This window comes from Lycium barbarum, chromosome 11 (genome assembly GCF_019175385.1).
Source record: "Lycium barbarum isolate Lr01 chromosome 11, ASM1917538v2, whole genome shotgun sequence".
Classification (NCBI taxonomy): Eukaryota; Viridiplantae; Streptophyta; class Magnoliopsida; order Solanales; family Solanaceae; genus Lycium; species Lycium barbarum.
This window is the reverse complement of record NC_083347.1, coordinates 40,046,162-40,118,250: the sequence shown is the minus strand read 5'-3', so window position 1 is coordinate 40,118,250 and position 72,089 is coordinate 40,046,162. Positions and strand designations below refer to the sequence as shown.

General features: G+C 36.8%; 3 protein-coding genes and 1 pseudogene across 5 annotated transcripts; 3 read left to right on the top strand and 1 right to left on the bottom strand.

Moving 5' to 3' along the window:
- Positions 1-39,035: 39,035 nt before the first annotated feature.
- Positions 39,036-42,332, top strand: LOC132620302 (inorganic pyrophosphatase 2). Its single transcript, XM_060334971.1, has 4 exons — positions 39,036-39,309; positions 40,535-40,656; positions 40,748-40,946; positions 41,730-42,332. Exons 1-4 carry the CDS (start codon positions 39,166-39,168, stop codon positions 41,991-41,993), a joined length of 729 nt encoding a protein of 242 aa, XP_060190954.1. The 5' UTR covers positions 39,036-39,165; the 3' UTR covers positions 41,994-42,332.
- Positions 42,333-45,619: 3,287 nt separating this feature from the next.
- On the top strand, positions 45,620-49,315 carry LOC132620304 (mitochondrial carrier protein CoAc2-like; annotated as a pseudogene).
- A 327-nt stretch (positions 49,316-49,642) lies between these two features.
- Positions 49,643-51,668, bottom strand: LOC132620301 (pentatricopeptide repeat-containing protein At2g15690, mitochondrial-like). The gene is made up of 2 exons (XM_060334970.1): positions 51,308-51,668; positions 49,643-50,907 (listed from the first exon to the last, which is right to left on the bottom strand). Exons 1-2 carry the CDS (start codon positions 51,600-51,602, stop codon positions 49,805-49,807), a joined length of 1,398 nt encoding a protein of 465 aa, XP_060190953.1. The 5' UTR covers positions 51,603-51,668; the 3' UTR covers positions 49,643-49,804.
- Positions 51,669-55,922: 4,254 nt separating this feature from the next.
- Positions 55,923-57,130, top strand: LOC132620303 (histone H1-like). Of its 3 annotated transcripts, none has more exons than XR_009574762.1 (3): positions 55,923-56,375; positions 56,441-56,604; positions 56,679-57,130. XR_009574762.1 is itself a non-coding variant. In XM_060334972.1 (3 exons), the coding sequence occupies exons 1-3, from the start codon at positions 55,923-55,925 to the stop codon at positions 56,690-56,692; spliced, it is 561 nt and encodes a 186-aa protein (XP_060190955.1). In that variant the 3' UTR covers positions 56,693-57,130. The 3 variants fall into 3 exon arrangements, 2 of the variants coding, with proteins under 2 accessions (XP_060190955.1, XP_060190956.1); XM_060334972.1 differs by having other exon boundaries at positions 56,441-56,534; XM_060334973.1 differs by having other exon boundaries at positions 56,441-56,566.
- Positions 57,131-72,089: the final 14,959 nt, after the last annotated feature.

The window sequence follows — 72,089 nt, the reverse complement described above, 5'->3', positions numbered from 1 at the left end:
GAGGTTACCGACCTTACGTCACTCCGATAGAGTACAACTTTCTTTGAGCTCTTATGCCTGCTTCATGATAAGTATATACATGTATGATTACACCACGCCTATTTGGCTGGACATGGCACCACTTTGGTGGGCGGCTTATGGATAATGATAACGCCACACCTATTTGGACGGACATGACACCACTTCGGTGGGCGGCTTAGGGATAATGATAACACCGTGCCTACTCGGCCGGACATGACACCACTAGTGGGTGGCGTGAAATGATTACCCTGGACGAGGGAGGCCCGGATGTGAGCTAATGATGTTATTGATTTAGACAGTTTATATATGTATGTGTGATATGCTTTAAAGGTAAAAGTAAGCATGTATGAGTCCGCCTCAAGGGGCAAGTAGCTACAATTATCCTTTCTCCTTATGCTTTCTATGCGTATTATGTTATTATGTATGCCTCACATACTCAGTACATTATTCGTACTGACGTCTTTTCTTTTATGGACGTTGTGTTCATGCCCACAGGTAGACAGGAAGACGGCCCGGACACCTAGGAGCCTTACCAGCAGCTGTACAGGAGCACTCCACTACTCCGGAGTTGCCACTTATTGGTATATTCTTTTGTGTGAACATTTGGGGCATGGCGGGATCCTGTCCCGTCCTTATGATCTCAATAGTCTAGTAGAGGCTCGTAGATACATATGTGTGGGTAGTAGGTGTTATGTGATCTTATTTGTGTATATATTATGTATATCATTTTTGTAACCTTGTAGGCCTATGCGTATTTATATGTGTAATTTGGGAGATGTTGGTGATCATTTCATAGTAAGCTTACGTTGAGAGATTAGTTTGTTTGAGATAAGTATGAAAGCTTGAATGATATGCGGTGCTGGATAGTCAGCTCCGGGTACCCGTCATAGCCCCCTGGTCAGGTCGTGACATGTGGGTACTTAATCTTCATTGCTTCTTTCGCTTCCCAAGTCACTTCTTCAACATTCTTATTCCTTCACAAAACTTTAACGGAAGCTACATTCTTGGACGCAACCGACGGACCTGTATGTCCAATATAGCCACTGGAAGCTCTTCGTATGATAACTGCTCGGTCACCTGGATATTATCTACTGGTACCACTCTTGAAGGATCTCCAATGCATTTATGAAGCATAGACACATGAAATACCGGATGTATAGACTCCAACTCAGATGGCAATTCTAGCTCATATGCCACCTTACCCACAGTACAAATGATCTTATACCGCCCAATATATCGAGGGCTCAACTTACTCTTCTTAACAAACCTCATCACTCCTTTAATAAGTGAAACTTTTAGGAAAACCCAATCACCTACCTCAAACTCTAACTTGCGTCGCCGATTATCCGCGTAGGATTTCTGTCGACTATGAGCTGTTAGCAACATTTCCTGAATGACTTTCACCTTGTCAACTGCATGCTGAATTAAGTCTGGGCCTACTAATTGATTTTTCCCGACATCAAACCATCCTATGGGCGATCTACATCTCGCCCATATAAGGCCTCATACGGAGTCATCTGAATACTGGAATGCTAACTGTTATTATATGCAAACTCGATAAGAGGCAGATGATCATCCCAACTGCCTTAAAAATCAAGTACACAAGCTCTCAACATATCTTCAAGTGTCTGTGTAGTACGCTCCGCTTGCCCATCTGTCTGCGGATGAAACGCGGTACTAAGACTCACTTGAGTCCCTAATCCATTCTGAAAAGACTTCCAGAAATTAGCTTTGAACTATGTTACCCTATCTGAGATAATGGCTGTAGGAACACCGTGAAGTCGAACAATTTCTTTAAGATAAAGCTTTGCATAATCTCCGACTGTATAAGTAGTTCTGACAGGCAGGAAATGGGCTGACTTCGTAAGCCTATCAACTATGACCCATATCAAATCATACTTCCGCTAAGTACGGGGCAAACCTACAATAAATCCATGTCAATTACCTCTTAATTCCATGTTGGAATCTCCATAGCCAGTAATCGACCTCCGGGCTTCTGGTGTTCTATTTTGACCTGCTGACAATTTGGACACTGAGCAATAAATTCTGCTATATCCTTTTTCATACCATCCCACCGATAAACTTCCTTGAGATCACGACACATCTTTGTTGAGCCTGGATTAATAGAATAGCGAGAGTAATGTGCCTTCCCCATAACCTGCTGACGGAGTCCTGCAACACTAGGAACACATAGTCTACGTCGATACATGAGCACTCCATCACCTATAATCACAAAGGGTGTCTTTTCTTTCTGAGGTGTTGTATCTCAATAATGAACCAGGGCAGGGTCTTCGTACTGACATTCTTTTATTTCTGCTACCAAATATAAAACTGTTGTGTCTTGAACAGTAACTTCTGCATCACCTGAATCTATCAATCAAACTCCGAGGCTAGCTAATCGATGAACTTCACGAACCATTTCTCTTCTCTCTGGTGGCACATGTGACAAGCTACCCATAGATTTACGACTGAGGGCATCGGCTACTACGTTAGCTTTCCCGGGATGGTACAGAATACTCACATCATAGTCTTTCAGCAACTCTAGCCACCGTCTCTGATGCGAATTCAAGTCCTTCTATTTAAAGATGTACGGGACACTCTTATGATTAGTATAGATATCAACGTGGACACCGTATAAGTAGTGCCTCTATATTTTCAAAGCATGAATCACTGCCGCTAGCTCAAGATCATGGGTTGGGTAACTCTTCTCGTGCTTCTTCAGCTGTCTAGAAGCAAAAGCGACAACCTTGCCGTGCTGCATTAACACACAACCCAATCCAATGCCTGAAGCATCACAATATACCACATAGCCATTTTCTCCTTCTGGAAGAATCAAAACAGGTGCTAAAGTCAGCTTATCCTTCAATGTCTGGAAACTCTGCTCACAAGCGTCTGTCTATTGGAACTTAGCTGATTTCTGAGTCAACTTAGTCAATGGGGTTGAAAGAGAGGAAAATCCTTCTACAAACCTTCTATAATAACCTGCCAAGTCCAAGAAATTGTGTATCTCCATTGGTGTCGTGGGACTTGGCCAATCCTTAACAGCCTCAATCTTTTAGGCATCCACTCTAATGCCTTCCTCTAAAATAATGTGACCCAGAAATGCCACAGAGTTCAACCAGAACTCCACTTGGAAAACTTGGCATATAACTCTCTTTTTCGAAGAACTCCAAGCACTGCTCGTAAATGTTCTGCATGATTAGCCTCTGATAGTGAATAAACCAGAATATCATCTATAAACACAATCACGAACAAATTTAGGAAGAATACACAATTCATCAAATCCATGAATACGGCTGGGGCATTAGATAGCCCGAACGACATAACACGGAACTCATAGTGGCCCTATCTATTCCTGAATGCCGTCTTCGGAATGTCCTCTTCCTTCACCCTAACCTGGTGGTATCCTGATCTCAAGTCTATCTTCGAGAAATATTTAGCGCCTTGCAACTGGTCAAATAAATCATCGATCCTCGGCAGCGGATACTTGTTCTTTACAGTCACTTTATTTAATTGCCTATAATCAATACACATTCACAAAGAGCCATCCTTCTTTCTTACAAATAATGACAGTGCTCGCCAAGGTGACGTGCTGGGCCTAATAAAGCCCTTCTCAAGCAAATCTTTCAACTGCTCCTTCAATTCTTTCAACTCCGCAGGTGCCATCCTATAAGGAGGAATAGATATTGGCTGAGTATCTGGCAATAGATGAATAGTAAAATCAATCTCTCTTTCTTGGGGAATGCCTGGAAGCTCATCTGGAAACACTTCTGGAAACTCATTCACCACAGGAACAGACTGAAGAGTCGGCGACTCTGCTTGCATATCCTGAACCTGAACCAGGTGATAGATGTACCCTTTTCTGATCATCTTCCTTGCTTTAAGGTAGAAAATAAACCTATCTCGGCGAAGCAACATTAGCCTTCCACTCTAGGACTAGCTCGCCTGGGAACTGAAATCGAACTATCTTTGCTCTGTAATTAACATTGGCATAACAGAAAGCCAACCAATCCATACCCATAATAACATCGAAATCAATCACATATGCTACGGTATGGCGGTAACAAACTATAACAACACAACCCCGGTATACTCGCCTAGCTATAACTGGATCACTAACTGGCGTAGATACCTCAAACGGTTTAATCAATTCGGGCTCTATCCCAAACTTGCCGGTAACAAAGGGCGTAACATATGATAAAGTGGAACTTGGGTCAATCAGTGCATACACATCATAGGATGAGACTGATAGTATACCTGCAACAACATCAGGAGACGTCTCACGATCCTGCCTATCGGCCAATGCATATACGCGGTGCAGAGGACCGCTCGAGCTGGATGCTCCACTCCTCCCTCTACCCGTCCTCCTAGTGTCTGGAAATCTTGCCCTAAAGGCCGTACTATAGAAGAAGAACCAGCCATAGACCCCGTAGGCTGAACCATACCTGTACCAACCCTCATCGGGCACTCCCTCATCCTGTGGCCTGACCACAAGTGTAGCAACCATCCAATCCCAATCGACACTGCCCAGTGTGTAGCCTACCAAATTGAGCGCACCATGGCAAGGGTGGCCTCACCTGGCCTGAATCTGGTCGATACTGAGAGCCTGATACCCTAGAACTCTGGCACACTCCAGAATAAGAAGACCGATCAAACCTCGGACCTGAAAACCGTAGAGGTGCGCTCCCTACCGAATGGAATGGATATCAAGGATACTGCTATCTCTGTCCTCCCTTAGACTCGCCCCCGGTATGTAAAGATCTGACCCTCTTGCCTTGGCCCCGGTCACTGTCACGTTCTGTCCTCCGTTGACACTTGCGGGCCTCTAAATTCTGTGTATACGCCTGTATACAAGAGATATCCATGTACATCTGTAATGCGGCAGTCCTACAAGCATCTATCAAATGTGGCCCTAGACCAGCCACAAAGCGATGAACTCTGTCCTCCATTTCAGCCACCATGGCTGGGGCATATCTAGCCATAGAATCAAAATATACACAGTACTCCTAAACACTCATACTGCCCTGCTTGATACGTAAAAACCTATCTGCTCGGGCTCTTCGGACCTCTGGTGGTAAATAATGGCAAATAAAAGCATCTGAAAACTCTCGCCAAACCGCTGGAGGGGCATTCTCTCCCCTAGTTATCTCCCAAGTCTGATACCACTGTACTACAATATCACAAAGCCTATACGAAGCCAACTCTACAGACTCGACCTCATCCGCGTGCATAACCCTCAAGGTCCTCTGCATACCATCAATGAAATCCTGCTGGTCCATATTTAGCTTTATGACCGAAAACTTTAGAGGAGCTAACCTAAGAAAGGTCTTAACCCTCGAACTACCAGCCCTACCTGTCTGGTCAACACCAACTCCCTGCCGCTGAGCCTGGGCGGCTACTAATCTGGTCAATAACTGTACAACATTCCGTACATCCTGGCCCGGTGCATCCGACTGAGGAACTGGGGTAGGTGCTGGAGGCGGGGTGTGCGATGTCTCAGACGACCCCTCATTCTGAATCTCATCCTGAGCTCTCATAGCTTGCCGAGTACGGCTAGTGGCCTCATCTGCCGCTCTCTTGCCCTTCTGGGTAGCTGTAGCTTTCTTGTGGGGCATCGCTGAAATCAGAAAATATCATCAGAAAGCGAAAGCTTAACACATGGCTCTACCGCACGATCGAAGAGGGAAAGAATGACATCATCCTAAATGTCCTGTAGCCTCCTGTATATAAGTGTGATGCACAACATGCCCATAAACAAGACTCTACCAGACACAGTCTGTAGAAAACCCTAGGACGGAACTGATCTGATATCACTTTTGTCACGACCCAAGCCGATGAGTCGTGACGAGTGTCTGACCTCTAGCGACCAAACACCCCTATACTCACATCTGAATCTTATTGAACATCAAGGGCCCACGACTCAAACTAATCTCATACTGCCTCATAAATAGATAACATTATGAACTCTATACAACCTGTATATACATAAACATACTGAAAGAACAGTGCAAGCCAGCTAGGCCGCTACATATACTGCACATATATCTAATATTCGTGTATATAACGCCTTCTGGTCACGGGTCAATGTACATAGATGTATAATGAATGTAATGCATGAATAAACCGTATACATAGAACTGGATATATAAAACTGGACTCATGAACAGAAGGAAGAATCATAAACGGGGTACATGAACATCAAGGACTGAAGTACTCCTAATGCTTCTAAGAGTAGAGTAATATGGAAGCTCGCTTACTCGCTTGTTGGCTCATATCATAGGATCATGCCAAAGGAAAGAAAGGATAGCCTTAACATACCTTGAAGTATATCCAATAGTCCAACTTCTACCTCTCGAACTTGTAAATCTACAATTAAGATAACATAGGCTTTAATTAGACTATTTACCTCGCTTACTAACCATCTTTAGATACATATAGAGCTTAACGACTTGTAGACAACATTTCCCTTGTAAGCTTACAACTCTTTAACTTCTCATTCGATCCAACATCAACCACAATACCCACAACAACAATGACAACATATATATATCAAAATATACTTAAATCTATTTCCAATCATCTCTTAAAATAACTCCAAATCACTATCTTACCCTTCATCAACTTACCACTTCCATAAGTATCCTCTCTCCACTTAAAAATCACTAAAAATCTTGATAATCAACTCAAATATAAGGGTACAAATCATTTACATACCTTGAGAGGTCTAATATTCCAAGAATCACTTCAAATCCAACTTCCTAAGCTTCGCAACCTTGAAGAAACCTTCGAAACAACCTTCTTCTTCACAAGCTCGGGTTTACGGAGCTCAGATCTTACCAAAACTCCACTAATATGATATGAAATGTTGGGAGTGAATATACTAGGGTTTTTCTGACTTGGAAGAGAGAAAATGAGAAATAGAGTCGTGGATCACATATTTATACTTGGAAATAAAAAATCCCCAGCGCAACGGTTCGACAAGCGGGTCAACTTGCGCCGTCGACCTGCACCTGCAGATTCAAGGCCACGGAACCCTGTTGATGCCGCACAACGACGGTCCGTCGACCATGTCGACGACCCGTCGACGGTGACTGGTGTCCACAGGTTTTCTCCAATTCAGCTCAGATCGCATCGATTTGATTCGTTCAACTTCTAATCCTGCAAATTGCCAGGAATACCTGCTGGTACCCTTATACATGGGGTAAGACACTTTCTACCTCCAAAACTCAGGCTTGGATCTCTATTCCAAAGGCATACCCGACTAGGAAACCATAGGTTCTCCTATGACGAAAACGAGAGGTGTAACACTCATGGACTCCATTTCTTCTTCCATTGCTTTCATCAACTTATCCTTAGTAGGGCCTTAAAGGGCCTCTTCAATTGAATTAGGCTCTTCATCGTCTTGTGGAGTAACAATCAATGCTTCCCCATCGATCTCAAAATGACGTCGGGGAATAGTTCCTGGTGTACTCCTGCGTAATTTTGTTTCTCGGGGAATATCCTCAAAATGTATAATTCTCCCACTAGGATCAACAGGAGAAGATACAACTTCTTGTTCCTCACTTCTTTGGTCTTGAGGGTTCTCTTGCTGATCCACAACTTCATAAAGTAAAACAGTTCAATCAATATCACCCTTACAAGGAAATTCTGTCTCTATAAATGTGGTATCTCGTGACTCAAGTTTTGTTATGCTTCCATCTTCATTTTCTCCTATGAAGATATAACCCTTTGTTTGCTTCGAATAGCCAATGAAGATGCATTTCTTACCCTTTGGGCCTAACTTCCCATATTTGTGAGAAGAATCATGCAAATATGTTGCAGACCCCCAAGGTCGCGATACAGTTAAGTCAGGTTTTCTACTTGTCCATAATTCATAGGTTATGGAAGCAACAAATTTAGAGGGCACATGGTTAAGCACAAAAGCTGCAGACATCAATGCGTCTCGCCAAAAGGAAATTGGCAAGTTAGACTGCGCCATCATAGACCTAACCATTTAAAGCAAAGTTCTATTTCTTCGCTCGGCTACTCCATTTCGTTGAGGAGCGTACGGAATTGTTTACTGTCTTACAATTCCTTTTTGATCACATAGATCCTTAAATTGATCTGATAAATACTCACGTCCACAGTCAGTTCTTAATGCTTTTATTCTTAGGTTTAATTGATTCTCAACCAAATTCATAAATTTTCTAATGCATTTCAATGCTTCTGACTTATGGGAGATTAAATAAACATGACCGTAACGAGTATAATCATCTATGATATAGTCATCTATGAATGTAATGAACTATGAGGCACTCATAGGACCACATATATCAGAATGAATGAGTTGCAATGGAAACTCAGCTCTGGTTCCCTTTCCAAATGGTTTTCTAGTTGTTTTTCCTGCTAGACAATGTTCACAAATTGGCATTTCAATTTTAGCTAAGGACCCTAACAATCCTTCTTTTTCCAATCTATTCATTCTTTCAAGACCTATATGCCTAAGTCTAGCATGCCAAGTATTTACATCTAAAATATGGGCTGCTATTAAAGCAAAACAACCATGATTATTACATATATAATTAAAACCACAAATTGTGTCCAACACAATAAAATCATCTGATAAAGAATCAAAACCATAACAATTATTGCCATGAAAAATGTCAACAGAGTTATTGTGAAAATTTAAACTGAAATCTAATTTAAGAAGAGAAACAACTGAAACTAAGTTTCGCCGAATATCTGGAACATATAATACATCATGTAGAAGTAGGGTTCCACCGCCACACAACTCTAGTTTGCATGTATCAATCCCTTTTACTTCAACTGAAGCATTATTTCCTACATAAAGCCATTCGCTTCCCGAAGGCAGCCGGCGATACTCAACAAATGATCCTTTGTCTCTGGCTATGTGGTCTGTGGCACCTAAGTTTACAGTCCACAAAGAATTAGCATCAGCCACTAATGTTGTACTAGAGACATGAATAAATTGAGGGTTTTTAGTATATGGTGTTACCTTATGCAGCTCTGGGAAATACCATGCAAAATGACCCATCTTGTGGCAGGAATAACACTCCTCTTTGGTCGTATCAACCTTTTTATTACCACACTTTCCTCTTTTCTTAAATTTAGGTTTACCCTTCTGATATGGCTTGCCAGATCCCATCTTCTTCCATGTTTTCTTGTTCGTGTTGTTTTGCTTAGGATTAGAAGTCCCAACAGATTCAACTAGTAAAACTTGTTTAGTTGTTTTAGAGGCCTCACGACGCTCATCTTCAAGAACAAGATGGTGTTCAATGTCTTCAAAAGACTTGATACTTCCATTGTAGGTCATATGAACTTTCATATATTCCCAACTAGCAGGCAGAGATCTAATAACAGCTTGCACTTGTTGTTCATCCGAAAGATTATGACCAGCTGATTTTAGCTCTCTTATCATGTTTGAGATATCTCTTATGTGCTGCCTCATCGATGTGTTAGGGCGCAATCTATAGGTGTCAAACTTTATGGTCAACCTCCTAAGTTTTGTGGCAGAAGTGCCACTAAACTTATCTTTCAGTGCTATCCACATTGCTTGAGCCGTTGGATACGATTTAAACTCGTACATCAGATCATCAGCCATACTGCTCAGCAAAGTTATTCAAGCAATGCTATTCTATTTCTTCCAGGCTTGAAAAGCCTCATTGTCTTTCTTATGCCGCTCTGTGTTTCTTCTAGACGGCTCAACCATGACATTGTTGAGAGTCTCCAAAAAATCCTGCTCTTCAAGGAAATAATGAATTTTATGGTGCCAAATGTCTTAATTGTCACCATTGAGTTTCTCACCCTTATTCAATTCAGCAATGATTGTCTTTGAAGCCATTTCTAAAATTTCTAAGCACATAAAAAGACATAACACATGTGAGCACATACACAATATATATATATATATATATATATATATATATATATATATATATATATATATATTTGCTTCAAAAATTGCATTTTTATTAATATCGGTGTACTATGGGCCCATGTTCAAAAGTCTGTGTTTGTCTTACTTTTATCACATATATCCTTAAGCATGTCAATATTTTCTGCATCAATTATAAGCAAATCAAATAATAATAATAATAATAATAGTTCTAAATGAGCAAGTTGTCTACCAAGTCATTATTTTCATAAAAGTGACGTAAACTATAATCATGAACATTGCACTTTGTTATTTTAAAATTAAGCACGTTCATGAATCAATTACAAAAAAAAAAACCATTATCATGATTTTTTTTTTCTTCTTTCACAAAATAAAGAGTTTTTTTTTTCTTTTTGGAAATCTGAAATTTTTCAAAATTTCTACCTATTTGAGCAATCAACTTTCGAAGCTCATATCTCCTTCATCCGATAACAGAATTTTACGAATAATACATCGTTGGACAGCTATTGAAGATATTTTTCCATTAATGTAGAGTTAGTTCACTGTGAAATCTTATACAAGGAGATAACTTAGCAGAAAGTCAGTACATTTATCAAAGTTTTCAAAAAATATTTGAAATGCTATATTTTTTTTAAATAGGAAAAAACAATCCTTCATTCACTAAACTTTAATCATACAATGGTGAAAGATAAACACATCTAACCATGATGCTCTGATACCAATGAAGGAATTGAACTCAGAGATTTATGCCGAATAATACATACCTTTTTCTCTAAGATCGATGTGTGTTACCACCACCAATTGTCAAACGATTTCTTACAAGATCACTTGTGGACTCTTGTAACTTATCCACTACAACTACACTTTTAGTCTAAAGAATTTTTTTAGCTCAAATGTGATAGTTTAGAATGACCACAAGTCCTTTTTTATAGTAGAACCAAATGACAAGTAACTCTTATTTTCATAAAGAGTTCCATACTTAACTCCCACTTTATGGTAGATAACATAACTCTAATCTTAACTAGAGAGTTAGATGTTAGTTCATTCATGAACGTTTAACTTATGTATCATCCATTATGGGTGTAAATTTGTTCTAATAGATACATATCAAGTGTAATTGGCTACAACAGGCAACAACTAGTACTACAACAGAAACGAACAACATAAGTCTCAAGTAGCATTAATAGTTTTACATCAATGTATCCAAACAAATATATTTTACCATAGGCTACAGGAAACAACAGACATAATAGCAACAAGGAACAACGTTCTAGCATCACAGGTGTTGCGGTTCGCTTTTTACGCGGGGTTAGGGCATAAAAGGCGACTACGAACTTGTTGGTGCTTTTTCGGACTTTGTTTTAAAAGAGTCGCCACCTAATTTTTAGGAAATTAGGAAAATCGGTTTTGAAGGGTTTATTCAAATACCGTAAAAAAAAAAAACCTTGATAATCCAGAGTTCTAGGTAAGGGTTCTGATGATCCCCTGGGGAAGGTGTTAGGCACCCAAGTATTAAGGATCCGTACTATACGGTTGACCTTCGAATTTCGAAGTATGATTATTTGCCTAAACTGTCTATTTTGTGTTTATTCTCGCAAAGAAACTGTCGTTTTTGTAAATTGTATATCATTTTTTTCGAAAGAAATTTGAATATATCCCCTTTATATACAGGGTATCGTAGTCTTGGATTTATAATATCCGAATATAAATAATCTTCATTTATAGAAGGAATATATATTTTGGGGGGTGGGGGTTTTATAAATGAAAAGGAAGAAGTGATTCATGCTTATACTCATACTCCACCTCTTGTTAATCCGTCTTAATACGTCCAGCCTTTATCCAGATCTCTTTATATTATGATGGTTTTATATTTAAAATCATTTTTATTTAAGAAGGGGTAGTATACCCAGGCTAATATATTCCTTTTTGGCCATTTCTGGCCCAAAATTTTATTAAGGGAGAGGCGTTTATCAAAAGAAACTGATGAGCCTTTTGTTGAAAATAAACCTTTATGGTTTTCAGAAGTTTATATATAAAAAAAAACTGATCGTATTGAAACTGTTTTTATCCAATAGAATTCTTTTCTGGATTTTTTCATATACAAAACGTAATTTTAGTTGGTTATTCTAACAAACTCATGGGCGTTGGACCCAGTTTTTTGTACTTTGGAAAAAGATGGTGATCAATACCTTTTATTTCTAATTTGGAAAAGATGAAAGGTTTCTGGTAGAACTTTATTTTCTCACAACCATTTAGAAGCCTTTTTGACTTAAGCATCAGTTGCCTATTTTTTTGCCTATAATGCCAAGTTTTGATGTAAACTCATTTTTTGTGAAGGGGATGGTTTGCCGGTTTTAGCACGATGAAAAAACATTTAAGAGTTGCCCAAGTTTTTTGAAAATCGTTATCCTAGGACGTCTAAGCCATTAGATCCACTATAATATGAGTTGCATGCACTTTACAAATACATACAAATATAATACACACATATATGAAAATAGATTTAAACTAGGGGCGTACCAAGCCCCTAATGGCCATTTTCACCCATGGTTGGGCCTTCTACGCGCCTCGCTATCATTTTTTCTCCATAGACTCGATCTTAATGTGAATGAAAAATCCTATTGGGCCCTTGGCCCAACAGGGGCTGGTTTGGACCCAAGCGGTCATGCAAGTAGAGGAGGAAAAGAAAAAAAGGAATTGGTTAGTTTATATTTAACTGCCCTTATCACTAAAGTAATCAAACACACATGCATACATAAATAAACAGACCATATATATATATATATATATAAGAAATAAATCATATACTTGACCCTGCGTATCAAACTGCTTGTAGGGATTTATTTCACGACTTAAAATTGGCATGGGGACTGTGTTCTAGCCCCCGTATTTCCGATGTTGCACAAGTTCCAAGGGGTTTCTAAGAACCCAAGCATGGCTAACACCTGGGAGACTAGAACTACTCCGAACTACCAAACCAGGTCTTAATATACATCCCAACAGTTCAGTATTCATAGAGAGTATACGAGTTACAACACATACATATATGTGTATACTAGGCAGTGACCAAGGAAAAAAGAAAGGAAAAAATGCTTCAAATTAATTACAATTACATAAGAGGAAAGGAATTACATAAATCAAATAGGGGGACAGTCCCTTCCAAATATACAACTATTTTTACACTTGGGCCAAGTCAAAAATGCAAATGCTAAACCCATGTAGATGAGCCCAAACTAAGCAATTTGTCTATCCCAGTATCAAAAGAACATCCAGCTATGGTATTTCATAATAAGGAAGCCAACTATAGACTGGTTCACCAGAATTTAAAAAGAGAAAACTGGAAATTCACTAACAGGTTCAATCACTTCTCATTTATGGTAACAAAGATGTATTTTGCCTTTGGAGAATACACAACCCATCATCCCCAAAACATACCATAGGTCTACCCAGTTTTCAAACAAAGAGATACACAACCTTTTGTAAAAGAGTAACAGACTGAGGGAAGACAACTGAATCAACTAGTTTAAGATGGTAAAGGGCAAGTGAGCAAGGTAATTCAGCTAAGCTAGCAACATTAAACAGAATGCAAAGAATGGTTCTCAAAGAGCAACATCACACTTAGGTGTAACTCCAATCAGATCATATTCTAGCTTAAAAAAAATGTTCAATTAATCTAGGTGAGGGTCTCTAATGTATCACACAGATAAGATGCAGACTAGGCAAAATGAGTAAAATAAATAGCATCCAACTCAATAGGATTTTTTAAAGGAGGAGGAGGTCAAGTTCATAAAAAGTAAAAGGTGAGCTATGCCTATACAGTTTGGTCCGATCATGACCTAGAATAGGGAAAATAGTATAATAGTTCAATACATAATGGGAAAGCAACATTACTCGCACTACTGGAGACTACATAATCAAAAGCAAGAAGACACATATATATTTTTTACCAAGTTCTGCATATTTAGTGAAAGACAAGCATGGTCTCTTTTATAATGAGGAAAAACTCTTGACGGTTCCAATTTTGAAAGCATTTAATAGATAGGAAGGCACAATCAAAATGCAGACATATATAAATAAACCAGGGATATCATAGTTAGTCACTTGTAAGTTCAGTTAAAGAGAAAAGAGGAGGAGGAAGAGGCAGACCCCCACAGGAGGTTTGAAAAGAAAACACAACTTTCACATATATAAGCTTGAAAAGAAGGAGTATACACCGACCAGACTAAGTTTTAGAAGGAATAAACAAGCACACACTGGTTTTTTGAGAAAAGGAAAATAGTCATTGACAAATTTAGTTTTGGAAGGGCCAAACAATTCTGCACACCTAATCTTTGAAAAGGATCGAACAATCCACACAAATGATTTTTAAAGGAAAGTAAACACTTCACAACTTAGCTTTGAAAAAAAAGAACAGATCAATCATTCGAACAGGATCAGCTTTGAAAAGAACAAATATCTCATATACTTGGTTTTGAAATAAAAAAATATTTCCACACAGATGGTCTTACAGGGAAAAAACACTTCACAATCATGGATTTGAAAAGGAAAATAAACGTTCACACACTGGTTTTGAGAAATAACAAGTACTCACACAATTAGATTTGACAAGAGCAGACACTCCATACACATGATTTTAAAAGAAAAGTAGACACCTCACCACTTAGCTTTGAAAAAAAGATTAATCAGTCCTACTTTTAGTTTTAGAAGGAAGCAAACATTCACACATGTTTAGGCTAAACACACATCACTGTTTGAAAATTACACTACCATTTTAGGAAAGAGATCTCTCAATATAAGTCTAAAACTTTAACAAATGTAAGTGCAGGCATATGCTGCAATCATCATATAGAGACAAGAAACTGGATTTATACTCTTGTAAGGAGAAGCAAAGCACAAAAGCACTACAGTAACCAACCATACAAAATAGTAACAGAGAAGAGGGGTCCAGCATCTGATCAAATACTTTTAGAAGATCTTTTGCTTCTTATTTCATTTTATCAATAAGGAAAAAGCAAGAACTGGCTTTATATTATTAGACTTAAGACAAAATGAGTTTGAAATGGCAAGTCTCTTTTAAAAGAAACAATCAATGCAACTTGCTAGCAGACTTATCAGCTTTTGTTTCAAAGAAAGAGTAAGGGTATGCTAGATCTAACAATATCCTATGTTTGACAAAAGAAAGAGTTTTGAAGTCCAATTTAAGAGATACCAGCTACATGCTAATATGCCTATAGCCTTAAGTTTAAAACAAATGTCCAAACAAGTTCTTTTTACAGACTTGACGTGCCCATCATAAAAAGATTTATTTTCCCAAAAATAGTCATAGGTTTTATCAAAAACAATTTCAACTAGACTCATCACACACAGAAAAGAGAAGTTTTTACATAGACATGTTAAGTATATAACACACAACAAGGATAAATCACGCTAATCTATGAACTAAATCTCCATTTGAATCAATCCATAAAGGCTAAACAGGCACAGATGAGAAAGATTACTATTCTTTGAGAAAAGTGTTGACCATTTCATGCCAAATTACTTTGATCAAAATGAAAATTGAACAATTAGTAAATCACAGAATCACTCAACTTGACCTTTTTAAATAAGGTAACAGACAATTAACCAAGCTCAGTCATCCAGACAATCAACTAAGTCAACTAAAAGCACTTACATCAAAAGGAAAATCCAGAATCTAATCTTACTTCTCATAGCCCTTCAGACCAAACTTAATCTCTTACTACCTCATTATTTCACCCTATTTAAGCTTAGTGGGACATGATGACATAAAGGGAATTGATCCTTGTTCTTTTTAGACTGAAATAACTTCACAAAAACTCTTTTCAATCAATGGTACTACATTGTCAACATCAAACTTGCCCAGATAAGACCTTTATCTAAATTTAGAAGAAATAGAAGTTGCAAATGGTTTTTATGACAAAACTACCACACTTAAAGACAACCAGACTTTCAAATGATAATAAAAGAGACAATGAGACTAAACAGATCAAATTAGAACAAGGAAGGCCAAATAACAAGACCCCTTGAACTTAAACCCCCCCCCCCCCCCCCAACAATCTCATTTTTTAGCTTTTAAAACTTATGTTTTTCAAGAGCAATCATGTGTAAGGCAGACAAGTCAAGTTGAGATAATTCAATCCAAAAGGTTTCCAAAATTTGTAGGAAAACAACTATATTGACCCCTTTTTTAAACAAAGTTCAATCTCCAGTTATCCCTTAAATCATTTTCACTCACCAGATCATCACAAACAAGCTAAATGCTAGCCCTACATTGTCCCAGGTTACACTGTCAAGAAACAAACATCCTAGACACAACTAATGAATCCAAATGACAAGTATCAATCCATATAACCACTTTGTTATTAATAAACCCCAGACAACTAATATTAACATTTTTTATCAAGTAAGTCTATCAAACAGGTTACAAAAACAACTGATTCCCGCAATAGACTCCTAATGGTAACAAATAATCACATAGCTTAACAAATAGTTTGCAAGTAAAGTACTTTTACTTCAAAACAACTCATTTATGCTGTTAAGTCAACAAATCAGATGACTAAGCCCTATTTTATTCCAAAACAAGCAAGTTGAAATGAATAATTGACTCAGACTTGAACTATCAATATCTAAGTAACAACAACTAAAAGAGCATAAATTATTTCAAAGCAGTCAACAACAAGGAGCACTTATATCCACAACACAACTCACAAAATAGCAAAAACTACTCAAAATAATAAGAACAGATATTTAAATGATTAAATCTAAAAAAAAGAATAACAAGAAAGAGATTTACCTTTTGTTGACACAACCTAGACCAAAATCGAACTTGGAAGTTACCCCCTCCAAACTCAGGCCCAGAAATGCCAAAAATAACAAAAAAAAACACAAATTTTTTTCAAACTAGGTTTTCGAGTAATAATCGAAGAACCTTAAAACTTTTGAGAAAATCTAACTTTTAAGGACTAATATTTCAAATCCCTAATTATTTTTAGTATTTTCCGACCTTTTTATATTGAGATTGGGGGTTTCTATAATAGAAACCCCAAGCCATAACAACTAAGTAAACAAACGATGTTGGACAAGAGTTAGACGGCCAAGATCTCCTCCATGGAGGAGGAGATCGATGGTCAAACAAAATACACGACTGTCAAAGAAATAAAAAATGAAAAAAAAGATATAAAAAGGAAAAACTTACAGAGGGGTCGTCACACCGGTGACGACATGGAGGAGATCAGACAGGCGAGTGGAGGCGGTGCGTGGTGGATAAGTGGCCATGCCGCCACCTACACCCCTATTTTCCCTAAACCCTACTCTGTTACGCGTAACTGAGACGGATATTATTTTATAACTTGGGCCGGGTCGGTCCAATTGGATGGGCTTGGCCCAATTTGTTTTTAATAAATGTCCCTCCGATGCCAAACGATCCCTGGGACTCAATTTTTTAAAAAATGTCCTAGATATACATTTCATATGAAATGTATATCAGGTGTACATGCCTATGTAACAGTAAAATTGGCAATCCCAAAAATAACACAAATATAAAGAGAAGAGATTGAAGACTAATTAATTTAAAGAAATCTAATTTATGCAAAGTAAATTATTTAAACAAGGCTAGTAAATCATATGTTTTTGCAAATATGACCTGAATTGGTCAATAATTAAAAAGAAGGTTTGCAATTATAACCTTCGCAACAAAATTCAGAAATTCCATTTATTAAATTATTTAGTTATTGCTAAATAATTTAATTATTGCTAATATAGTCTCAATTTGGTATTAATTTTACCAATTAAAACTAATTTACATTAATAGCCTTAATTAATTTGCCAATTGATTGAGCATCTCAATTAAGGTTATTTGGGAGGCTAAAATTGTAAAATGACCTCGGCTTATCTTGAACCATGAGTTGGTTTATTATGAGGAGGTCATTTATGTTGGAATTCAGAAATTAAATCAAATTGTATTTTGTCAGTACAATTTTTTGTCAAAAAATAAAAATAAACAGATAAACAAGCAAAATTCGAAGTTTGAGTGGAAAAAATAATAATTTCCTTAATTTCTTGAAATCCTTGGATAAATAAAATAAATTGCTTCTCTTATCTGGTTTCGGAATTGATTAAATGAATAATTGTTTAAAATTGTCCTGCGATTAAGAAATTAAAAGTATTTCATAGAAAATGTTGTAAATGGCAAATAAAATCCTTGAGTAAAATAGAGCCTCGAGGGTTCCCCTATTAATTTATAACAGTAAATAATGGCTCGGATAATTATGCAAAATTATCCAGGTTCTCTGTGAATGTGCAAAATTATTTTATTTGTTATCCAAGGACTTTGAGTAATAAAAATAAATTACGGGAGGCCAAAAATCAGGTGTCAACAACAGACAACTAGTCTCATAAGAGCACAATAGACAAACTAAAAAAAAAAGAGCTTTAACAGATTAAAAAAAACCTTATCTTCAGTATATAACGCGACTAGCTCGGATTGGTACCCATTTAACCAAAGCTATGGAAGGATTAAATTGCATAATAGACAACCAAAGCTAAATATGGAGACATACCAACTGCTTCATCAAGTCCACTTGGCTGGGGGCCCCCACTAGTGTGTAGCGATCTACCCTTCTCTGTGGCTCTAGCAGCCTTCCCATTAGTACCTTGTTTCAAAAACGTCGGATCAGTCGCCTAGTAGTGCAGTAGCTCATGCCGACAATCATCATGGATCCACGAAGGCTACAGGCAATTAAAACAGGCTCTACGTAACGCATCCTTAAGTATTTTCCCCGCCTTTTTCTAAAAATTCTGCGCTACTAATTTCTCATGTTCCGGCTTCCAAGAACACTTTGTCTGCAAAGAAATTAAAATGATTTCATTAATATATAAGAAATTTTCTATAAAAAATCAAGATATTGTTATATTATTTTACTAGAAATGATAAATACCATAAACTCTATAAACATCTACCTCTTCAGTTTCACTAGCACCTTCCCTAAGACGGAATGACACCTCTATAAAGTCCTTTGATTGTCTTTGAAATCCTTTTAGTTGATTTGCCTAAGAAGATGCATCCAAACAATTAGATGCTAAATAATTAGATATTTTAAAATAAAGTAAATAACTTATGCAAATAGAATATACTCACGTGAATCGTACTGGCTCGATTATGAGACGACCATACTTATCAAAAGTCTCAAGCTGTGGAGGGTCTCCTTTTTTGGGACGTTCTTTGTCAGAATTAGAGCTACTTTCTTCATGTCCCGACGTCCCAACATGTGGAGTAGATGATGTCGATGATTGTGACATAGTCGAACTGGGAGTAGCTATCTGAGTACCGCTCGTAGTCGCTCGCTGTGATATATGATAAAACTCAGGGAGGCCATGTGGGATCGTGTAAGGTGTGCCAGGGGACTGAGATAGTGCATGTCGCTCTGTTTGGCCCTGAGGCAAAAAACAATGAGCACACTGTGGCATTGCCAGTCGGCTGAATCCATGCCAACCTATAATGTGACAATGGAGGGCCATGTGGTGGGAAGTAAGGCGCAGGATCTCTAGCTCCAATCCGAAGGGTACCTAGCACTATGCCCTCTGGTGGTATAAACAGACTCTTCTTTTTTTGACTTTTTTGGAGTTGTCGCAATAGCCTTACCCCTATTATCACCCGCCATCTACACAATAAATATATGTAAGTATTGTAATATAGATTAAAACAAAAGCAAAAACAAAGCTTAAATAAAAGACAACCTTAGTGACAAAAAGAAATTCCAAGCAGTATATATAAAAAAGTCCATGCAGGAAAATGGAAACAATTCGGTTCTGATTCACATTCCATACAAGCTTAAGTCGAAACAATATGCAAATATCATCTTTATAAATGTTGTTGGGTTTCAGTCCAATAAGAGTAAGTAAAAAACATTAATTCCCACATAATTAATTACTTTAATCAACTTCCAATATTACCAACACTTATATAGATGATATGCATTAAGCTAAATTATTAATGGGAGGGACCTTACATACTTAAACAAAATAAGTCTTATAATCAATTAAGATTCAGATAGTCTTACAATCAATTAAGTAAAACTACACATATTTAATAGTTCTAAAATGAAATACATGCTAATTTTCATCATTCTCTTCCTCATCTGACCACTCTTCCTCATCGCTTGTTCCATTTTCATCATTTTTTTCGGCTTCTTCAATTCGACTTCTTCTAATGTATGTTCTGGATGCTCCAGTTCAGTTTCTAATTCAGGGTCGACTATTTGGTTAACATGTGATATGTCTTCATTCTGAACGGAAGCAAGCAGATCATTCTCAATTTTCACAGGACCAACATGCTTGGTTTTAATTACCACCCACCAATCATACTTATCTAGTCTCAATGAATAAGTGACATAGTACGTCTGCTTAACGTTGTGTGCAATGACGAAAGGATCATAAGATGCATACCTCTGCGTGTGCTTTACTTCAATGTATTGTACTCCTTCAGTACACTCGTACCTCTTTTTGGGGTTGGGTCAAACCAGTTGCGTAGGAAAAGAACAACTTTTTTGAGAGACCAACCAAAATAATCTAATTCTAAAATTTCTTCGATTACACCAAAATAATCAACACCATTAGCACCTTTAACCCATACACCACTGTTGTTAGTATTCACATGGTTAGCACATTATTAAATTTGAAATCATTAACCACATATTTGTCATACAGTGGACACTAGTGAGTCCCCAATATAAGTCCCTCAGTAATTATTCATGAAAACCACACGATTATTATGAACCTATTAAAAGTTAAGCAATAGAAAGTTAGAAATATTAGAATTCAAAACTTTGTAATGTTGGTAGCTTTGGGTTAGAAAATTATATATAAAACTTACGTAAGTGTTAAATCAAGGTGCAAATTGGTCGGAGACTTTTTCTTGGCCATGTATCTCTATAAAGAGACTGTCCAAAAAAATGGAATTCAGGTCAGCCCCTTTTCTCATTTTAAATGAATAATTTCTGCAATTTTAGTTAAACTTACTCATAATAAGGTTGAACTTTTGGGCAATTTAACAAGATAAGTGTCGCAGCCGATTTATATTCCATTTGATTCAATGGTCTCTCATGTTCTTTTGACCCATTCAATTGAAGGTCGATATCGGCTTCGCCAAAGAGTTATTCACACCTCCATCATAGTGTCGATTAGGCATGTTTCTCAAACAAGGCACATCGTTCCAAAAGTAGTAAGGACAGAAATGTGATGTTTTCTAGCAAAGTAAACTTCGCACATTGAGCCTTCCACTTTCGGTTTCTGCTTGATAGCCCTTTTTAACTTACCAATACACCTGCATTTATATTGTGTTAAGTATGATTTTTTTTTTTAAAAAAAGTGATTTATAGGAACAAATAAAAAAATTGACTCATTATCTCTCGAAGGGATACATCCACCTATATTGAACTGGGCCTCCGAGTCAGACTTCGTATGCAAGGTGAATTGCAAGATGTTCCATCACATCAAAAAGCCCTGGTGGAAGAATCTTCTCCAACTTGTTTGTGATAACAGGAATATTCTGATCCATCAGAGAAAGGTTGTCTTCCCTCAATGTACTGGAACACAAGTCTTTGAAGAACAAACTAATTTCTGTCATAGGTTTCCAGATTCGTTCAGGAAAGCCACTAAATGCAATGGGAAGTAAAGTTTCCATGAAAACGTGACAGTCATGACTTTTCATCCTATGTATCCTGCCTTGCTCCATATCAACACATGATTCAAAATTTGATGCATGCCAATCTGGCATCTTCAAGTTCTGCAGCCACTCACAAATCTTTTGCTTCTGCTCCATTGTAAAAGAATAGCTAGCCTTAAGCTTGAATAACCTATTCTGTTTTGGCTGCAACCAGAACTCTTTTCATCCGCAATACTCAATCAAGTCCATTCTAGCCTTAATATTATCTTTGGTCTTAGTATTTTTTTTCAATGTGCATGACATCAAGATTATCCTTCCAATATGGCAACTCCCAAAATATGCTCTGGTTTGTCCAGTTATGGTAAACCCCATACCCATCGAATCTGTACGGTTCCTTAGATAACCTTTGGGAGGTGCTGAATCCTCTCCCAAATATCCTCACCAGACAGTATTGGAGGTGGACAGTCTTGTTCAGTTGTATTATTCTTGAATTCGTTTTTCATTCTCCTAAAGGAATGATCCATCGACAAGAATCGACAGTGACAATCAAACCATGAATTTTTATTATTTTTTGCCATTTTTTAAAGTGAAGGACTTAGTATTTTCCATGCAGTGAGGACATGCTAACTTTCCGGCTGTCATCCACCCAAACAACATCCCGTACTCAGGAAAATCATTAATAGTCCGCATTAAAATGGTCCTCAAATTAAAATTCTGCTTACGAAAAATGTCATATGTCTCAACCCCTTTAACCCACAACTATGTCAACTCATCAACCAAAGGTTGCTAGTACACATCAATCAAAACTTTTAGATTACGCGGGCCAGGAATAATGCAATTAAGGAATATATGTGGACTAGTCATACACATCTCAGCGGGAAGATTATACAGGGTTATGAACACAGGCCAACAAGAATATGGAGCAACAGAGACATAATGCAGAGTGGATCTGTCCGAACATAAACCCAACCTAACGTTATGTGATTCAGCTACAAAATCTGGATAGGTTCTATCAAAATGCTTCCAGGCCTCACCATCCGATGGATGACACATAACCCCCGGTGGCCTTATATTTTCACTGTACCATCTCATATGAGGAGCGGAGCTATTAGATGCATACAACCTCTTTAAACTTGGTATTAGATGTAACTAATGCATCGCCTTAGCAGTCACTCTCTTCCCACTGGGAGTATCCCTAAACCAATCATTACCACAAAACTTACAAAATTCTAGACCGACGTCATCATTATAGTATAACATGCATCCATTTTCACAGCAATCAATTCTCGCTGATGAGAGTCCCAACTTAAACACCAATCTCTTTGCCTTATAGTAATTATGGGGTATCTCTAGAGTCAGGTCAACCAATTCATGGATGAGGTCAATCACAGAATCCATTGCCCTTTGGGGAACATTGTAATCTACTTCGATACTCAATAATCTAACAGCGATAGATAATTGAGAGTGGGTACAACCATCATATAAGGGCCGACTAGCTTGATTTAACTTTTCATAAAAACGGCTAGCCTCTTCATTGGGAGGTTCTTCAACATGGTCATTGGATTCAAAGCCCGAATGCATGCCATAAGCATCCTGAACCATGTCGTGCATTCTAAAATTCTTGACATTCGGTTCTACCGCCCTACAACTTTCACCAACAACAAAGTTTTGAAATCTACCCAAATTGTTACGCGTTTCTCCGTAACTAGTCCAAACTGTTTAATTACTTTTAAAACCTTTATCAAATAGATTTAGCCTAATAATTGTCGGGGTCTCGAAATTCATACATTCACTTTTAGAACAAGGACATCCTAATCACACCATGAATTGTAAAATCTTCAAGTGTTTTAGCATAGTCAACAAAATCATAAACGCCGGCTACAAATTCATCCCTCAACCCAAACCAAGATTAGTTCTATCGTACATCCAACTACGAGATTCCATCTACACAAATAGCACAAAGTTTGAACTTGTTAAACCATACTTAGTTTATATGATTAGTAAAAGAATTTTATTTCACAAGCATGAAGGCTAAGTCTCCCTAGCTTTAACAATTCTCATAGTGGTAAAAACAACAACAAATAGCTACAAATGCTACAACAACATCCTTCAATAGAAGTAGGATATAGAGGCTTACAATTAAGGCTAACCTATACCCCAATTCTCAACTTTCCATCCACCCAATTCTAAATACATGGTTCAACAGTTTCAATTTCAATACTTTCATTCAATATTTCAATTCAATTTCAATACAACAACATTCAATTTCAATTCAAAATTCTAAAAAAAAATAACATAATATAAACCCTAAACAAATATTGAACTCTAAATAAAGTTATCAAATTTACTAAATATAGAAGGTAATGCAACTAATAACATGAGATTGAAATACATGCTTGAGAACTAGTTCAATTTGGGGCTTGTGTTCATGAGATTGAAAAAAAAAAAAAGGAAAAAACAATACCTGGAAATATGCAGAGGCGCCGCTGATGGTGGCCTGCTGGTTGGAAACGGCGATTGGGTGCATCGGGTTGAGCGACTGAGGTGGTGGGGCGCGTCTGGGTTGAGAAAGGAGAGAGAGAGAGAGAGGAAAGAGAGAGAAACAAGGAGAAGAGGGTAGAAAAAAAATAGACCCGACCGGTCTAAATCTAATGAAATTTTCGACCACATGTGGTTGAAATTAGATTTTAAAAAAAATAATTACTTTATATTTATATAATTTAATTATGTATAAAATGATTTTTTTTCCATTTATTATTTGTACAAAAATTAATTTCGACCACATATGGTCAAAATTCTATTTCCCGTTAAAAAATCAACCCCGTGTGGTCGAAATCCTATAAAAAATAAATTCTGAAAATTTCAACCTTAGGCGGTCGATTTTTTTCGATCAAAAGTGTGATCGAAATTTCCAGGTCGAAAATGCCCTTTTTTAGTAGTGAGAAAGCATCTATAAATTCTTGAAGGCATACATAGCTCTAAAAGGGCGGAGTGATTAATGACTTCTTCATGGAGATTAACTCGGAGTACCGAAGTGTTGCACGACATTCTTGGGATTCAAATACATCACGAGGAGGTCCACATCCTTCTACTTTCCGAAGTATCAAAGTATTACATGACGTTCTTGGAAATCAAATACGTCGCAACGGGGTTCATATCATCCTACATTCGAGAAAAACACTGTTCTAGTCCTCGAATCATTGAAAACTTTAGAGAGAAGAATCAATGGAATATATAAAATTATACTCACAGAGATTTATCAATAAAATTATATTTCTTTAAATTTTATTTGTAATTGTAATTAATTTTCATAACACAAGAATTGTTGAGAACAGTTAGGTACTTAGGAACTCGACTTACGCATCCACCAACGGTTATAGGGTATGGTAATGGCATTAGTGACAATCTGCACAAAATTCTATGTGGGTTTAAATTTCACTTTTCTCCTCATGTGAATAGAAATAAATGGATAGAAACTCATGCATAGGTTGTCATGGATAGAGTGTTCATGGGTCGGTTTTGGATTAAAACCAAAATCAAACCAATTTAGTTGGTTTTAAAAATTATTAAAACCAAATCGAATCAAATATAATACATATCCATCGGTTTGGTTTGGGTTGGTTTTTAAGAAAATTAATGGTATTTATCTCTTTCATGTTTTTTTTCCTACAATTAGGAGAGAATTTTCTATCATTTTCTAACATATAATCCCTTATTACTCTTTTATTGTGGTAGCTATAGTGTCTTGCATTATGGAGAAAATGTCTTGGGATTTATGATTTTAATTAAGTGAATAAAGTTTATAAGAAATACATAAATAAATCTAGGTAAATCTCATATAGTTTTTCTTTGAATAAATAAGTTTGAATTCATGAATTTCTTTTTTAAAATTGGCTTACTAGCCTATTAGAGAATAAATAAAATTTTACGTAAAAAGCATATAAATTATTTAAAAGTATTTATAAAAATTGATATATTGTAAATATATAATTGTAAAAATTATGTATAAAATTTGTCGGTTCGGTTCAGTTTTTTCTTCGATTTGCTTTTAGTAAAACCAAACAAAAAATTATCGGTTTTTAAAAAATCAAAACCAAACCAAACTTAACCCAAGTAAATATCGATTTGATTTAGGTTTTCGGTTTAGATTGATTTTTAACCAAACCGTGAACACCCCTAGTCATGGATAACTATCATAGTGACTACACGTCCGAGTTTAAAATTTAATTTGAATCTAGAAATGGAATAAGAAAATGTGTGGCACACCATTCATTCATATGCACGAATATTACCTTTTGTTGATGTTTATATCTCGCACTGAATTTCATGACAACACGGAATATTAACCTTTTCCAGTCGCGTTTTGAGTTAGGGCTCAATTATTTGCCTTGTATGGATGTATCCTATTCCTCCTATTCATTTGTACTTATCTGTTATACTAATAAAAATAAATTTTTACTTTTATTTGTTTACTTTAGCATATTAAGAGAATTAAGATAATTTTTTTCTTGTTTTATCCTTAACATTAATTATTCATTTTCAAATCATTTCTCAAGTCTATTGAGACTATACACAAATTAATATGAGTATTATGGTAAAATATATACTTCATTTATTTGTTCTTAAGGAGCGTGCAAAGTCAAAAGTGGACAAATAAAAATGAACGGAGGGAGTATTAATTACTGCTTTATGAAACGAAAAGAACTTAAAACTTAAGAGGAACAATTTGAATTACCAAAAAGAAAAAATTATGGCATTGTTCCCTGCATTTCATAATAAGTGGTGTTGTTCGTTTGGGCACATTCCTTAAGAAAAATATTCACTCTTTTAAAAGTATTTTTACTATCTTATGGTCAATCAAATGCCTTAAAAAAGAAGTAGTTCTTTAATAGTTTCTTGGTTATGTAAAACTCCATCTATCTAAATAATGGTAAAATTGAAAGAACAAATCAACTCCCTCTTAATTTTGTGAAACACCACTTACTTTGAACCAAAATAAAAAAGTTAAAATACTTACTCCCTCCGTTCACTTTTACTTGTCTGGTATTCTATAAATAGATTTTCATTTTTACTTGTTACTTTTAGCATATCAAGAGAAGACAATTTATTATTCCTGTTTTACTCATAATATTAATTACTCATTTCAAATCATCTTTCAAATACATTAAAATATGTACCAATTAATATGGATATTGTGGTAATTAAGCACTGAATTTATTATTTTTAAAGGGTGTGCAAAGTTTATAGTAGACAAGTAAAAGTGAATGGAGGAAGTAGTAATTACGAAAGCGGAGGGAGTACTAGATAATTGGAACTTCTAAAAAGGAAATTTGGAACGTATTTTGTTAAGCTCTAGAAGAGAACAATGTGCATGTCTATTTCACTATTTGCACAAAAAATTATTAAGTGTACCGTCTGTGCACAAAAATATTCTTAAGACAGCTAATGCGACTTTTATTTCGAGTACTTTCGGGTTGGTATGGAATCCCATTGACATCATTTGCACTTTTGGCCCTATTTTGTGCTTGTGTTTTTCAAAACAAATTACTCCGGGTTTAAAAAGAGTGTTCACTTAACTTTTTTTTTTCTTGGTTTAAAAAGAGTGTTCACTTATCAAATCAAGAAATAATTAATCTTACTTTTTCAGGTTTTTTTTGTTAAGTGTGTAACGAATAATCTTTCGTTCCCGAAAATAATAATCAAGACAAGAAAAATAGCGACAAAGAATAACATTTGATTTCAAGAATTTGTACGGGGTTTACAATCTTTATGAAATCTTAAATAAAAAGATGTAATCCTCTGATTCTTCTCCTCACGATACGGCAGTCAAATAAGGGTTTTTCTTGTTCTTGAATGGACGGATTGCTTGTTATCAAGATTTCACTATGAATGCGGAGCCAAGCTTTAATCACAAACGTAGAGGTATGGAAACTTGCAGCTCACCACTTGGAGCGAAGACTTCTTAATATGTGGAAGCCTTGCGGATGAGAGTTTCTCTATGTATTTTTCTTGATCCCTTTTGGCTTTATGAAGACCCCCATTTATAGATGCTGGGAATAGCTAGGGTATGTATGTGATTGGTTGAACCAAATCATTTGAACACTTGACGACATTTGATTGGCTCTTCTATTAACTTGGCATGCTGCGTCACTTATACACCTGACTCGCTTTTATTGATTCTTGACTTGACTTGGCGCGCCATGTCATTTGATACGTTGCATGGACCTTGGGCTAATAGAGTGGACTCATTATGTGAATTCCGACAAGATAGACTAGCCCAATTGAATTGGTCTATCAATTAAGTCCAGACATGTTGGACTTAAGCAATAAATTGGATTATATTAGCCCATAATATTTGTTTGGACCAATACATCTCGAATTTGGAATATGATCCAAATTAATTTGCAAATTTAATTCCGACTAAATTTCTGTGCCTACTAATGCCCCCTACTTCAAGGCTTGTCGGAGTGTAGATTTATTGAAGCTCAAAGACGAGGAGTGTGCATTTTGCTCGACTCCATTTTTCACTAAGAACCAATTATTTGATTCTCATGAATATAATAAGCACCGTAACTTGCACACTGACATGATACTTTAGTTAATGTAACCTCTTATGGCAAAGCTTTGTAATTCAACAGAGGCCAAACGATGAGTCGCACACTTGAAAAGGAAGGAAATTCTAATTTCAACTTCAACTAATTAGCTTCATTACCGACTTGAATACTTTCCATATAAAACAAGATGTGTGATTATTTTTGGCATGTGAAGGTTGGATTAGTTTTTTTCTCCATCAACATTAGTTTTGGATTAGTTCGTAGTCCTTACCAGGCTCAAATTCTTGAGTCTCCAGCTTATACATGGGCCGGGAATCTAAATTCCAATTATGGCTAAATTTCACCATCCATTCCAACTCACATAAGAATAGGAGAAGTACTCAACTTGACCGCATGAAAATCTATATAAAAAGCCATACCTCACACAATTAACTTTTTTAACCAGCGAAGCTCTTTGGAGACTAGAGCCATAACCTTCAGGCTGTTGACAATCGTCCAGTGTTGGATTACCTCCACATTTTATCGAACCGAAACCTCAACTTTTTTTTTTTTAATTGAACAGCAAAGATCTTTTGTTATTTTTTTTTGCTTGTTTCTCTTTCTTGTAGGCTCTGGTTGCCGCTGCATCATTTATTCTGTGTTGTGCATGTTTCTTAAGCAATGGAGATTGGTGTTCAAGACCGAACTTGGCCGCAAGTCCCTGCTTCGTGTTATCGGCACCTATATCTGCCACGTCGAACTAGACTGTTGTGCTTCTCCTGATGTATGTCATGCCAAACTAAAGCTTCATACCTTTGGCATCGATCCGTGTAGAACCAAAAAATTCGTGCAGTTAGCACCGTGGGCGTCGATCCGTTTAGAATCAAGAAGCTCCGTGCAATTAGCACCGCACGCATCGATCCATGTGTAACCAAAAAAACTTCGTGTAGTTAGCACCGTGGGCGTCGATCCGTATAAAACCAAGAAGCTCCGTGCAATTAGCACCGCACGCGCCGATCCATATAGAACCAAGAAGCTTCATTCCATTGGCGCCACGACGACCGTCTTCCATAATTTGGCGACACAGTGAATGTACTCCCTCACTAGTGGCACAGCAACCATATTCCACCATTAGCGACAATGCAACTGTATTCCATCATTGATGACACATCGACCGTATTCTATCCTTGCGAGCGAGCATGTGGCGCATCTCCTCAAAACTATTTGTTTATTGATGTAGGAGCGATGAAATCACAAGCTGCTTGTTTTTAAAAATTCATATCTTGAAGGGCCGCGACATATAAAAAATCCACATCAAAATTCCTTAAGGACAAGCCGGGATAAATTTTTGAAGTTGAACAAAACATCTGTCGTTCTGATTTTTCAAATTTGACCACTATCGCCGAAAATTTCATATCCTGAGCTTGGAGCGTCCGAATTGCTAGATGTCTGCACCATTGAGAAATAAACTCAAAGATCTGCAACTATAAATCTTGTGGCAGAAATCCTTCCAGATTTGCCACAGTAATTTCTTAAAGTTGGTCCAGACATCTGTCATGTTTGCATTTCAGCTTTGCGCACTCTCGCTGAAAAATTCATATCCAGAGCCAGGAGTGTCCGAATTGCATGTCGCTTGATGGAACAGAATCAGAACTGAATGATTTGCACTGTATCAAAATTGTAGATCATAATTCCTTCCGGATTGATCAGAATTAACTTTCGAAATTGATTTCTAACTTGTCGGTTTCACAGCTTTGCTCGCTTTCATTGAAAAATTCATACCTCGCGCTAGGAGCATCCAAATCACAAGCCGTTTGAACTGTTACAAAATAAATTTGGATACCTACAACACATATATGTTTCGTGTAAGAAATCCTTCTGGATTTGCAATAGAAACTTCTTGAAGTTTGTCCAAGCATCAGTCGTATCGCTTGCTTTTCAGATCTGTGCACTTGTTCCGTAAAATTCATAACTTGAGCTTGGAGATTTTGAATTATGCACTGCTTGATCTTCCTAAGCTCAAACTACAACTATGAGGATGATGGAGACATAATTCACGTTAGATTCGACTTCACCAACTTTTTGTAGTGACGCTACCATTTGAAGAAATAATGCACACTTGAAAAAGGCAAGACGACTTGACTACAATCCTTGGCTTCAATTGCTTTCATCATAGATTCTTTGTATAGGATGGTGTACATGTAGTTTCATCCCCTTTTTTTGAATCATTGATGTACCAAAACCTGTCGAAATTGTCTTTTGCAATGTATGTCTTTGTATTTGAAATAATTAATGTGATGCTCCCAACTTTAATTTTAGTGACCACATCATGTCATGCCTTCTTTTTGTTAAACTTATGCTACTGAACTTAGAATGTAACTCTAAGCTCCTACGTACCTCGGCGAAGAGGATCAAGTCATAACGTAGTTCCGAAAGAGTGACTTTGTTTTGTTTTGATGTCCTAATTTTTTTTAGGCTGCTTCACATAAGGTCTTCAATCTAGCGGACATTTTTTTTGTTGTTGATCCATACACAATTTAAACTCAGGTAGGCCAGCAGTATTCTACTTGATGATGGAGCTTTTGTAACTTCAAGACTCTGCTCGATTTTGAAGAGCTTTGAGAATTTAGCTCAAATTTGAGGAGCTTTGCAACTTGAAGATTTTTCTCGAATTTGAGGAGCTTCATAACATGAAGATTTGGCTTGAATTTAGGGAGTGTCATGACATACAGTTTAGACACGTGTATCAAGGAGCATTTCAACTTGCAGTTTAGGCTCATGCGTCAAGAAGCATTTCAACTTGTAATTTAGGCTCTTGCGTCGAGGAGTGACATATTGCTTCAAGGATAGTACATATTTAAGAATTTACCATTGATGGGATCGATCCACAAGCCATCTGCATCTACGAGCTTGTAAGCACCACTTGAATAGGCTTCTTGGACAACGTATGGTCCATCCCACTTTGAAGTGAACTTGCTTCCAGAATTATGAGATATGATAATAGGTCTTCTTACCGCCAGGACTTGATCACTAACTTGAAAGGGCCTCAGGCGAATCTTTTTATTGAAAGCACGAGAAAGACGAGCTTAATAACATTCAAGGCTTTGCTTCCAGCCTTTTCTCATCAAGGGCTCTAACTCTTCAAGGTATAGATGAGCATTTTCTTCTTCAGTGAGCCTTTCTTGGATAGCGAGCCACAATGAAGGTATTTGGCATTCAAGTGCAAGGACCGCTTAAGCTCCATAAACAAGAGAATAAGGAGTTGTTTGAGTCGGTGAGCGATGAGTCGTCCAGTATGCCCAAAGAGCTTCTTCCATTCTATCATGCCAAACTCTTTTAGACTTGGAGATGACCTTCTTTAACAAGTTACACAAGGTCTTGTTAAATGCTTCAGCTAGTCCATTTGCAACAGCATAATACATAGACGAATTATATTGCTTGAAGCCCAAAAGCTTACAAATCTTAGTCATCGGTTTGTTGGAGAACGACTTGCCATTATCTGTTATAATATAACTAGGAATGCCAAAACGGTATATGATGTCTACTCAAATAAAGTTTGCCACATTCTCCTTTTTAACTTCTTTGAGGGCGACAGCCTTAGCCCATTTTGAGACGTAATCCGTTGCAGCTAAGATATACAAGTGGCCAACAGAAGATTTCGATAGCGGTCCAACCACGTCTAGCCCCTAAGCCTCAAATAGCTAAGATGCAACAGTTGCAAGTAACACTTCAGGAGGTTGGTGTATAAAATTTACATGAAATTAGCATGCTTTGCATCTTTGCACATAGTCGAAACAATCTTTCACCATTATTGGCTAATAATATCCCATCCTTTTTATATGAAAGTGCAGTTTCACCCCAGATTGATGTGATCCACAAACTCCAGAGTGTGCTTCTTGTATAGCTCGAGTAGCTTCTTCTTCCCCCAGACAACGCAAGAGAACTACCTCGAACGATATACGATACAAAGTATCTTTGTAGTAAAGGAAGCGAGGGGCACGACAGCGAATTTCGGTCTTTCTTTTTGGATCTTCTAGAAGAATGCTATTACGCAAGTAATCAATCATGGTTTGTCGCCAATCGACTTTCTCAGGTTCAGAAAAAGCCACAAGACACTCAAGTTTTCTTTCTTCACCCTCATCATCCTCCGGCAGTGCTATCCATTTTTGCAGATAGTGATTTGCACTTGGTGAGGCAAAGTCAACATTGAAGCCAAAGCAGCTAAAGCATCAGCCTTCTTATTTTCCTTCCTTGGCACGTGCTGAAGAGTTACGTTGTCGAGCCACCCAATTAATTTTTGTGCATAGTCATGATAGGGATGCAATTCTAGATTTGTGACCTTGTAGGTACCAAACAATTGATTGATCACCAATTCAGAATCTCCAAAGACTTATAATTGTAACTGCTTCATATCAACAGCCATTTCAAGCCTAAGTATGAGTGCTTGATACTCCACAACATTGTTGGATCAACATTGTGTTAAGGTGGAGGAATACGGTAAGACCTCCTCTTGAGAAGTGACGAATATCACACCAGCGCCAACTCCTTCGCGATGTGCAGCACCATCAAAATACATCTTCCAAAGTGGTTGAATTTCAATGTCCATTGCATCCTTTTCGGGTAGTTCATTAGTTAACTCCCAGTCATCGGGTATTGGATGTTCTGCTAAGAAGTCTGCCAATGCTTGCCCTTTCACAACTTTTTGAGGAACGTTCACAATCTCAAATTGTTGAAATTGGAGATACCACCTTACTAGTCAATCGCTAAGGATAGGTTTCGACATCACAAATTTGATGGGGTTTGCTTTGGAAATAAGACGAACAACATGAGCTTGAAAGTAGTGTTTCTTCTGAATTGAGAAGACTAAGGCCAAACACAACTTTTCGATCGGCGAATACTTCATCTCATTTGGTGTCATCATCCTACTCAAGTAGTAAAAGGCATTTTCTTTCCCTTCGCTATTCTCTTGGGCTAAGAGTGCTCCAACTGACCTTTCTTGCGCCGATATATATAGTATCAATGTCTTTCTAGGAACAGGAGCTGTTAGAACTGGAGGTTTTGTCAAGTAAGATTTGATGCTCTTGAAGGCGTTGGTACAAGCTTGATCCCATTCGAAAGGAGCACACTTCTTCATGAGACGACTGAATGACTGACACTTCCCTAATAGATTTGAGATGAATCTTCTAAGATACTCCAGCTTCCCTTGCAGACTTTTCAACTCATGGATATTTCTTGGCTCGGCCATCTTCACGATTGAATATACTTTGTCTTGATCAATTTCTATCCCCCGATGTTGAACGACAAAGCCAAGGAATTTTCCAAAGGTAACCACAAATGCACATTTCAGAGGATTCATTTTGAGTTGGTACCTTCATAGTAGGTCTAACACCATTCTCAAGTCTTACAAGTGATCACTCTTTTTTCTTGATTTCACCACTGGATCGTTAACATAACATTCGACATTTTTGTGAAGGATGGTGTCGAAGATATTTTACATAGCTCTTTGGTACGTTGCTCCAACATTCTTCAAGCCAAAGGCATTACTTTGTATCAATAAATACCTTTTAGGAGTGCAGAATGCGATAAGCTCTTCATCTTTAAGTGACATGCGGATCTGGTTGTAGCCGGATGATCCGTCCATAAAGGACATCGCCTCGTATCTAGTAGTGGCATCAATCATAAGCTCACCAATAGGAAGTGGAAATTCATCCTTAGGGCATGCATTGTTGAGATCCTTGAAGTCAACACATACTCGAATTTGTCCATTCTTCTTTCTCACAGGGACAATGCTCGAAATCCATGTGGGAAACTTAACTTCGCGAATGAAACCAAACTCAATGAGCTTGTTAACTTCATTTTCGATCAAGGGATCCAATTCTGGCCTGAAACGTCGCTTTGCTTGTTTGATAGGACGTGCACCGTTCTTGATAGCAAGATGATGGACCGTAACCTTTGGGTCTAAGCCAGGCATCTCTTTGTAACTCCAGGAAAATACATCCTTATACTCTTTAAGTAATGTGACATAAGCACTCTTTTCATCGACTACAAGTAAAAAATTTACATAAGTGGGCCTTGGATCTTCATCAGTGCCAAGGTTGACTTCTTTCAATGCATTGATTGTCGTTTTTACCCCTTTTTCAAATTCAGGCGGAGCATCCTTAGCTTCTTCATCTTCTTGAGGTTCTCCATTATTTATAGATATACAGTAACACTAGGAAATATCCTCCAACTCTTCGTCAACCTTTATTGGAGATAAAGTATCCCTTTCATCTTGTACAGTAACGTGATATAAAGATACATTTTCTTCGTCTTCATCCCGCTCCTTGGTGTAGACCACAATATGCGACTTTACTTTTAGTACTTCTCCACATGAGACCACATGATCCCTTTGTCGCCTCATTTTAGGAGGGATCAGACTTTGGAAGTCTTTGGAGATATTTTGAGAATTGGGAAAAGCAGATGATTTCATACCCTTGTGGTTTCTCCAAATCTTGCCTTTTATTCTTCATTAGTCCTAACTTCTCAAATACAGAAACTCTCGCGGTCGATTTTCCAAGTCGATCAAAAACATATGGCCTTTTGTTAGAAGCGAGAGGTTCCTCTTCCGTAGTGATTTAATTATTGCTTACCCTTCTTATGGATATGCGAACTTGTGGGGGTTGTTGGTATCCCAAACCTTTACGTTTTTGCCTCACAGCAGGTTCCATCGGAAGCTTCGCCAAGTTTGATGGTTCGCTAGGATTGTATCCAACCTTTGCAAGTAGTTTGTAAGCATTTGGATTGAAACCTTCAACTGCATGCTTCGCAAAAAGTGTTTCATTTTGTGGTAAACTGCTAGCCACAAATCTTCTAAGTAATTTCGTGGACGACTTTACTGTGTCAATCTGCTTGATAGGAAGGGTCATTTTTTTACTCGAAGATGCGCCATTTGTGTTAGGCAACTTATTCATATCGACGGACCTTTGATCTTCCTTAACTGCTGCCTTTGCCTTATAAGAAACCACCTTTTCATTTTGTTCATGAACTCAACATTCTCGATTGTCACAACGTCATCAACTTTTGCGGCATATTTCTTTAGGTAGAACTTACCATCGGCAAAGTGTGCTTCAGCTTCAGTGAAGGGATTATCATCGGCCATAATCTTCTTTTCAACTTTGTCCTCATAATACTTCAAACACTGGTGGTAGGTAGAGGGGATCGCCTTGTTCTCATGTTCCCAAGGCCTACCAAGCAAGATGTTATACGAAATCCTTGCATCGATCATATGTAACCATACACTGGATTGCACTTCGCCGGTGGTGAGGTCTATTTTGACAGCTCCTATGGCGTTTTGTCCGCCTTGGTTGAATCCTTGGATCATCAAACTACTTGCGGAAAGATCCTCCATTTCAATTCCAAGTTCCTTCATTGTGTGAATATGAAGGATGTTAACTCCAGATCCGCCATCGATTAGAATTCTGTTCACCTTTTGCTCACGTGCAAACCCAATCATTAATAAATGGCGATTATGAGGTGTGTCGCCAAGTAGAATGTCATCATCGGTGAATGTGATTTTGTCCATGCACGCATCTATGACTTGAGGAGATGACTTTGCAGAGTCTTCTGATGATGGACATGATGAGGTCACGTTTTTCGCTTCCTTCTCATCAACAGTACAACATGAAGCTTTTACATCATCAATGACGAATTTAGTGTGAAACCAACTTGGCAAGTATTCTCTTAATGTTATTAGCTGACGTGGTTCTTGGTAATAGAGCCCCTCTATTTTCTCCTTCTTCGGGTGCTCAACTGGATTTTTCGTTTCGAGTTTACTTACCATTTTTCCCTTAGTTTGTCGTTTAAATGACTCCTTTCATGAGCCTGTTTTGCGACGCTTGGGACGAGTCACGAGAGTCCAACGCCCATCATCAAGATGAGAAATTTGGTCTTCGTCTTCTTCAGACAATCCTCCTTCCACCGACACAACATCACTTAGTGTAAGAAGAGCATTTCATTTACATTAACTGGCTCGAAGTGTCCAAACTTACTCATTCCTGCCAGACATATGTTCGAAATGTCTTCCTCTTCATATCCTTCAACAAAGTTGCAGGTCATGACAGGATTGAGCGAGCCAACAGTGACACCAACTTGGTTTGCACTTTTTCTCATCTTCAAGTGAAAATTTTCCTTCGCGGGCTAGCTCCATAACTTTGTCATTGAAGACAAAGCATTTGTCAATAGGGTGGCCAATCAACCGGTGGTACTTGCAATAATTCGGTTCATCAGTTCTCCCTGCTTCATTCGGCCATTTTATCTCGAGTAACTCAAAAAGTTTCAGCCCAAGAAGTTCATCAAAGATTGCAGAAACGTCTGAATCAAGGAATGGATAATCCTTCTCTTGCATCTCCTTCAAAGTTGGTTTTTTGTTCCCTCTATCCTCTAAAGAAGTTGTCTTTATGCTCTGCTTCTTGCTTACTTTAGTGGTGAACTTCACAGACGCATCATTAACGTTCATGGATTCTTTGTTTTCGGTTTTAGGAAAATATCTCCCCACTTTCTTTACTTCTTGCTTGTCTTTACCTTTGCGGGATTCGTAGACCGGCGGCGCTTCACTTCCAACTGACGCTATGCTTAACTCTATGTCATGAGCACAAGTGGCTAATTCTTCAAAAGTCTTAGGCTTTATGTCTTGCAAGATATAGGTAAGGCCCGAGTGCATACCTTGAATGTACATATCTATTCCCGAAGCTTTGCTAAGTCTAGCTTTGCAGTTTAGACTTGCATGCATCCATCGGTTGATGAAGTCAATAACTGGTTCTTCCTTCCCCTGGCGAGTGTTTGCAAGTTCCATCATGCTTACGGTGAATCTTGTGCTATAGAAGCGGTTGAGAAACTCTTGCTCCATTGGCTCCCAACTATCGATGGAACCAGACTCAAGGTCTGTGTACCAATCAAAAGCATAACCTTTAAGGGAACGAACAAACTGTTTGGCAAGGTAATCACCATATATTCCAGCGTTGATCCATGTTTCAATGAAGTGTGCCACATGTTGCTTCGGTTTTCCCTTGCTATCAAACTGCTGAAATTTTGGGGGTTGATAAGCGGCAGGCATCTTCAAGCTATCAATCCTTGCAGTGTACGGCTTTGCGTATGTAAGGGATGATTTTGCGGAAACATCATATTTATCCTTGATGGTCCCTATGATGAACTCCTTTATTTGATCGATTGGAATCATCCCTTCAGATGAAACTTGGATTTCTGAAGCATGTTCCACTTGTTTTGCTGGAGAATCAATCCTTTCTTGTGCTTGCAGACGTTTTTCGGGGGCATGACTCGAATCCCCCTGCAGCACACTATCAAATCTGTCTGTCAACTTGACAATTCGATTATCTTGATCTTGCACATGTTTTGTCAAGTCTCCAATTGCCTTCGTCAAGCTTGCGAGTTGTTCTTCAACAGTTGAAGCATTGGTCATCATCACATGCATCACCATCATAGATGAAGAAGAATAACACGGATTTTCGCAAACATAGAATGCGAACATGTTATACGGAGTAGATCCAGTGCTCAAGACATCATCGTCAGCTTGCCTGAAGGATTTCTTGGACTTAGATAAACTAAGTTGGGCAAGAACCCTCTCGACTATTTTGGTGACATTCTCCCCTTCATTTGCGGAAGATCTCACACCTTTTGAAGACGAACCAAAGAAGACACCAGATTCAGAATGTGCTTGCGGAGCTCGTTGCCCTAGCAATTTGGCTTGGTTCCTTCTGATAGGTCCGACGCTTCCCTCAGTAACATCTAGGATGTTTTCAATAACAACAGAGAATTTGGATCCGATAATTTTTGCGGATGCGGATTTCGAGTTGACCTTCTTGGAAGCCATCTTAGTGTTTTTGAAGTTCGATCAGAGAAAAGATGAGAAGTAAAGATTTTCCCACTGGGCGTGCCAAACTTGTAACAAATAATCTTTCGTTCCCGAAAATAATAATCAAGACAAGAAAAATAGCGACAAAGAATAACATTTGATTTCAAGAATTTGTACGGGGTTTACAATCTTTATGAAATCTTAAATAAAAAGATGTAATCCTCTTATTCTTCTCCTCACGATACGGCGATCAATCAAGGGCTTTGCTTGTTCTTGAGTGGACGGATTACTTGTTGTCAAAATTTCACTACGAATGCGGAGCCAAGCTTTAATCACAAACGTAGAGGTATGGAAACTTGCGACTCGGCACTTGGAGCGAAGACTTCTTAGTATGCGGAAGACTTGCGGATGAGAGCTTCTCTATTTATTTTCCTTGATCCCTTTTGGCTTTATGAAGACACCCATTTATAGTTGTAGGGATTGCTAGGGTATGTGTGTGATTGGTTGAATCAATTCATTTGAACACTTGGCGACATTTGATTGGTTCTTCTATTGACTTGGCATGCTGCGTCACTTATACACCTGATTCGCTTTTATTGGTCCTTCACTTGACTTGACGCGCCGTGTTATTTGATACGTTATGGACCTTGGGTTAATAGAGTGGACTCATTATGTGAAGTCCGACAAGATAGACTAGTCCAATGGAATTGGTCTCTCAATTAAATCCATACATGTTGGACTTAAGCAATAAATTGGATTATATTAGCTCGTAATATTTGTTTAGACCAATACATCTCGAATTTTGGAATATGAACCAAATTAATTTGCAAATTTAGTTCCGACTAAATTTTCGTGTCTATAAAGTGATCAAATTTAACACTTATTTAATTAGAGGTAGTTTAGTCAAATTATCTATTTCATTCTAAGATTTAGTATTTTCTTAAATTATGTGCAAATAGAATTTACACTCTTTTTGAACTGGAAGGGGTAATTTTTTGGCGGGGCATAAATTTATATTTTCGTAATATAATTTGCCCCAATTAATTACTAGTATATCAAAAGAATTTATGCGACGATTTTAAAGGGTAAAAATTAAAGAGCTGCCCACCATTTGAAGGAGAAATGGTCCGATTTCTCCTCACAAAAAAACTCAGCGGGTTCCCGGCTGCTTAATGAAAATTCAGTGAATATGGCGGGTGCAAAGATCGTAATCGTATTTGATTTTGATGGGACCCTAATTGACGATGACAGTGATAGATGGGTCGTAGAGAATATGGGTCTGACCCATTTATTCAATCAGCTCCGACCCACTTTACCTTGGAATGCTCTCATGGTCACTCCTTTTCCCTCTTTCTCATCTCAATATTACTTCCCATTTTTTACTTTGATTACTCATGCTACCTTACTTCCTTTTATTTTTTTATCCTTTTTCAATAATATTTTGTTTTTGGTTTTTTAATTAGTCCGTTGGAAACAACCTCTCTGCCTTCACAAAGTAGGTTAAGGTCCGCGTACACTTTAGCCTCCCTAGATAACACCTGATGGGGATTATACTGGGTATGTTGTTGTAATTAGCAGTATCGGTTGTTTCTCATTTTGACTTTTCTCTTGTATTTTGATTGTTTTCTGACTTCATATTACGATACACTTAATCCGAATTAATGTTGGTTTCTTTCCATTAGATTAAGTGGAAGAAATCAGAAGAACTTTGATCACTCATGTTTCTTTACTTCCTTTAATTTTTTTGGCTCCCTTTTCATAGTTTATAATGGCCCCTGTTGTGACTCTTGTTTTTATTTTTATTTTTATTTTTATTTTTATTTTTAATTGCGTTAATGGTTAAAAACACACCTGATCACTTTTTCACGAGTTGAGTACCCCAAACTATCTGTTGTTCTGTTTTCTTAATTGAACTATCCATATATATATATATATATATTAAAACACACATCAAGCCAACGATCAGTTGTTCCCTTTTTCTACCTGTTCTATCACCATCTACTTAACTAGGTGTGTTTTAATACATAAATTGTGATAGTTCAGGTAGGAAAATGAAACGACTAATAGTTGGGGCGTGAAACTCAGTGAATTAGTGATAGTGCAGGTGTGTTTTTGTTCATTATCTCTTTTTAATTAGTACTCCCTCCCTTTCATTTTACTTTCCCTATACTATAAATAGATTTTTCTCAAATTTAAAGTTCCAAAGCGTCATTAATAAGGTTACTTTAGTAAAATAGACCCCTAAGGAAAGCTTTCTTAAGGGATGTGCTAAGTCAATGTGGCCAAGTAAAATAAAACGGAGAGAGTAGTATCAGTATTTTACTTATTTTGATTTTTCTCTTGTATTTTGATTGGGTGCTGACTGCATAATACTATACAATTAGTGTTGGTTTCTCCAATAGATGAAGTGGAAGAAAGCAGAATTTTGTTTTTCTCCTTGGCTGAACAAAGCTAATAATAGTTAGGGTAGATTGATGAGGTTTTCTTTTTAGCTCGATTGGTTACTATTTTCTGTTTCAGCTATCATTTTCTAACTATGTGGAGTGACTGGATTTTAGGATAGGATGATGGAGGAGCTACACTCACAGGGTAAAACAGTTGAACAAATAGCTGAATGTTTGAAGAACGTCCCATTGCATCCTCGAACAATTTCAGCCATAGAATCAGCTCATGATCTTGGGTATTTATTTCCAAATTGTCATTGTTTATTGATATATTGAAACTTTAATGTAATTGTTGCTTTTGCTAATGACATTTGTGGTTATTTTCAGATGTGACTTAAAAGTAGTCAGTGATGCCAATCAGTTTTACATCGAGACTATATTGAAACATCATGGATTATACAGATGTTTCTCGGAGATCATTACTAACCCAACTACGGTAGATGGAGAAGGTAGACTAAGGATCTTTCCTTACCATGATTTGACGTCATTTCATGGTTGTAATCTATGCCCTCCTAACTTGTGCAAGGTATCCTAACATCCATTTTTTTCACTCTGTGCAATTAAAGTAATTAGTTGTCGCAATGCTCAGGTTGAAACTAGATCGATCATCAAAACTTTGCGAGTGTCAAACAAAATGGATTTGTTTCAGTTTTCCCAATTTTGAAAGTTAACCATCGTACTAGTCTTGTAGCTGTCGAGATCATGATTTCATTCTTGTCATTGGTATATGATGTTTCCTTTCATTTTCATTTGTTATTACTTGCTTAGTCCATATTAAGTTTGCAGGTGTATGATCCTGTGAAAAATAGGCCTTATATCTTTATGTATCTTGCGATTCAAGAACAAGTATGCTTTCAAGTCTTGACTTCATCAAAAAATAAAAGTATGCTTTCAAGTCTTGATTTCTCCCCTGCATAGGATATTTCTGCTTGACTTGTATTTCTATGTGTAATTAAATTTGAATCATGCTCGATGCCATGGACAATATAACAACTTTGGTTAGCTGATGTGAAGGTTTTATTGATGAAATTCTGAATGTTGCTTTTTAAAAATACCTTATAGGTGAAGAAAATTTTAGAACTGCAAAGCTTTCAAGCGCTTATGATCAGGCCTTTATTTCCTTTCTCTTTAACAAAGTCTCATGAGATTCTTCAAGTGAGCTAAAGACACATTTTCATTGCTACTAACGTTGCCTCCTCATTGTGATGTGATTTGTACCATTAAGTAGTGAAATTTTATACACCAGTCCCAGTAATGCATTCGCTACAAGTAGCAAAATATCTAAAATGTCAGCTATTCTTCTGTGTAGGGTCTTGTTACTGAGCAGATGCAAGCTTCCATGTCTGAGAAAGGGAAATCAATATTCATATATCTTGGAGATGGCAGAGGTGATTACTGCCCAACCTTGAAGCTTGATAGAGGAGACCATGTGATGCCAAGGAAGGGCTTTCCGTTGTCGGATCGCCTGCTAAGTAATCCAAACCTTTTGAAAGCAGACTGTCATGAATGGAGCAATGGGGAAGAACTAGAAAGCATCCTACTCCAGCTTATTGGAAAAATATGCAATGAATAGAACATTGATATTCTTGGTAACAGTCTCTTGAAATTGTCAGGGTATATCTGCCCCTGCACCAATTTCCAAATGACTGTTAATCATAGCAAATTGATATCTGTTAATTTCAGCTTTATCTTGGTTAGGCGCCTGCTTTTCATACAATATAACAAACCCGAGAATAGGTGGTTTGTGTTGTGAATAAATTGGTGGATGACCATGTGGGGCCCTTGCACTGTAGCAAGTCAGGGCGCCCAAGTTACTCAAGGCTTATAAATAATCTCCAACTTCAATAAGAATGTGCACCTCAAAAAAAAAAAAAAAAAAAAAAAAAAGAGGAAAGAAAACTTACTAGTACTACTTTATGTCTCTCTCTCCCCTCATTTTTGCTACTTTAATTTATTGAATTATTTTTATTTTATAGCACGTTATCAGAACGAGCTTCTAACCAACTGAGCTAGGCGAATAGGTGATCTTTCTGTCAAATCCGGTAAGTAAACTATTACATGCTTCTAATAGACAGACCACCATCTTTTTATTACTCTTTTTTCCAAAGTTGTCTCCCCTCTGTAAAGGCTAATGACAAAAGGTTAAAAACCATTTCAAGTGTTCACTTTTCCTTAAGTCTTCCATTTATTGTTTCTTATTTGAAAGAATGAGGTCTCAGAGAAGTATCACACAAGAGCTAGAGGAATATATGTTGTTAGTCTACATAGTTTACATTTTGTTTGAAAGCATGTAGTTATACTCAATTTCTTGACCATGATGAATGCACAACTTAGCTACAAGTTTCACAGGATATTGAAAGGCAAAGTTTATGATATTTTGATAGTCATTTTTTTGAATGATGTCCGTCCGTGACATCCTCAATTAAATTGAGGTTATTCGCAGTACCTCAACGACGCCTCAGTAAGCAGATCCTTAAGTGGTATTCTTATCAAACTCTACTGCAATTGATTCCTCATGTGATTGTTATAAATTTGTTCCTATGGACTCCTTGGAGTACTTCTAACTTAACCACAAAAGGCAACCATCACTTGCTTACAAAAGAGACTTACAACTCTATTTATCCTTCCAATTTTAAAGGCCTTGTTATTAGTATTAGCAAGTTTCATTATTTATTATCAAACCCCTGTGTATATTGCATACAGCTTACAAAGTTCAATGATATCCATTTTTTTCACAACAATATGAAAAATTCGAGAGATATTATGACATGATTTTATGGTCCACTTTGAACTATAATACAGGTTACAGGAAATGTTCGACCACAAGAAGTGGTATATTTCATGTCTTGGTAAAACTTAATTATTGTTATACGTAAAATTATGAAGTGGTATTATTTTAAAAGACTCGAGAGTGAATCTCGGTGCACTTTGGCCTATTATGCTTACTAGTTTAGAGTAAGACAGTGGATTCAAGCTTCATTGCATCAAGAGGGTAAGACATCGGGTTTGAGTCTCGGTGCACTATGATGATAATATAAGAAGTTGGGTTCAAATCCATCACATTATGGCTTAAAACGCCTTTATATGGATAAGGCATTGGGTTTAAGTCCCAATGCACGATATTAATGATATAATGATGACTAAGGCAAAATAATGAATTTTTAATAAAAGCTGTGAAGCCCGTCCGGTTTGATATGCTCCATTCCCTGAAGTGAGTGTGGTAGCAGCACATGATAAGTTTGAAAGATGACAAAATAGTTATTGTGTCTGTATGAATGAACGTGGACCTGACAGGGGACAACATAATCAGCATCATTGTGATAATCATAAAAGGAAAAACACTATGGGTTCTCAAAATGATCCTTCAAAAGGTGAAGGTAATATTTGCCTCAATGTCGTACGAAATGGCGTGAGCACCCGATTGTTGTGTGACCTAATTTGATAAATTATATAAATCCTCCATCAAAATAAAGGAATACAAAGTGGAGGCACACTTGACCTTTCAAAGTGATGTTGAGGTGAATCATATAAATATGATAAACATTAAGACATGACAATGAGTTATGAAGCACATATATAAAATTATAGTCCATTCCTTGAAGAGAATGCGACTTGTGATAAGCATTGTGGATGCTGGCCCATTCTTGAAAGTGAATGTGGCAAGATATGATAAAACATATGGATAAAGACGTGCTGATGTATTATGCTAGTACCACAACTCACCTCTAGGAGAGGTTTGAGAGAAATTGTTATTAAGGTATAAGTAGACAATGATCATCTTGTCGATAATGATTATTGAAGGAAAAAGGTTAAAGCAAGAAATGAGTATTGCCTATAATAATTTTGATCATGACCGAAATGATATAATTTTCTCCTTTAAAGGATATGTTCACCATACAGATGGTGTCATGAAATATATAGTAGTACACAATTAATTGGGAGCTCTGAAAGAGCCAATTTATTACTACTTTGGAGGAACGAAATTGATTATCAAGAAAGCATTATATTGTCGTAAGTCTCAAAGAAACTTATTGAGTTTCAGAGGAATTCGCCAAAGTGGCCATTCATATTGAGACTATAAATGATGGAAAGATTAAATATCTTTATATTACTACAGTCATATAGCGGGTAAGAAATATAAATATGAAATGTTACCTTGCTTCCCTCCTGTTTGTACTACACAAATATGAGCATGATGATGGAATTACATGCGATGGTAAACTAGAAGTTTATTGAAATAAATAAATATCAGTTGGCATGACCGGTTGGCCATTTCGGTTCTAATGTGATGAAAACTAATTGAGAATTCACGTGATTATATATTGAAGAAACGGAAAAGGCTCACATATGCCATCCAACTATCAAAAATGGCTCATTTATGCCACTCGTCAATAGTTTGGCTCATTTATACCATCGAACTGTAGGAAATGGCTCATTTATGCCATCGAACTATAGGAAATGGCTCATTTATGTCACTCCTCAATAGTTTGACTCATTTATGTCATCGCTTGTTATCAAAATGACTCATCCATGCCATTTTTCATTAATGTCGGTTTTATAATACCAGCTATGACACGTGGCCTTTGATTAGAGGTTTACATCGTTTAATTAAACCAACCTAATTTTAAATACCAAATTATTAAAAAATCTGACGCATACACCTTACCCACCCACAACCATAATCTAGTTGGAGGCCACGTGTCATATATGGTATTGTAAAATCAGCTTTAATGAAATATGGCATGGATGAGTCATTTGATAACAGGCGATGGCATAAATAAGTCAAACTATTGATGAATGGCATAAATGAGTCGTTACCTATAGTTTGATGGCATAAATGAGTCATTTTCTATAGTTCGATGGTATAAATGAGCCAAACTATTGACGAGTGGCATAAATGAGCCATTTCTGATAGTTGAATGACATATTTGAGCCTTTTCCGTTGAAGAAATAAAAGATCTTCAAGAATTCTCTTGTGCTACTTGTTTTCATGATAAATTGAACATTATACCAGCTAAAGTTGGGATTGAATTCCTCAATTCTAGAACATAAAAAGGTGAATATGGGCCCATTCACCTGCCATGTGGACCGTTTTACTATTATATAGTTTTAATAGATGCATCTATTTTATGGTCACATGTGCATTTGGTATCAACTTGCACTTTGGTTTTTGCAAGGTTGTTTGCTCAAATTGTTAAATTAAGAGCAGGGTTCCAAATTATGAAATTATGTTGATAATGCTGGTTTATATCCAAGTTGGTTTAGCAGAAATTACATGCCTCTAATTAGTTGCTAAACAATTGGAACAAATCTCCCAAACAGAGATTTGGTATAAGATGTGTTATTTAATATGTAGCAGCTTATATGCATCAAGCCAACAAGGTTCCCCTATCACAGTTGGTTCAAGGTCAGGAACCAAATAATTCTCATCTAAAAATGTGAATGTGCGGTATATGATTCAATTGCTCCACCATAATGTACAAAGATAGGTCCCCAAATAAGGCTGGGGTAAATGTTAGATTTCCTAACATTAGGGGGAGAGATGATAAGAAGCTGGAAAAATAAATTATATGTAATGAATTATCACTAGTATGATCCTCGTTTAAAATATAATTCAAGTTAACTGCCAGACGCATTTGCTGACCAAAGTGAAAATCATATTCCAGCTGCAAATTCTCCTACTAGAATTAAAATCCTTGAAGGATAGAGTCTATGGCACGCCTGAAGCATGATAGACCAATCGGTTCCAAAGGTAAATCTCCTTGAAGAAGGAGAGGTGCAAATGATCAAAATGGCCATAATAATGAGGCAAGTGCTTTAAAAGAGAAACCGACATAACACTTCATGAAACCTTGGAAAAGGTTCAGGTACCTAAAAATGGTGGGAAAAAAAATGAAGAGATCTCGATAAATTATGTCACATTGGAACCGATTTCAAATGACCGTCGACAGTATCTTTGATATAATGTAACGCTCAACATTTAAATGGTGACGAGGATCTTGAATTCAAATCTGTCCAGAAACCACAGCTACTATTTTCATTAGTTACGAAACTAGAAAAAGTACATTAACGTTTTCGATTCTCCTTCTTTTCTAGTATTTCTTTTAACCTGTTTCTGTATTATTCTTCTTCAAGATTTTCGTATAAGATCATTATTAGTGTCCTCACCCATCTTTGTATCAGTTTCTTGAAATGGCAAAGGAGAGAGTTGTGTTAATGGATGGAATGCCCCTCTTTGCAAAAGAACTTATTACTGGGGGTTGTAGCTGGTGGAATTGCTAAGACTGCTGTTGCCTCTCTTGAGCGTATAAAGACTGCTGTTGCCCCTCTTGAGCGTATCTAGATCTTATTTCAGGTCCTTCTTTATTCCTTCCTTCTCTCCAGATTCTCTGTTAATGTTTCTTGTGTACAAAGTTTTCAACTTCTTTCGAGTGGTCTCTTTTTTTCCTCTTTTCTGGTAGGCTTGATGGAGGATTACTGAAATTTGGTTTGTCAAGATAATGATGCATTGGTAATGGAGGATGAATAACAAATTCAGGGGAAGTAATTGCAGTGATTTTATTGACATAGGTTCTGAAGTGTGTTACCGCAAAAATATGGTCTTTCTTGTTCTTGATGCTCTTGGGGAAGAGCTCAAAATTTCCACTTCACTATTCTTACTGGTTCATTAAAAAATCATCTTGCATTGAGGCCTGAGGGAGAGCTTAGATGCTATTTTGGCATCTGGGTCAGAGCCTTAGAGGACTGAGCATATTCAGTTGTGTAGTATGAATACAACTTTGCTTCTTTCATTAAAAAGTTATAGAACCTGAAAAAGGCGCCTGCAGTATTGAATCTGCATGCCTGGCTGTTAAAGTTAGAGTATTTGTCCTGTTGTTTTGGATTTTATGAAGTAATTGCTTGTTTTGACCCATATAATTTTATCTGCACCTTGTATTTGCATCAATGTACTAAATGCAAGATTTGTCTTTAATATATACTTTTATCAGTTAACCACAGTTGGTGTAAACATAATGAACACTTCGCATGAGGGCTCTAGAATCCTGGAACATCAAATTCCTTATCTTTGAGTTTTCTTCTTCGTAGACCAGACAAGCTGAATTTCCTAGCTTCGGGCTGTCAGGATCGTTAACAAAGATTGCTAAGACAGAAGGAACTCTCGGTTTTTTCAGTTGAGGAATCCATAGTTTCTGTCTCAATTGAACTTGAGATGTAGTATTATTCATCTTTAAGTTCACATGTTTTGCTGGTGGAACTCTTCTCCAGGGGAAACGGAGCTAGTGTTGCTCGCATTGTCCCATATGCTGCTTTGCATTACATGGCCTATGAGGAGTACCGGCGCTGGAGTATACATAGTGTTTCTGGAGTTGGGAAAAGTCCCATTCTTGATCTCATAGCAGGATCATTTGCTGGGGGAACTGCTGTACTGTTTACCTATCCACTTGATTTACTTCGAACTAAATTGGCTTACCAGGTATGAGAATAAAGAGGACATGCTCTTTTGTTTCCTTTCATCGCCTCTCTCCTCTCTCTGAAAGCAATATCAGAGCAGAGATTGGCAACTTAATCAAATTTAACTAGTACTCGTGAACTGGATTCTGCTAGTCCTAAGGAAATGGATCAGTTGAATTCCTAGTTTCCATGAGCAATCTTGTACTGATTTGCTTTTGATCGTCTAGGTTGTTGGACCGAACAAGTTGAATATACAAGGTCTTACTACAGGTGAACAATTTTAAGACTGCTTTTCAAAGACATATAAGGAAGCTGGAATAAGAGGGCTGTACCGTGGTATTGGTATGACATCTTTTCCTATAAACAATTCTGATTACGCTTTTTTATCAAGTTTGTTAGTTTAATAACCATGCTGTGTTTGCAGCATCATCACTCTATGGAATCTTCCCATATGCGGGGCTAAAATTTTACTTCTGTGAGAAGATGAAAAGCAATGTCTCTCAGGAGCACAGGAAGTCTATCACAGTAAAACTAGCATGCGGATCTGTTGCAGGACTACTTGGTCAGACTTTCACTTATCCCCTATATGTTGTGAGAAGGCAGATGCAGGTAATATGATGAGTTGCAAAAGCCAAACAGGTATTTTTGTGACCAACATGCTGTTGGAATGACAGAGAGGAGATAAATTTTTCAGGTACAGCACTCTCTGCATCTAGCTGCAGCCATGAAATGAAAGGAACGCTTGATACTCTTGCTCCGATTGTACAAAGACATGGATGGAAGCAACCATTTTCTGGGCTGAGCCTCAATTATCTGAAGGTAATGCAATAACTACTCTGTAAAGTACAGAACTTTTACACATAAGAATGGAGGGTATGTTAGACATTTTATATAAGGTAAAGGGAAAACAAATGAAACTTGAGATCGGTTGAGCATCAACAGAAAGTATAAGGGTCTCAGTCTATTTTCCAGGTAAAACGCAAGTTGCTAGAACCGAAAGTGGGTAATATTTTTCATTTCCTATATTTTAATATCTATTACTGGTTCTGACCAATGTGCTTTCTGAAATCAAGGTTGTACCATCAGTTGCAATTGGATTTACTGTTTATGATGTGATGAAATCATACCTGAGAGTACCATCACGAGATGAAGCCATTGTAGAAGTTGTTACCAGCCGCAGAAATAGTCAACCATCACGCCTGCATTCCTAACAACATTTTCTCCTCTCGGTATTGCATTTTAAAGTTTGTACCATTCCATTCTTTTAAGAACAACACAAGCATAATTGTTCTTTGAATAAGTAGTTGACTCAGCAAGCAATTAAATGAGACTGCTGCTGGTTCAATCTATAACTAGGTAGGATCCTTTCTGTATGTAAACACAGTTACATTGCAAATGTGTAGATAAAGCTAGATGTCTTGTCAATGAAAGCTATCAATTCATTCCAACATTTTACACATCAGTAACTCTTTCTCTTGACTGTGCCATTCCATTTTGTTCCATGTCGAGTAATTTTCCTTTAGTTCTACATCAGTACGACCTGAACAACTTACAGTAGCATAGCTCTAAGTGCTGGACTGAGTCAGTATGAATTTCAGCTCCGATTTCCCTCCTATGGCAAGTCTGAGTCCATAAAATATTAATAAAAGCCACTTTTTAATATTCATCTTTTGTTGCATATGCTATTGTTTATTCAGGAGGTCTTTTAGTCCTCGGAGGTAATAGAAAGAAATTGATAAAGACAGTTCTACATCTAGCCAGTAACAGAAGTGGCAAATTTGGGAAGATTGTATTTGTTCTCTTGCAAAATAATCATATAGCTAATATACAATCTGATATCATCCTGTAAACATGATTCGCGAGATCGTCTTGCACCTAGTAGATTTACAAATTCTACAATAACAGTAATAGCCTCAATATAGACTAATGACTTCACCAGTAATCATTGCAGGAGCATTTACCATCTCTGAAATGATGAAAGCGCTTGTTATCTCTGACAATCAACTCTCTCCCAACAATCTTTGACATGGTCTTAATGGCATTGTGACAGTCACCACATATCCTTAGGTTCTTGATGATCCTAAGAGTTGTTCTTGCCGGTGTACTAATTAAACCATATGCAATAGCCAATCTCTCACTATGATACATCAGCGCTTGCTCCTTAGCCGCTTCATCAATATCATGAAGCACATACCTCGTGTCTGGTACATAACCAGCATCCCTCATTTGCCCGCTTAAGCCTTTCAATTTCTCATATGCATCTGCCCTTTGTGGCATTGTGCTCTTAAACTCATTAGCTCTATCTTTACCCTCAAGCATATTAAACTCAGAATGCCTCTTCTGAAACGGTGCAGGGAGCTTATCAGCCACATTTCTGGAAGATTCTAACCTGACGAGCAGCTCGTCCACTCGATCTTCAAGTTCGATATCCCCATGAATTCGTGCAAACTCTATTACGGTCTCCCATACTTCTTTTGTAGGCTCAATAGGCATGTCTTCAACAAACTCTAACGCTTCATTCAAATAACCAGATTTCCCCAAGACATCAATAATCCCTAAATAATGCTCAATTCCAGGAACAATCCCATACTCATTCTTCATTACCTCAAAATACATAAAACCTTCTTTCACAGCTCCCTTACTAGCACAAGCCGAAAGAACCACCAAAAAAGTGTCCCCATTAGGCACCAACACCCTAAGTTTTTTCAGTTGCTCGAACAAAAGCAACCCATTCTCCCCATCTCCAGTTTCAGCATACCCATTAATCATCAAATGCCATAACTCCAACTTTCTTTCACGCATTTTATCAAACACCTTCCTCGCATTCCTCATGCTTCCGTTCTTAACATACATTTCCACCAACTTACCATTCAATTCAACATTCTTACTCCACGGCGAACGCAATAAGAGCTCATGCACCTTCTCCCCAACTTCCAAAGACTCAAGTTTTGTACAATAACTCAACAATGTCTCAAAAACACGAAAGTCAGCTCCAACGCCTTGTGAAATGTACTCGATTACTTGATCAATCTTACCTTCATAATGAAAAAAATTAATTTAACTTGAGCAACGGACCAAAATTATAAATATTACAATTAGATAATATGGAGTACCCCTGCCCACTTATAACCCAACCCATTTTTGGGGCATTTGCACTTTTGTCCCTATTTTGTGCTGGTCTTTAATTTTTATCCTTTAACAATCGAACATATGCCTAGAGGTACAAATTACTCATCATAATATTCACAAATTATGCTTGCGCCCTTGCTGTCAAAAGTTTGATTTTGAAGGGCAAAAATTAAAGGACCGGTCCATTTGAAGGGAAAACCGTGCAATTAATTTTCCATTTTTACCCACATGAAATATGGAGGGGGTTGAAACCTTACAAGTTTTTGTTCAAACCATTTCAAATCCGACCCAATTTGCCAACATTACCTTCATTGCAGAGAGTCATTAAGTAAACATCATCAGCTGTTGAGATGGGGCTCAACGTAAGTGGGTGAGGTTGTTTTTGAATAGGAGTAGGAGTAGGAGTAGGAGTAGTGGTTCTTGTGTATTCTTGCTTCTTGCTGTTGTTGTTACGGCGAGGTCTTGATTGTGGAGAGTAGCGGTTGTTGTTAGGGGAAGTGGTGGTGGTGGTGCGGTTGTGTGGGGCGGCGCAGAGGGGTTGGAAATGAGGTGGAAGACGTAATTTCAAGTGGGTGTTATTAGGGGACAAGAGAGACGCCATTCGAGATTATCTCAAAGGACCCTTAACAACGCTCTCGCTAGTCTAGCACGTTTATGTGTGTGAAATAAATATCTTCTCTCTTCTTTTTTGGAATTTTGACTTCAAAGCTCTGTCACATTTTGCTATCAAAAGTCCATAATTTTACCTGAAGGTAAGATAGTGTTTAAAATTCTGCCTTGAATTTTTTTTTTTAATTTTTGACTGAGCGGGAGTTCAAACTCAAAATCAAAAGGTTCTAATGAAGGACAAAAATTAAAGATTACCAATTTAATGGCTAACAATTAAAGACCACCCCAAAATAAAGGCATTCCTGCGGATTGCCCATATTTTTTTAAACGAATCAGACGACCCACTAGAAATCATAATTGCCTCATGGTTTTAAAAAAAATAAGTCTACTAAAAATTGATATACTTATTTTTTGAAGCCGCGTGATATTTTCTTAATCAGAAAATAAGCTAAATAATTTTAAGGCTTAAGTGGTGAAAACACCCCCAAACTTGGCGTGTTTTATAACTTTAGTCCCTGAACTATTGACACACTTAAAAACACCCCTAAGCTTGGCCGACTCGATTTAAATTAATCCCCGAATGTACACATACACAGCAAGTGTGCTCAATCGTTGTCCACTTAGAACTTTCCTCCCAAGTGGCATCCACGCAGATAAAATAAAAGCCAGCAAATTAAAAGAAAACCAACCCATCAAAATACCCGACCCATTGACCAAATAAATCTAACCCAAATACTCAAAGCACCTAGAACCTTCCTTCAGATTCAAAACACACTCCAAATTGTGAAATCCTCTCCATTGAAATCTTAGGGTTTCTTGGGGTTAAATTTCGATAAACACTTGACACATTTTGATAGTTGTTGGGTTCACCAAGTGTGGGTGGTTGAAATTTCGTGTATTAGGGTTCCGGTGGGGTTGTTTGGTCGCGGTTTAGGGTTCTGGTGGGGTTCTTTTGGTCCATCGTCTTCTCTACTCCAATCGATCATCTTTTCTGCTCCAATCGATCTTATTTTCAGTTGCATTCGTCAAAGGTTAGTGATTTCAACCTTTCTTTCTGATTAGGGTTCTTGAACGTCTATTAGGGAGAAACCAACTCTGAATGCGTAATAATCTCTGTTTTTTAAGAACATGAGTTTATGGCTACTGAAATTGAACGTTAAAGACTTAATTTTTTGCATGCATGTGTTTAGGTATTTTTGTAATAAGTGAAATATTTTAGGGCTTTTCTAATTTTAATATCTAGAGTTGTTCTGAAACATGTGTTTTTGGGTTTTTTCGTTATATTGAAGATATGTGAAGGTTATGTTGGGAATTTCATTTGTTTCTTGTTTGTATTTGCATCCCAAAGTTCTATGTAAATGTGTTGCATTTTTCTGTATTCAAACATGCTTTTGGGGTTAAATTGCTACTGTTTTCTGTATTCAAGCATGCCTATGTAAATGTAAAGGACTAACTTGCTACCATTTTCTATATTCAAGCATGCCTATGTAAAAAAAGATTTAATTGCTACTACCTTCTGTTACTTCTCTTTCATGTTGCCATGATTTATTGTTAATGTTTCTTCTAATTAGTACAAGTTGTACATCTATTTGATTGTTTGGCTGAATTTTCAAAGTGTTGATGAATTTGTAGGTTGTCCAATGGCTACTAAGTACTTTAATTTTAGATGGAAAATTGGTGGTATCTTGGTAAGTGAAGTAGGGCCAACTTTTGTTTTGTTGGGGTAGGACTGAACATTCCTTTAATGTTGACTTTGATCATTTGTCTATCCCTGAATTGAAAGATCTTGCTAAAGAATTTGGGGTTAATAAGTTAAGGACAACTTATATTGCACCTAAGGGTGGTAATTTGATAATTAACAACAGATAGAGATTTATTAGACCTAGGAGTACTGTTGAATGATGAGGAGACAATAGAGATTTATGTATGCAATGACTCATCTTTTGAGGATGGGGGCCCATTGGACAGCGTGTGACCGGTGGGTTTGTTGGTAATTTACCAAAGCCAAGTGGGGACAGAGAATCTGCCAGTTCATTTATTCCCTATCCACCACTCATTAATACATCACCAACTACAGATCTAGATGTAGAAATCCCTTCTCCAAACTCTTTTGAAGGGGCTGAAAATAAAAGAGAGGAAGATGATGCTAGTGGTGAAGAGGTTGTAGACAATGCCAACTCTTCCTCTGATGAAGAACTAGTGAATGGGTCTGATTCTGAACTTTCTGAGGATTATGGAAGTGATGTTCATGAAGAACTTAGGGTGGTGAGAGAAGATCTAAGGGAATACAAGAAAAATAAAGTTGCTAGGGTTGTTGCTAAGGAGAAAGTAGATGGGTTTTTAGGTGAAGCTGGAGTAGATGAAGGCTATGAAGACATTGATAGAGGCAGAACAAATCTGAGGGATAAATTAGGAGGTGATGATGATGATCCATATTATGACTCATCAGATGTAGATAGTTTTGCTAGTGAATCTGATGTTGAACATGTCAGTGATGATGATGAAGTTGAAGGAGAGACTGAAATGAGGCAAAGAAGAAAGAGTAATGGGATTGTGTATGATCCTGATTGTGAGAAAGTTATTTGGCAGGTTGGTGAAGTCTTTCAAAATATGAAAGATTTCATAGAAGCCTTGACCAAATATGCATTGAAAAAAGGTGTCCAGCTGGACAAGAAGAAGAATGACACAAGGAGGGTTAGGGTTAAGTGCAAAGCAAGCTGTCCTTGGATGATATATGCTAGCAAGGAAGGTAGGAGTACAAACTTTATAGTCAAGACATACAATCCTAGACATAAATGTCATATGACCAACATCAACTTCTTGTGCAATTCCAAATTTCTTTCCAAGCACTACAAGGAGAGGATCACTTCTCAACCTACAATTAAAGTGTGGGGAATACAAGATCTGGTTAGGCATGATTTTGGTATTTATGTGGGAAAGGCAATCTGTTTGAAGACTAGGAAAATTATTTTGAAATAAGTCATGGGAGATCATATTGCTGAGTTTGGTAAGCTGTTTGACTCCAGAGATGTGCTGCTACAAACTAATCTTGGCAGCACATGTATAGTGAATGTAATAGACAAGGATGATGGTAAAAAGGAGTTCAAAAATTTCTATATTTGTTTTGCTGCTATGAAGGTGGGGTTCATGAATGGTTGTAGGAAGTGTATAGGCCTTGATGGTTGTTTTCTCAGGTGGATATGCAAAGGGCAGTTATTAGTTGCTAAAGATGGAAACAATCAAATGTTTCCAATAGCATGGGCTGTTACTGGGGCAGAGACAAAGGATACATGGAGATGGTTTATGAGAATCCTCCAAGATGGCCTACAACTTGGAGATAGGACTGAGGTCACTATAATCAGTGACATGCAAAAGGTACAGTTTTTTTGTTTAATGTTTTCTACTTATGTTAACTATTTTTTGCTTCTATTTACTGATTCTGTTTTTATTTGCAGGGATTGGTTAGTGTTGCTGAAGAAGTGTTTCCAGCTTGTGAGCACAAAATGTGTGCTAGAAATATTCTGTCAAACTGGGCACAAAATTGGAGGGGTATTGAGAGGAGGAAGAAATTCTGGAAGTATGTTAGATCAACTTTTGAATCTCAACTGAAAGCAAGACTGGATGACTTAAGTAAGTTGGGTAGAAACATTGTTGAAGACCTTATCTCATACAACAAAGAAAAATGGTGCAAAGTTTACTTCAAGGAATTTTCAAAATGTGATAGTGTTGATAACAATATGTCAGAAAGTTTCAATGCTTGGATATTGTCAGCTAGACGCAAGACAATTGTGTCAATGCTAGAAGAAATTAGAATCAAGGTGATGAATAGGATAGCTAAAATGAGGGACTTTGTAGAAACTTGGGTAGATGGGATATCCCCAATGGCATTGAAAGTATATAATGAAAATGTTGAGATGTCAATGAACTGTTCATTACATTAGAATGGAGACTTTGGGTTTGAAGTCAAAGAAGGTTTATGTAATCATATTGTCCACTTGGCAAGGGAGTATTGTAGTTGTAGGTCATGGCAACTAAAAGGTATTCTTTGTGCACAAGCCATAGCAGCTATGAACTATAGGAGACTTGATCCAGCTGAGACAATTGTGCATTGGTACAGAAAAGAGCCCTATCTGCAATCTTATTCCAACTTCATACAACCTGTGGCCAGATGATAATGTGGCCAGATAGTTCAAACCCAAAAATAGAGCCTCCTGAAGTTAAAAAAAAAATGCCTAGTAGGCCTAAAAGGTGTAGAAGAAAGAAGATATGAAATGTGAAAAGGGCTGGAAAATTGACAAAAAGGGGAATAACAATGACATGCTCTATTTGCAAGTCCAGTTCACATAACAGAAGAGGATGCCCTTTAAGACCACCAACATCAGCAACTGCACCAGCATCAACATCAGCCCCTTCCAGAAGAAGATACTCAATGCCACCAGCAGAAGCAAGAAGAAGGCCAAGAGGAAAAGCACCAGCAGCACCAGCAAAGCCAAGAGGAAAAGCACCACCAGCAGCAGCAGCAAAGCCAAGAAGAAAAGCACCGACGGCAGTAGCTGCACCAAAGCCAAGAGGAAAAGCAGCAGCAAAGGCAACAGCAAATAAAGCATCAACTAGAGCACCAGATGCAGCAACTGCACCAGCAGCAGCAGCAAAGGCAAGAGGAAAAACAGCAGTAGTACCAACAAAAACTGCACCAACTGCAATCCCTTCCAAGAGGAAATGCGCAAAACCACCTGTCCCTCTAAGGCCTAAAGCAACTACAAAGGTAACTCTAATATACCTTACTTTACTTACAATGAATTAGTCAAATATTAACTTGTATTCTATAAGGTTAATTCTTCCCAGCAATCATCAACTGGAAGTACAAGAAAGAGTGGTGTTCTTGACAATCAAGAAGCATGTACAAGCATGGAAGGGAGCAGGAGTAAGTAAAGAGGCCAAGAGTTGTTGGACAAGGTATTTTTGTGTCTGAGTCTGGATATAGTTGTGTTAATGTAAGTGTTTTTCAATCACTTTAGTGTTGCATTTGTTTTTAGCCACTTATGACACTAACAAATGATAATTGCAGCAAGGGATGCCTAGCAGCAGGTTGATATCCACACCTAGGATGATGAATTCAGCCATTGTCACAGGTGAAATTGGATACAAACCCAGCAAGGGCTTGAAGTGGAGAGGAAATGTAGCAGTTACACAAAGACAACTCCAAGAGAAAAGTGCTATGCATAGAGTCCAAATAAGATCAAAGGCTCTTGGAGTTCAAACAAGGTCAAAAGATGGAAAATCCAATGAAGAAGAAGTCTTAGATTTCTATGTTTAAGGGTATTTATTTTTGGTGAAACTTGGGTATGTAAGCAAACAATGTAGCTTGGTAGTTTTGGTCGACAATTGGAAACAATGTTCAATTATTTTGCATATGACAATGATGACTGATGTCCCTTAATTTACATATGACAATGTCCAGATTTGCTTAATGGTACTTGGTGTGTTTTTAACATATTTTGCATTGAATGGTATTTTGGAGTTTCTGTCCATATTTTTCCTATATCTCGCATTGAGTGGTATGTTTTTGTCCAGTTTTTGCACCATTTGACTTTGTGTGTTTTTGGCAGATTTTGCATTGTTATACATGGTGTTTTTGTCCATTTTTTGCACCATTCAACTTGTGTTTGTTGTGTAGATTTGCTACTGTGCAATTACGGATTGTTCAACAAATTAGATGGTATAAATGTAGCTTATCATTAGAGAAAAATATTGAATAGAATCCTCATAATCGTATTGTGATAAGGGGATAACCAAAATCAGATGACATTGTTAATCATCATAACCATTTCAACCTAATTAGTACATACATAATAGAGCTTCAACTAAATAAGTACATAAATAGAAGAACTTCAACCTAATTAGTACTACTTCAACCAGAACCAGATTGTGTGCCAAGATAAAACATCAAATTACATAGCACACTAATGCATAAGCAAATCTTCAATGTTCTTGACCACTTCAATTCTTTCTCATAGCTATTTTTCTTCTTCAACAAACCCCAAATAACAATATTATCTTGCTCCGAAAATGGTGGCTCATACCGATCGAAATATTTGCAAGAAGACCGACCTCTAACCTATACAAAGTGAATGAAAATCAGTTAGAAACCCAGCAAACTTAGGTGCAAATTGAACCTTGTAAATAGAACAAACCCACGAAATTTATACTAAAATTGAGATACCACAAACAAAAATTACATACCTCATAGTTTTGACAACCCCAAAATCTCCTTCCCGGATTGTCATCGGACCATGAAATCCTTAACACTACCGGAAATCCACATCTATAAACTTTAGTCATGAATACAATTTAGAGAAAAACCAACAAATATGACTACTTAGGGTTTTAATTACAAACGACGAGGTGTATTTAAATGGAAGTGAAGAAAGAATCTTAAATTTTCAAGTTCTTGTGTATTTTAATGGAGGAGAGTTTTAATGAGGAAGGAAGGGGATGAGTTAGCCATTGGGATGGGAAAAAAATTAAGGGAAATGCAAAAATAGAATTTTTGACCATTCGAAGCTGATGTGGAAGCTTCTGACGAGCCTGTCAGCTCGTGAGCACACTTGTTGTGCCATGTGTACACTCGGGGATTAATTTAAATCGAGTTGGCCAAGCTTAGGGGGTGTTTTTAAGTGTGTCAATAGTTCAGGAACTAAAGTTATAAAACGCGCCAAGTTTGGGGGTGTTTTCACCATTTAACCCTAATTTTAAAAATGATTATGTCGTCCAAAAGGGCATATCTGCATGTGTAACGACAGGTGTATATATGCATCACTTTTTTTAAAGAGGTATATCTACCCTAAATGTTGAGAAAATATATTTTCACCTTTGCCGTTCTTTTTTCCCGTCCTCTCACCTTCTTTTCTTTCCCTTGGGAAAAGGGTAAAAAAATTCTCTACTTTGGAAAAAGGGCTTAAAATATCCTCAAACTAATTTTGGGTCAAAAATACCCCTCCCGTTATTAAGCTTTTCAAACATACCCCTCTTTTAACGGAAATGACTTATTTGTGCCAATCGTCAATAGTTTGACTCATTTATGTCATCGAACTATCGGAAATGGTTCATTTATGCCACACATTAATAGTTGGCTCATTTATGTCATCGTCCGTTACCAAAATGACTCATCTATGTCATTTTTCATTAACGCCAATTTTATAATACCAGATTTGACACGTGGCCTCCAATTAGAGGTCTACGTCGTTTAATTAAACCAGTCTAATTTTAAATCCCAAATTAATAAAAAAAATCCAACTCATACACCCTACCCATCCACAACCATAATCTAGTTGGAGTCACTTGTCACATTTGGTACTGTAAAACCAGCGTTAATGAAAAATGACATATGATGAGTCATTTTGATAATGGGCGATGGCATAAATGAGTCAAACTATTGATAAGTGGCATAAATGAGCCATTTCTAATAGTTCGATGGCATAAATGAGCCACACTATTAACGAGTGGCATAAATGAGCTACTTCCGATAGTTCGATGGCATACTTGAGCCTTTTCCGAATAAAATACTAACCCCTAATCTACCAAACAATACCCAAACGTTCCCCATCCCTTCATGGATGATTCTTCTGTTGTTATCGTTCTAAACCTCATTGTTGATTTTGGACGCTAAATATCTGTTATCTTCACAATTTGTTGTAAACTTTTTATTGTTTCGTTTGGCGTATATGGGATTAATGCTTTTAAGTAATGGACTTCATTTCTCTCAGGAACAAGGATTTCTGGGAACTTGTCGTTTGCAAATGTGACGTCCAAAGCAAAAGTTGTTGAAGGCCCCAACGTGTCTAAGATAAATGATGCAGGAAAGAGGGGGAAGAAGCCAAATCGGATCCTTTTGTCAACGTCTGGTGGTAGGCGTTACTGAAATTTGACGGGATCTAATAAGGAAATGTATCTGTATATTTAGAAATGTTTTACCTTTTATCAGGAACCGGTAATTGTTAATTGTTACTCACCTATGTTTGAGCATGGTGTTTTGATACTGTGTTATGTGAAGTAGGCTCAACTCTTTTTAGTTTTCACTGGTGTTTCCTTTGATGGTTTATCTCTCCTACTACTATAGGGTAAAACTAAACACTACGAGGAAATGCTTAAGCAAAAACATAGAAGAGGCAGTGTTTATTTCAAAAATATGTTTTGGATTCTTTTGTAAATATGAAGGATGGGGAACATTTGGGTATTGTTTGATGGATTAGGGGTTAATATTTTATTGGGTCGGGTTAATAATGGGTTTGGTAAAAAAAATGGTTATTTGGGGGAATTGAATTTTTCTGTTAAAAGAGGGGTATGTTTGAAAAGTCAGTCGCGATTTCAAAGCTCCACATCAACTCCTAATACGTAAACAAACCTAGGCACACATATTTAGCTTTTAAATCATTTGTAGCAATTATTGTGGCGCTCCAGATGGGGCTATTGTCGTAGAGGGAAGATGGTCTTATGACAGAGGTAAGATGATGACAGTGAAAAAATGTTAAAGATGAATATGTGAGAGAGATCATTTGAATGAGATGATTATGTAGAATTTTGTATGTTTCTTTTTGTGAGTATCATAGGGGTTAAGTAGTTGCCGAGCAATTGTAGCCTTCAAGTGGTATTTGTTACAGTAGAGACGACGACAACAACAACAACAACAACGATGACGACGACGACAACATACCCAGTATAATCCCACAAGTGGGTTTATTAGAGTAAAGAAGATCAATTATTATGTTGGTGATTGATCTAAAATAATTGATGTTGATTGAAAAAATTAAATTTGCACAATTTCGCAAAGTTCAAGTGTGTAGGATAATGAACCTTATCGAAGTTTAATGGACCTTATCACTATGGTCCTTCAGTGGTGTTTTTGAGAGTAGAGAAGAACATTTTTTGTATCTCGTACATTAGGATCGAAGTTTAATAAAGCTCTTGCCTCAGCTAACCCAACATGAGCTATATCCATAAAATGAAAAATCACTTCCAACAATGTCACCAATAGTCTAAAGGTATCCATTAATCACTTCCAAAAGAGCAATGTATAATAACATACCCAGTGTAAGGGTCTGGGGTTCCAAAAGAGGATGTATCTGTCTCAATTATAATTCAGGGAACATTATGCCTGCAAATATGTTCACATAGGGCCTAGATAATTCGATTTACTCCAACTAAAAGTGTAGCACCCCCTTTGGGAGGATGCCACTTACGAAAAAAAGCAAATTTCATACTTACAACATTCGGAAGAAATTTATTTAATAAGATATTCGTAATAATTTAGTAGCGAAAATAGGCCCATGTGAACAAGTTGTAAAATACCTCTCAACATAGTAGGACCTAAAAATAGAAATATCCAATCATAAAAAAGGGACAACACCTATTTTGAGTTAAATACAAGCAAAACTAGGTTTTGGAGCCTGAACGAAAGTTGTAGATCTATGAAATAGCTTTCTAGAATAGCTTGGATCACTTAAAACTAAATTTTATACAAGGAAATATGTTGAAAACACTAACAACTATCCAGTTCAAAAACGGATTTTGTAAACTTACCTCAATAGTGTGGAGTAGCTTGTGGCTCAACCAAAACAAGTCTTGTTGGTGATTTAGTAGGAGAATTTGATGAGAGGAGAGGAGTTTTGGGGTCTCCTTTTTCTAGAGAAAACAAAATTTGAGAAGGTGGAGAGATATGAGCCCCAGAAGGTATTATATATTCCTTGGATAAGGATTGAAAGAAAAGGTGGCTGCCCAACTTTTATATTTGGATAAATATGAAAGGGTGGCTACCCAAAATATTAACTATATATTTCATTTCTTAATTTACTAAGATAATAATAGTAGGAGTAGTTTACATAACTACACCATAACACTTCAAACAAGTTCCAAATATCATCAAATTCACGTTCAGGAAGTGTGAAGTAAAATATACCTTTACTATCAAGATATGGTCAGTCGAAAATTCAAGAGTTAGTTTAAAAAAAAATTGGGGTGTTACAACTCTCTCCCCCTTAAGAAATTTCGTCTCGAAATTTACCTTATACTAGTCTCGAAAAGGCATTGCAATCAAGTCTACAGAGAAAATTAGATTTTGAATCATGAAAGGATAAACTCGGTTAACAACAACCTGGTGACCCAAAAGATTTCTGACAAGCACATCAAAATCAGGTCTTGTAAATATCACAACTCTAGAAAATGTAAGTGATGAGAAACATAATAGTTTGTAGAACATAGATCAACATCCTCGTTAGCTCTATTAAAGAGGAGGCCATGTCTTAGTTCCTATTGAAGAGAAGATCACATTGCATTAGGGACATGTACATGATGCATATGAACAATACACGCAACAAAACATGTTAAAAAGAAACGAGTATACCCACAAGTCACAACAAAAGTACTAGAATCACAAACCTAAGGCTCTGATACCAAAATTTGTAGCACCCCCTTTGGGAGGATGCCACTTACGAAACAAAAGCAAATTTCATACTTACAACGTTCAGAAGAAATTTATTTAATAAGATATTTGTAATAATTTAGTAGCGAAAATAGGCCCATGTGAACAAGTTTCAAAATACATCTCAACATAGTAAGACCTAAAAATAGAAATATCCAACATAAAAAATGGACAACACCTATTTTGAGTTAAATACAAGCAAAATTAGGTTTTGGAGCCTGAACGAAAATTGTAGATCTATGAAATAAATTTCTAGAACAACTTGGATCACTTAAAACTAAATTTTATACAAGGAAATATGTTGAAAACACTAATAACTGTCCAGTTCAAAAACGGGCTTTGTAAACTTACCTCAATAGAGTGGAGTAGCTTGTGGCTCAACCAAAACAAGTCTTGTTGGTGATTTAGTGGGAGAATTTGATGAGAGGAGAAGAGTTTTGGGGTCTCCTTTTTCTAGAGAAAACAAAATTTGAGGAGGTGGAGAGATATGAGCCCCAAAAGGTATTATATATTCCTTGGATAAGGATTGAAAGAAAAGGTGGCTACCCAACTTTTATATTTGGATAAATATGAAAGGGTGGCTACCCAAAATATTAAATATCTATTTCATTTCTTAATTTACTAAGATAATAATAGTAGGAGTAGTTTACATAACTACACCATAACACTTCAAACAAGTTCCAAATATCATCAAATTCACATTCAGGAAGTGCGAAGTAAAATATACACTTACTATCAAGATATGGTTAATCGAAAATTCAAGAGTTAGTTTTAAAAAAATTCAGGGTGTTACAAAAAGGGTCAAGAAAAAGGATTGGGTATCGAGAATCATCAATCAAACATCAGCGCTAGAGATTTAGCATTTAATTTTTTATAAGCCTTTTAGAACAAGGTATGAATCCCGTTAGCATATCCCTAAGGGTGAGTATTGACGAAAAGGGTTGAGAGGAAAGTGGAAGAACAAAGCTTGTTTCCCAAAGGAAACGAGAATGAGCGCTCAAGTGATGAGTGAGATAGCAGAGTACAAGTAGCTGGTGAGCGTCGGCTTGACTAAGACAGCGTCCTCCACTGCGTCTGGCTGCGCGATGGATAACTGTAATTTTAGCTTACCAACTTTAGTATTGTACATATGCAAATTTATCACTATACATTTTCTAATGGGAAAAGGGCCAAATATACCCCCTCTATTTTGTTTTATTAACTAACGTTACCCTCCGTTAGCAATTGTGAACAAATACAACCATGGCGTCTTCAAACTTCACACTTATACCCCTATTTGGATGGAAACCCCAAATCCTCTTCAATTACCCGATTTTAAAAAATTACTCACTCCATTTGTTGACCCGCTCTGACCTGCCTATCATCGTCGTCATCATCATCATCCTCAAGCTTTAGCTTCTTTCATGGAGGGAAAAAAAAAAACATACCCAAATGATGAAACCCCAAAACCCACCTAAAATTTCACCTTTAAATACATAAGTCAAATAATATCATATAAAATGTGTTGCCCAGAATAAAACATAGAACGACCAAGACATAATTAAACAAAAAGACGGATATCTATATACTCCCTCCGTTTCAATTTATGTGAACCCATTTGACTGGGCACGACATTTAACAAAGAGTGAAGACTTTTGAAACTTGTGGTTCAAAATAAGTCTTGAATATTTGTGTGGCTGTAAATCATTTCATAAAGTGAATTTGTTTCTAAATTAGGAAAGAGGTCATTCATTTTGGTACGGACTAAAAAGGAAATAGGTTCACATAAATTGAAACAGAGGGAGTATAATATAAAACTAGGAATTAGAGAAGTGATGTGGCACCTCTCTTTGGTCAAGAGTCATATTTATCTTTTTTCTCATTTTTGAAATTTTTTCCTTCATTTTTTTTTTTTTTTGTAACAACAACTTTTATTAATCACCATTTGAATAATTACAATTCTAAGCATGCCAACACAACCTGTTTCTCTAATCTATCATTCCTTAACTCTATACCAAATCAAAATGGCTGGGATACACACCTCCTAGGGAGGGTTTCTTCCAGTAGTAAGTTGTGACTCAAAGTGGTAGTAATACTAGAGCTATGTCAACATCCAAGATTGGACAAGAGAACTGCATCTAGGTGAGGCTCTAACATTAGTAATATAGACTACTTCTCTAATAAAGACATCAATATCTCTACTTCTTTTTTCAAAAACTCGTTGATTCCTCTCCAGCCACACAGCATGGCAATCTTCTGTATATACCATCCGAAAGATATGTGAAGTCTGTGACTTGCCTGTCCCATTACCAATCATCCACTACATCATTTGGTTCCAATTAGAGGCTTGGAAATCAGGTCTGTGCATCCATTTCAGTAGCTTAGACCAAAAAAGCCTTGTGAATGAACATTCTGCTATCATATGATCTCTTGATTCCAAATGACTATTGCATAACAAGCAGATAGGATCTGCATTGATACCCCCATTGAATGAGCCTATCTGCTATAATCACTCTTCCATGTAACATCAGCTATAAAATGAACTTTGCTTTAGGTCTAGCATCATTTCTAAACATCATGGTTTTCCATTCAACTCTTGGCATATTTCCCAGTAGCATTAAGTAGAATTGTCTAATTAAACAGTGTTTCCTGAAAACTATATGATCATTCTAGTTCCATACACTTCTAGCCTCTATAAGTTTCCTGATCATCCAACTTGGTTGCTTGGGTATACTCATAGTAGTCAAGTCTTGTCCTTTAATATAGTAACTATGAATCCATTTAATCCACAACCTGTCCTCTTTGTGAGCTAAGTTCCGACAACTTTTAGCAACTGCAGCCTTGTTTCAGAGTTTCAGATTAGTTAGATTCAATCCCCCAACGGATTTAGGAGTACAAACCTTATCCCAAGAAATCATCGCTTTCTTAGTGACAGTGCTAACCCCAGACCAAACATAACTTCGACAAATAGAATCTATAGTTTTTAACACTTTAGAAGGTAGTAAGAACAGTTGTGCCTAGTAAGATTGAATACCAAACAAGACTGACTGCACTAATTGCACTCTACCTGCATAAGATAACTTCTTAGCAGTCCATCCAGAAATTTTAGAAGTCATCTTTTGTATGAGAGGTTTCCATTGCATCAAAGTGAGCTTTTTGGACGACAAGGGGACACCCAAATATCTAAAGGGAAGAGTACCTTTAGTATATCCAAGATAAGTAAGAATCCTGTTTTGCTCAGGTAGGGCCACACCCCCAAAATAAACAACACTCTTGTCAAGGTTAGCTTGTAATCCTGATGCATAAGAAAAATTATCAAAGCATAGATGTGTTAGTTTCAACTTGGAACATTTTGGATGAAATCTGAACCCTTGACCTTGTTTTAGTCCTTTCAAGTTTATACTTAGATACTCCATCGCAATGGCAAAGAGGTAAGGTGATATGGGATCACCTTGCCTCAAACCTTTAGTTGCATTAAAAGGAGGAGTTAGCTCCCCATTAACAATGATAGAATAGTGGACAGTTTGAATACATTCCATCAGCCAGGCAATGAACTTCTCAGGAAAGTGGGAACACCCATTCAACAGAATCGTAGGCTTTCTTGAGGTCTATTTTCACCATACATCTAGCAGAGATCTGTTTTCTAGTGTATGCTTTCACCAATTCATGGGCAATAATGACATTATCTGTTATCCTCCTGCCAGGTATAAATCCAACCTGTGATTCACATATTAAACTAGCTATAACTTTCTGCATTCTAGTAGCCAGTATTTTAGACACAATTTTGTATAGCACAATACAACATGCAATAGGTCTAAACTCCTTAACAGTAGGGGGCTTACAGTTTTTGGAACTAAGGTGATGGTTGTACAATTAGCAGCTTTATACAACCTGCCAGTGACAAAGAATTCCTTCACAGCTTCTACAACATCAGTTTTAATGACTGGCCAGGCTTTCTTGAAGAAATAGGCATTATATCCATCTACTCCGGGGGACTTATCATCCCTAATATCTTTCAGTCCAGCACAAATTTTAGCTTCTGTAACTTCTACGCACAAACCTTGCTGCTGCTCATGAGAAAGGGCAGGGCCATTTCTCATAGTGATTTTGTTTACTGCAGGCAAACTCCTAGCAACTGTTCCTATCAACCCTTCGTAAAATTGGACAATTTCATTCTGAATATCTACTGGATTAGTTAACTTGACACCTGCTAGGGAAGTAATTTCTACTATGTGTTTCCTCTGATTCTTTTCTTTTGTAACAGCAGAAAAGTATTTGTACTAAAATCCCCTAGCTTTATCCATTTATCTCGAGATTTCTGCTTCATTATGCTTTCTTCAATTAAAGACCACTTCTCAAGATGCAGCAGGGTGTCCTTTTCTAGCTTCAGCAGTGTATCACTATAGGTCCTGGCTAAGTGCTCCTAAATGTTCCTCAGGTCCACTCTTGTCTTTTCAACTTTCTGATTAACCCCTTTAAATTCCTCCTCATTCAGTTTCCTGAACTTGGTTCTTAGTGCCTTGAGTTTGAGCCAAATATTTTTCATCCCCCATTGGTCCAAACTATTATGCAAGACCCCTTCCACTATTGGTAGAAACTCCTTATGATCTCCCCACACATTAAAAAATCTAAAAGGACTTGTCACATTAATATGACACCTTTTAACATTTAGCACTACAGGACAATGATCAGAGAAGTACTACAAATCATATTCAGTTACAATTTGGCCCCAATTAAGCATCCAATCATCATTGCCCAATGCTCTGTCTATTTTACTATAGATCCTATCATTCCATTACTGATTATTAGTCCATGTATACTAATCTCCCCTCCAAGGCAGTTCAGTCAATCCCACTTCATGTATACAATCTGCAAAATCCTTAGTCTCAGTAGCAGTCACAGGATTACCAAACAATCTGTCTTGTGGAAACAATAATGCGTTGAAATTTCCACACACTAGCCAAGGATGATTACTAGTTTGAGAGATCTCATTCAGTCTATCCCAGAGTTCCCTTCTTTGTTCTATTGTATTAAACCCATACACGGCTGTAAGGCACCATTCTGTCCCATCACTTCTACTTTTAACAAGACAGTAGATCATCTGAGCTCCACTTTTGATTGGAGTAACTAAGTAGTATCTGCTGTCCCAAACAATCCAAACTCTACCATTGGCAGCATGTTGGTAATTATTCAAACTCATCCACCCTGGAAAAACTCTAGACAACATTGTCTGAGCTTTGGCCTCCTTCACTCCAGTTTCCAAAAGGCTAGCAAGCTTAACATTTTTGGTTTTAATATAATGACTAAGCTCATTTTGCTTATACCTTTTGTTGAGGCCTCTGACATTCCATATCAACCAGGACATTAGGATGTAGAAGTTCCTCCATCTCTATCTCTAAGAATGGAGGATACTATTGGACTACTCCCAAACTGCAGAGCTAACATACCCTTCTTTGATTGAATTGAGCTCAACGCAGGAAACTCCTTCTCATTCAGCTCAGGGGTGGCTAACACAACCTTCCCTTTAGTATCAGGTGGTGCTTGCTCAACTGCACCCGCAGGCTTCTTCAGGGCAGGAACAGGATCATTACCTTTGTTAAGTTGCTGAGCTAATTGACTCTTTTCCTGGACTGCACAAGTCTTAGTAGGAGCAGTCAGTATCTTTAGTAGCAAACTGAGTTGGTAGTCCCTCTTCTTGTCCTGTACAAGTCCTAGCAGGTTCCAGCTCTGTTCTCTCAGAATTCTGATCTACAACCTTATTTGCATTTGGAACCCATTATTGAACCACCCTTCTTGGTCTTCTTCTCCTTCTAGGTTGTACCTCTTGTTGTGCTTCAGGAGGGAGTTGAGCAGGACAGACATGACCTATCTTCATACACTTTTCACAATATCGGGGCTTCCAATCATAACCCACATCCTGTTCAACTTCTTTACCAGTAGGATCCGTCACAATGATCTCAGTGGGCAAAGGTTTAGTCACATTTACCTCAATTAGCATTCTAGCAAATGAAATCCTTGTCTTCTTAGTGGTACACTCATCAGCAAACAGTGGAGTACCAATAGTACTAGCAATCCTGCTAAGAGAATCACAACTCCAAAAAGACATTGGGAGCTGAGGGAATTTAACCCATAATGGTATCTCTGTGAGAAACTCTGCACTGAAGTTGAGTTCAAGGGTCCAGGGTTTCAAAATTACTGACCTATTATTGATAGTATAAGGCCCTGCGTGTAGTACAAGTCTCATATCAAATTGGCTCAGAAATTTCACAATGTAATATCCATCTTCATGAAGGAAAATGTCTGGATCTGCAACATCCTTCCAGGTCTGACTAATATATCTTCTCATGAAATTATACCCAGGTGTTTCTCCAATTACATACACAACTAGTGCTGATTTCCATAGTTCTGTCTCTTTATCAACCTCCTGCTGATTTCCTTCATTTTTATTACTCCCTCTGGATTTAAAAAAGTCTCCGCTTAGCCATTTGCACACCCCTTAAGAAAATACTAACTCCTAGAAAAAAATAAGTAATTTGACTAAACTGCCCCAAATTAAATAGGTATTGGGATTTGACCACATAACACTTAATAGGGGCAAATCTGAAAAATAAGGTTAATTCTTTCTTAATTTGATAAGTGGACATTCTTTTTTACCCAAGAAAAAAAGGCTAAGTGGACACTCTTTTGATCCGGAAGGAGTACTTTTTATTGTACAAAAATAAATGTGTCAATTACTACTCCTCTATTCATTCTTATTCTTTAATGTTTATATTTAAACTAGAGAATAAATCCGCCTTCGTGCGGTTGGCTAAATGAATTCTGCTTTGGAAAGATTAGAGCCCCTGAACATGGATAGCATCTACAAATTTATCATTAGTGAAGTGGGAGTTATAATATTTAATATTAACTTTTTTAATGTAATTTATAAAACAGTAAATCAAGAAACGTTACATATGTCAACAATATTAAAATTGTTTGTAATATTTTAGAAAGGTGATAATAAAAATATAAGAAAGTGATCTACATCTCCAAACCCCTGACCATTTTAATAATCACTGTATGATTGAATTTTCTCTTGTCCACAAAATTTATGAGTTTAATGGACATATATTTGGAATAACAAATTGAAGTGGAACCAATTATTTGTTCCTCTCTCTTAATTAGAACTTAACAAAATTTCCACGAAATAGTATATACACTCCTCCTCGTTGATCCCTATGATCGTATACAAAATAAATACAAAAATTGCGACGTTACAACACTGACTAAAGTAAATTTATTTGTAAATATAAAAGGAACGAAGAGATACATTTCTTTATTTTTCTTATGCAATAAATGTTTCACTATAGTTTTGCATGTTTCTACTTGTTCAAAATCATAATTTAATGTCACTATCAATATATAACACCAGCAAATTACATACAATAATTTTTTTTAAAAAAAACTACAAATATATAATTGCAGTACATGTCACAACCAATAAGATGAAAAATAATGAAAGTGAATTTGAATTAACCACAAATATTATATATTCATATCATAACAGCAAAAAATGTCATGGAGCAATGTAATGAGATAGGATAATCCCAGTGATCCCATGAGTTAATTTTGTTACCAACCTCTTTACTATACAATTTTTCTATTTAGTGCATAAAAGTTATTTGTAGTAAAATTGCTGACTAAAAATAAGAATAAGAAAGTACTCAACCATTGAAAATTACTTAAAATATATATAAGAGGTAGAAACATGAGAAATATATTACCTCCTCATTAGTTATCCAAGTTAATTAGAATAAGAATCCAAACAGTTAGAATATAAGAAATCAACAGATTTTAGAGGATAAACTGTTGGGAATATAATAAGAACCAAGCCATAGTTATAAATTAATTATGTATTATAATATTATCATCATAAAATGTAATACAGTACTAAATAGTAGGGGAAAAGAAATAAACAATATTTAATAAAATAATGTACAAATAACACGAAGAGCTAAAAGGGATGGTGGAATCACATTTTTGGGACCTGAATCAGACAGGGAAAAAACAAAAATACTTACAAATAGAACCGTAGTTAGATCCAACTAAAATATCAAGAAATGACAATAAAAGAAAATGAAAAAGCAAAATGGCATTTTAATTGATGTCATCAAATTAACTTCTCACAGTCAATAGTAAAAGCAAGCTTATTCAATGTATAATATGCTAGAACACACGTATGAGAATCAACTCCAAAAATATCATATACGGTAAACATTATATGAAAGTAGGTAAACATTATATGAAAGTAGATGATGAACTTGAATATGATCAATGATATCAATTATTGCCATTGCATTCTTTCACCTATTCATGTGAAGATACAAATTACGGAGAAAGACATATTTTATGAAGTTAGATTAATTTTTTTTAAGATTAACCACATTTTAAGAAGAAAACTTTGCTATTGTCAAGACTTTTCGAACAAAACACATGGATGAGTAATTTGATCATCATTATTAGACCTCAAAAGAAAAATAAAGACCTCCCATAAAATATGCAAAACTTTAATATTGTGCTAGTGAGAAATTTAATAACACTAATGAAATGCATAATTACCCGTTCAAGAATATCCGGAGGAAAAAAAAAACTAAGGGCCAAGAGGAGGACGTTCTTAGTTGGTTGGTTGTTGAAGAAGCCCAATATATTCTACGTTTTAATATTTTTTTGATTGAATAATTAATCACTAAATTAATGACATTGACTTTTCAGCTTTCTAAACTGAAAAAGACATGGTAATTAAGAGAATTAATGGAATTAAAAATTTACTTCCAGGTTTTATAATATAGAATATAAGTAGAAAAAATTAAGAAAAAAAATAAATGTGATTCTTGACCAAAGAGAGGTGTCACATCACTCTTCTCTTGCCTAGCTTTATATATAATATATAGATTTCTTCATGTCTCATTTACTTTCTTCTTCCGTTACTAGCGGTAAATATCATATTAATAAATTATTGTATACAAATAAACATAAGCAGATTAAAAGTAAAAGTTACGGTCCAAAGGAAACAACCGGGAATCCGCGACTTAAGTAGTACAAAAAAAGAAAAATTGAACCAAAGTAGTACAGAAAAAAAAAACACATAAATAGGATTCACGCACGAAATTCATGCGTTAAAGGACCAACTTGCAATAATACCATATACTCCTTTCACGCATGAAATGTAATAGGATGTACTCCTTTCACGCACTAATTTCATGCGTGAAAGAGCAAATTCCCATTTTGCCTTTCACACATGAATTTAGTGCGTAAATGGTACCATAAAAAAACGGTCCCCTCCTTCCCCACCACAGAACCCGACACTTTGCCCCCACCCACCGCCATTAACGGCGATTTTCCGTGGTCCCCAACCCCAAAAACGCTATTTTCTTGTTGTTTTTCAACCTAAAACTCAATATTCTTGGTATATTGAAGTGTATGACCAAGTTTCTAATGTTAGATTTTGGTATAGAGCGGCGCAGAGGTCATTTTGAAAACTCAAAAAAACCTTCAATCTAGGTATTTCACTACAAATTTTTTATTACATTGCTAAACATTTATTACTCTAAGGATTGTTGATGTGGAGCTGCTGTTTTGCGCCATTTTTTTGTGCGATTTTGGGCAGTGCCCACGCACTGTTGGGACTGCCCTTTTTTTTTTTAATTTGTTTATGTATTGTTAATTAGTTAATTATTTAGTAATTGTTTATTTAGTATTTATTAATTGTTCGATTAGCGACTTAAGTATTTATTAATTGTTATACTAGCTATTTTAATTGTTAGACTAGCTAATTATTTATTGAGTTTTTGTTAAGCTAATTGTTTATTTGCTAATAATTTCTTAATTGTTTCATTAGATTAATTGTTTATTTGTTAAATATACGATAATAATTTATTAATTTTTTGATTAGTTACTTAATTGTTTATTTATTAAATATATGATAATAACTTGTTAATTATTTGATTAGTTAGTTAATTGTTTATTTATTAATTATTTATACTA

Bases quoted from the DNA above. Each gene is read 5' to 3' on its own strand.
- LOC132620302 (XM_060334971.1), top strand. From the start codon at position 39,166: ATGGCGGGTGCAAAGATCGTAATCGTATTTGATTTTGATGGGACCCTA. The intron at 40,657-40,747 runs GTATTTATTTCC...GGTTATTTTCAG, and splicing joins GAATCAGCTCATGATCTTGG to ATGTGACTTAAAAGTAGTCA. The intron at 40,947-41,729 runs GTATCCTAACAT...TCTTCTGTGTAG, and splicing joins GCCCTCCTAACTTGTGCAAG to GGTCTTGTTACTGAGCAGAT.
- LOC132620301 (XM_060334970.1), bottom strand. From the start codon at position 51,602: ATGGCGTCTCTCTTGTCCCCTAATAACACCCACTTGAAATTACGTCTT. The intron at 50,908-51,307 runs GTAATGTTGGCA...TTCATTATGAAG, and splicing joins AATGACTCTCTGCAATGAAG to GTAAGATTGATCAAGTAATC.
- LOC132620303 (XM_060334972.1), top strand. From the start codon at position 55,923: ATGACATGCTCTATTTGCAAGTCCAGTTCACATAACAGAAGAGGATGC. The intron at 56,376-56,440 runs GTAACTCTAATA...GTATTCTATAAG, and splicing joins GGCCTAAAGCAACTACAAAG to GTTAATTCTTCCCAGCAATC.